Below are 72,089 nucleotides of genomic sequence, written 5' to 3'. Positions count from 1 at the left end.
GTGTTGTCTGGCACTCCTCCTATGCACTGAAAGGTTGCAGGTTCATTCCAGGTCAGGACACATATCTAGATTGTAGGTTTGATCCCTGGTCGGGGTTCCTACCGGAGGGAACAGATAGATGCTTCTCCCTCACATTGATGTTTTTCTCTCTCTCATTCTCCCCTTCTTCCTCCCTCTTTCTCTAGAATTAATTAAAAATAATTTTTTAAACTTAAATAATTTCTTTTTGTCTTGTTTTTGACAGTATGACAGATGTCTCCTATTTGTTCCATTTTTGTCCCCCCTCAACCTAGCCTCCACCCCACCACATACTATTGTCTGTGTCCACGGGTTATGCATACATGTATATATGTTCTTTGGTTAATCTCTTCCTGTTCCCCCATCCCCACCCTGAGATCTGTTATTCTATTCCATGCATCCATACCTCTGGACATATTTTGTTCATTAGATTCCACATATAAGTGAGATAAGTGATATTTGTCTTTCTCTAACTGGCTTATTTCTTTAAAAAATAGAATATATAAGTGATTATTCCTATGCCAGAAGTATCATTTTAACTTACAAAAGTTTTCTTTAAAAATATTGGACTCTCCCACTATGTTTATTCATTCTTTCAATCCATCTGTACATGAAACATAACCTGAATATCTAATATGTAGCAGACATAGTCTACTCAGGACCCTTCCAGTCTATCTTCCAGAACTTTTTTCATTCTTAAAATGTTCATGTTGGCCAATGTGAGCAAAATGAGAAATTAAAAATGGAAGTATTAGGACTTAACCACAGTTGAAGCTTTTTTCTCCCTGCTTTCAAACAAAAGTATTTCTGAAGGTAGGAAATTATAAAAGATAACCTTTACCTGCCCTTTGGAAAAGTATAATAGTATTAAATAATATTGATCATTGGGAACATCTGTTTTCCATACAATCTATACATCCAAATATTGGACAAAATGAATCATCCTGTTTATTTAAATCCTGCATTTCTTTTGGCTTAAGTTTTCTCGGAAATCAAAGTAAGAATTACTTTAAAAATTATTATTTTGCTTTTCAGTCCTCTTTCCCCCATAAGGTTTTTAAGAACTAAAACTTATTTAAATGCCAACCATTGATTAGAACTGCAAGAGCTCTGTTGTACTCACCATTATTTCTCTTAACGTAAGGCACCATGGATGGAATGATGCCAGTATTTTACATATCACTAAAATTTTTTAAATTCTGCCAATAATAGTTGTAACACATTCTGAATTAAAAACTGGTTTCCAGTGTCAGAGATGTTAAAGTGTGAGAAGATAAGCATTTTTGAATCATTGAAATACTGTGTTCTTTCTGATCCTTAAAACAGGTCTGCAGAGTAGGTATAATGATATCATTTGGCTTCATTGAAATGTTGTCTTTATAAAGTGGTAGTGACAGTAATAACGATACTAATATTATCTAACAATTATTGAGCTGGTTTTTTGTGTGTGCTAGGAACTATAGTAAACACTTTACATAGATTCTCTTTTAAGCAACAGTGGTGTCCTGGGAGATAATTATTATTTTTGTCTCCATTTTGTTGATGAGGAAATTGAGGTCAAGTGACAGCTAATAAGTGACAGTTAAAATAGGATCAGACCCAAGTTGAGCTGAATTCCCAGGTCATCCTCTCTCTATTCAAATAGGCTGCTCCTTTATTAATGTGGTGAGTAACAAGGACTAATAAATATTGTACAGTTTCCAGAAGAAAATGAAATGTTTGTTTTGAAGTCATAGGGATAAATGTTTACAATTACATGGATAATGTATGTTTTGAGATAGTGCCCTCTATGTTCCTAAAGAGTCCTCTGACTTCCATAGGACTGCTCTCCATGTGGCCTGTGCCTATGGCCGTCCACGGATGGTGAGACTCCTATTAAAGAGACACTGCCTATTGGACCTCTCTGACATTGAGAAAAAGACAGCTCTGATTCAGGTATGCACTCGCCAACTATGTGAACATGAGATGGGGTTGATTTAACTACTTAGAATAAAAATGGATTTATCTAATTGACTATATGTCATTGGTGAAAGACATGAGATGGGTTTGATTTAAATACTTAGAATAAAAATCAATTCATCTCATTTAGCTAAAAGTCATTGGTGAAACTTGTGGAATGTTTATTTTGATTCCTAGAACTTATAATCTATTTCTTGGCATAATACTGACAGGCCCTACAATACCAGCGTACGAAATGTGCAACTCTTCTGCTAGACTCTGGTGCCGATCCAAATATAATGGACAACGATGGCAACACTGCTCTGCACTATGCTGTCCTTGGTCACAATGAAGCTATAGTGGAAAAGCTGCTTTCGTGCAAGGCAAATATTGAAGTGAGAAACAAGGTATAGCTCAAGTAACCTTATTTATTAAATATTTGATATACATGGTTTTAGTTTAGTTACAAGCATTTTTTTTTTTAAAAAATATGTTTGTATTGAGAGAAGAAGGAAGAGGGAGAGAAAAACATCAATGATGAGAGAGAATCACCCATTGGCTGCCTCCTGCATTTTAAAATGGAGGGCATTTTAAAGGGAAGAACAGCCAGTGACTGCACAGGGGTGAGAAGAAAGGGGCTCCTCTTTTTTTAATCCTCACCAGAGGATAGTTTTCCCCATTGATTTTAGAGAGAGTGGAGGGAGGGAACAGATGAGAGAGAGAAAGAGAGAGAGAAAGATCTATGTGAGAGAGAGACATTGATTGGGTGCCCCCCCATGGACCCCCTCTGGGGCTGGGGATCCAATCTGTAACCCAGGGACTTGCCTTTGAATGGGAATCTAATTCTCAACCCTTCCATGTGCAGGCTGACACTCCAGCCATTGCATAACACTAGCCAGGGCAAAAGGGGCTACTTTTTATTTATTTTCTATATTATACATGTAAGTTCAGAGTATCTTTCATAATTTTTAATATCCAATTTGGATATATGTAATTTCTTAAATTAGAAATTGTCTTTGCTGCTTTACAGAGTGACCTCACACCACTTGCACTTGCTAAACTTGCAAACAATGAGAAAATGGTGGAATTATTAGTAAGCAGAGGTGCCAAAGATGATCAGAGGTACAATATTTTGTTCTTTTTAAAATTTATTTGGAGAGTACATTTATTAAAGCTGGGGACAGTGAAACAGGAAGAGCTTTGGATAGAAGAAGCGGGTGTTAGTTGGAACCATCCTTAGCTGCCAGAGATTCAAATAATGCCGCAGGAAAAAAAACAGACGTTCCTTGCTCCTTTGTTACCAGGTCTGTACTCCAAGGTCACTCTCTATCCCGTGGAGCATCTTTCTTTAGGGACTGGAAGGTCCCATAATGCCTTTTCAGACTAGTAAGCACCAGCTTGCCTGAGGCTCCATAATTGAGGTTGGCCCCTCAAGTGATCTCTTTGCCATAACAGTGAAACTTTACCTCAGGTTTCAAAATTTAAATTATGCCTCACATGGAAGCCAGTCAACAGAAGGTCTGAATCAAAATTACGTTATTGGTCCCTAAAATTGCTAAGGGCCCAGCCATGACTCATCAGTATCCATGGGTGACCAGTAGGCTTGCATCTTCCAAGCCAGTTGGGGTGGACAGGGAGAGTAAGCGTCATTCTCATAAAGATCTGCTGGCTCACAGTGCGAGCAGGTAGAGAAGGAACAGTCATCCTGGCTTCTGTTAGTTTCCTTTCTGCTGCTGGTGATTCACTGCAGAAATACAGGGAGCACAGTGCTGTCTCACTGCAGGAGGCGATGTGTTTGTACAGACACTCAGTTGCCAGTTACATAGGTTCTGAGATGCCCTGAGATACAGACCACCACGTGAGGACAGGTGACAACCAGAATTCATCACATCTTCTGAAAACCGCAACATTTGAATGTTAGAAACCATGAATAGCCCACACTGGGGTTGATTTGGGATTCCAAAATAGTTTCAACAAATAAAGTTCATAACTAGAATTTTTTTCTTTGTTTCACTATTTTTTTGAGCATATCATTTTGCTGTATTATGTCATTTCATCCTCCTAGCAACCTTCTTAAATAAGGTAGTAAGATTCTTATTTTGTAGCGGAGGACCTTGAGCCAAAGAAAAATGACTCGTTTGAGAACAAATGGCTGTGGGTTATAGAATTAGGATGTGTGAGTTCAAGACATTTGTGATACGTCAAACTAACTCTAATTGATTCACTGAACTATACTGCCCTCAAATCATGACTGTTACACCTTATTTTTTTTAATTACCTGCTTCATAAAACAGTTGTAGAATTTATAAATTTAAAGTGTATGGTATAATTAAAGTTTTAATATTAGTTCTGATATTATGTGAAATATTCTATTAATTTAGTATATTTGAAAAATATTTTTGTGTTAATATTAAGAAAGTAATTTTATCACCAATTTTTGTACATAGGAAGCAACAACTAACATCTGAATATAAAGAAAAAAGAAGACACCAAACATCTCAAAGTAGCAATCTTGGTAAGACTTCAGATAGTGAATTACTCTTGGCGCCCCTACCATATTTGAAGTGAGAGTAGGGAAGTTTTGATAATGAAAGAACACTGAAAAAAACACCAAACAATGTGTAGGTTGCATATATAGTTTTTCTCAATCTCTTTCTTACAGCATAGTGTTCAGTATTATTAACTAAGTTAATTGTAGGTAATTTAAAATCTGGGGCAATATTATTTGAAAGGAAGTTCATTTACTTAGACCTGACCCTTAAAATCCTGTATTTATGTAAAAAAGATGATAATTTAGGATGTTGTATGTTTCTACTATATTCACATGATAACAAAATGAACTTGTTCTAAAAATGGATCTTAGCTTTAGTATTTATAGTGAATGGATTACATTTAGTAAATGAATAGTTGGTATTACATAGTGATTTGTCTCACTGAAAAAATAACTAAAACTAGGAACGCAGGAATACTTTTCCAGTACCACAAAAGAACGGCAAACCATAAGAGTTACAGCAGTCAGCCAGGGTGCAACATCCCAATGAGATTGTTTCTTAAAGATTTCTGCCCATAGTACTGAAGTCAGAAAGGCAAGGCCTGTTGAGAAGCATGGCGGATTTGACATAGTATACCAACAAGGTCTCACTATTATCAGCTTCATTGCTCAGAAGTCAAAACAGAATGAAATATGTTGACTTCATTAGTTGGATAATTGTAACTTCTTTAGAATATACGATGCTCTGTTGCCATTGGCCAGAAGGTAATCATAATAACTATTCCAAGAGCCCAACTTGGGACTCAGAAATTGTAATAAAAGTACAAAGGTGTTTCACAATAACAAAAGTGCCAGTGTGCTACCCAGATGTGGCACCTAGTTTGTTGTGTAATCGGAACTGTTTGAGGACACCTTGGACTTAGTAGACCGTTATGAGAGGACTTGTGTATGTTGGTTTGCAAGTTATAGGGAATACAAGGATGGAATAGCACTTTGACCTTGGAGTCTCTCATAAAAAGAGAGTTGTCCCCTGGTTTATTTCTGTGGTTTTTTAAAACAAAAATTGCAAAGAAAATGTAAAAAATAAGTCAATCATTTGTCCACTTAATAATGGTCTGCTATTTAACCCTCAGGTGACTTTTAGGTGCTAAGTGTTATTCTGATGTTGCAGAACGGAAACTGTTTAACAACCCAGTCCTTCCCCTCTAAGAGCTTGTTAGTATAATTGTCATTTTTATTATTTACCTTACTTTATTCAGTGCCACTAGGTGCCAGAGCACACTAGAAGCTTATAATTATCCTTGTTTATTCTTTTGTATTGGTGTGTAGTGTGTGCCAGCCTCTTTAAGTCCATGATGAGAATTAGAGTTTTAAAAATGTGGGTGAGGCCTTTGCCAGATAGTTTAGTTGCTTAAACCACTGACCCTGATAAGCCAAGGTTGTGGTGTTGCTGCCTGGTCAGGGCACATACCAGAATCTCCCAAAGAATGCACAAATAAGTGGAATAAATACCCACTTCTCTAATGAATTTCTTAAAAATTGAAAAGAAATAAAAAATGTGGGTGTGTTTTAAAGTAAGCATGCAGAGTGAAATAAGTTTGCCAAGCAATTCAATCCTGTTTAGTTGGAGGAATTGTCAGTGTGATGTTTTCATTTTCTTTATTGGAACGTTCATGCTATAGAACCTGTTGTCACTCATCAGGATTCTGTATTTTCTATTCTGGGTCAATAGCATTGTTGCTTGTTTCATATTATTTTCTGACATCATTGTTTCATTTATCCCTTTCCTGCCTCTATTCCAATAGCTACAGATCTACAGGAATCTCCAAAGTCAGCACAAATGAAAAAATCAAAGACAGGTATTTTGTGAAATCAGCTTCTGATTGTAATCATGTATAACACATCAACCCAAATAATAACAATTTCACATAATGCAATTTTGTTAGAGGTTCCTTAACCCACACCTAGGTTTGCTTATTCACTAGAAAAATGTACAGGACTCAGCATATAGTTGTGTTCATACCTGAGATTTATTACAGTAAAAGGCCAAAGTAAAATCCCCAAAGAGAAAAGGTGTGTGTGACAAAGGGTGGAGGACTCCAGGCACAAGCTTCCAAGAGTCCTCTCCCTGTGGAGCTGGCAGGAGGTGCTTAGTAACTCCAGTGTCAAATTCTGACAACACACGTGATACATGTCATCTACCAGTCTGGTTAGACTCAGTGCCAAGGTTTTTACGGCATGCTAGTCACATGGGCATCTTCCCCATAGCCTGGACCTCAATTCTAGATTCCCAGAAGGAAAGCAAGTGTTTAGCACAAACCCCATCGGTTGTACGAAGTGTTTTGGCACAGGGGGCCACTCCTCTCGGTTAGGGAAAGGTGGAAACCCTCCCCAGATTCAGGTTTTCAGACACCAACTGAAGGGCAGCCATTTAAGCAGGAATTTCTAAGGATCGCAGTCTTAGTCCTGCTGCATGAAAATGTTCTGCACAGCAGTTATAGCCGTGACTGCATTTTTGGAATTGAGTTAACATTTTATTTTTAAAGCAAGTAATATTGTAATATAACATGGCACTGGTTTCAGTTGTATCATCCATTATTGCTTGCAATGCTGGTTACTGTTATTACTCTTGGTGAGTATTTAATAGGTATTTGTACATAAATTACTAGTGCAATATCAGGCAATTATAAACTTTCCTTTTTATCCAATTGATGTTTCAAGGTAACTTTTAGATAAAATCTGCATGATAATTTCTGGCTTAACATTAGAATAAAAAGTATCTTTTAATTACATAAATGATTCATTTTATATTGCACTAAATCCCCACTTATTATTATAAAACAAGATATTCAACCATATTTATCAGTTATTTTCTTGCCCTAGTATACAATTAAAATTATTGGCTTTATTTATGTCTTTCCATATACTTCACTTTATTGTGGGGATAATAGCCCATATTCTTTTTTTTTCTCAAATCTTTATTGTTTAAAGTGTTACATATGCCTCCTTTTCTCCCATTGACCTCTCCCTCTCCGCTCCTGCCCCCATCATGTGCCCTCACCCCCCTATTGTCTGTGTTCATTGGTTATGTTTATATGCATGCATACAAGTCCTCTGGTTCATCTCTTAGGCCTTCCCTTCACCCTCCCTAGTTTCCTCTGTTGTTTGAAGGTCTGTTTTATGTTTCTATGTCTCTTAATACCCATATTCTGATACTTGGATCTTTATATTAATTTCTAAGGTGACTATGTCTTAAAAATAACCTTTATACATATGTTAATAACAGTTTCAGCAAATACCTATTTTTAAAGAAAAATTCATAATTCTTAGTTTTTAGATGAGTTTTAGGTTCACAGCAATAGAGTACTGAGAGTTCCCATAAACTCCACATTCCCTACACAAACAGCCTCGCTCATTTTTACATCCTACAATAGAGAGGTATATCAACAAAAGTCCATGGTTTACGTTAAGGATCACTCTTAGTGTTGTATATTCCTTGGATTTTGACAAATGTTTGATCACACGAATCCCCCATTACGGTATCATATACAATCTTTTCACACCCTTAAAAATCCTCTGTGCTCTGCTTATTCACCCATCCCTTTTCCCTAACCACTGGTACCAGTGATGGTTTTCCTTTTTCCTGAATGTTGTATAGTTGGCATCATACCGTAGGTATCTTTTGAGTGTTTAAAAAATTAAAATTCCAAGGTAATGGGATGTATTTATCCAATATGTTCTTTGTCCTTTGTGGTTTGCTGTTGTTGTTTATCAGCTTAGGCTCTGATGACATGTGCCATATACACTCCAGAAGAATGATTTCTCTAGGCATTTGCCACCTAATGGGGAGGGTGAGAAAAATGACCTCACACACTACTGCAGAGCACTCACTGGTTGGACCATCCTGCTCTATGAGGTGGGCCCAGAGAGACTTTCACAATGCAAGGAGACACTCTCAAGTAGTTCTACTTTATACAGTTGGAATACAAAGGTCTCTCCTACTTATTTTGCAATTGGAAATGGGGCATAAAGAGTTTGGTTTGGTTCCTATGTTTTGCTGTGCTGCAAAATGTAGGGCCTATCAGCCAAGCTTCGTTGTGATGGATTGTTTCATCCGAAACTGGCTAGGCTTCGCTGAAGAGCTGGAGAAGCTGTACGTGTTAGGACAAAATAAATGTACTCTCTTCCAACCGCTCTAAATGGAGGGAGTCCAGAAAACTCATGCTAGTTACGTTTGACATTGTTACTCTATGATTCTTTTTGCACTAACAATACCATTTTCTGTCTGTCTGATGGGGTTTGGTTAGGATTATATTCATGGTACATAGCAGTTTAAAGGTAGGTATCAAATTTTGATAGATCCCATTCTTTTTTCCCTTGCATTTGGTGTATTTAAAAAGAGAAAGTAAATGTTCTTAATGTATTAATGGCCTACCAATACTATGATTAATGTTCATTCTAGTACAGTCTTCAGGTGTGATCCCAAAGGAATACTTTCCAACAAAATATTAGTCGGGTACTTTTAAATTCCTGCATTTTTTATTATTGTTTCAAAATGTATTTTATGTTTTTCTTTAATAGTGGATGAGATATCTGCAGATGGCTCTTTAAACAGGTAAAATTTTATGGATTTTTAAAAATTTATGTTAACTGAGGCAATGCTGAGAAAAGAAGCTACTGTTTCTAGAGTGTTCTACTGTGGACTAGACCATATTTTATGTAATGAACCTGTGTAATATAGTCATCATAATAGCCCTGCAAAGTAGGTGTGCTATTTAGCCTATTTTTTATTAATGAGGCAACTGTAGTTCAGGGAGGTGGATGCATTGACCAATGATTCCATAGTTAGCAAGTTGCTGGCCCATGATTTGACTGTCAACTAGCTTGGCTTCCAAATCTACTCTCTTGTCCCTCAACATACACTGATAAGTTCCTGTGTACCACTAGCATTGAGATACGTATGAGAATCAGATCAACTCAGTGAAATATGATTGTGTCTTAACTCTGATATAGGGTTTTTCTGAGAGGCCAGATTAGTCCAAGCATTTATCTTACAATCCTTGACAATTGCAGTGGTAAATAGGACCTTGTTCTTCTCAACAAACCTTTGAGGGCTCATTTCATTTAGCTATGGCCACAGAAGCAAAGGTTCTGCCTATGTAAGGCCTAATCAGGCAAGCGTTTTTATGTAAAATTATATCTATTCTTCTTGAGATGAATTATTTATCTGTAGGTAAAGAATATCTATGTGTAGACCATGTTATGTTAATTTAATTCAGCATGTATTTAGAGGATGCTTCTAACTGATTTCTCTTATTTACTGACTTCCCAGTCTGGTTTCTTTTCAGGCTGGTACCTTTGCCTAGTTGTGTGAAGTTTTCTCTTTTTTCCTAGTCCTTTTTTCCCTCTTCCATGACTTTTATTGATTTTACTTCTTCTCTGTTTTTTGGTGGTTTTTTTGTGTGTGTTTCTTTCATTGTGTTATTTTTTTTCTACTTCTGCAAGGTACAGGGTTCTCCATTTATCTATATTCAGAATCAAAGGCATGTAGAATTTCAAGAGTTGAAGGAAGCCCAGCAATCCATAATAATAAAAGCATAATATGCTAATTAGACTGGACAGCCAAACAACTTCCCAGACATCATTCTGGATGTCCTTCCGGATGAAGCCATGGCGGCTGGGGCTGAGGCAGTGGCTGTTAGGGACAATCAGGCAGGCAGGCTGAGTGTTTAGGGGCAATCAGGCTGGCAGGCAGCCAAGCAATTAGAGGAGATCTGGCAGGCAGGCAAGTGGTTAGGGGCAATCAGGCAGGCAGGCAGAGTAGATAGGGATGATCAGGCAGGCAGGCAGAATGGTTAGGGGTGATCAGGCAGGCAGGCGAGCAGTTAGGGGCATCAGTCAGGCATGCAGGCAGGCTGCCAGAGTAGTTAGGGTAATCAGGCAGGCAGGCAGAGTGGTTAGGGATGATCTGACAGGCAGGCAGGTGAGCAGTTAGGAGTCAGCATTCCCGGAATGCAAGAGGGTGCAGGGGCAACCCTCCCGCATGTACGAATTTCGTGCACTGGGCCTCTAATTATTTAATAAAAACATCTCTAGTACGTCATCCTTTGTTTAACATCCTGGCCCATTAAATCTTTCCCTATTTCAGACTAGTGACCTCAGCATAGTTTATTTTCTGTTAGACTTTCCATTAGCAATATGCAAGTGGGGCAAGGGGCATCCATTTTGTCCCTTCATTTTAGCCTTTGAGGTAACCCACAAAGATGAACACTTCAGCATGTAAATGGGCAACTCTAAATACACAAATAGGGCATTAACTTGGGTAGTATACCAAATTAGCTGTTGAAATAATTAGCTGTATTGAAGATGCTGAGGGGGAAGTGATCTCTGTGTTATATGCACAGCCCTCATGCTTGCTAGAAATGATGAGTCCACAAATACAATCAGGTTTCTTCTTCAGTAAGGTACTGATGTCTTTTTTCAAGATAACTGTGGGTAGACTCTCAAAGAACATGCTTTTGTGAGTGGTGCTAATTTGTGTTTGTTTTAAAATGGTGGTTATGACCAAACAGGTTTAAATTAGTTTCACTGTTCCTTTTTATGTACCAGGTGAGATTTCATAGTTTAGTTCAGGCAGTTTGGGAATAGTAGTGGGTTAGTGTCATCTTCATCCAGAAACCAAGCAAAGGCTTGACTAGTCAGGATGAACAATGGGCCAGATGCTTTATCTCAGAACTTTTAAGATCTTTATCCATTTCATTCCAGGTAGAACCTCTATGCATGTGATTACAAATAAAGTCTCATCTCTGATTTTTCTAATTCGTTATGTGGGATCTTGAAGTGTCCCCTTTAGTAGAAAAATCTGTGTTTTCTGGAGGTTATCACCTATCCTCTTCCCCTAAAATTCTTCAGGAATATAAAGGATTCCCTAAGTCGAAGGGAGACAATTTCTTTCACACATCAGATGCAGAGGTAAAAAGAGGACATTCTACTCTTTCCGTTATTTCCTTTGATCTTATTGCTTCAGACTTGCCACTGAAACTGGTCCTGTAGTCATGATTGATCTTTGCTCCTGGGTTGGCCTTGCTGATCCAGATTCCTGAGTCTTCATGTTGATTCTCTCTTGGATTTGAGGGTCACAGCTTTTTATTAGTTTACATACATACGCTGTTATGCTCAGCCACTATTCCAATTACCACCATCTTATATTGGTAGCTGAGCCTCCTAGCTTTAGCACTCAAAGTCTCCCCAAAACACACACACACACACACACATACTCAGACACACACACAGACACACACACACACACACACACACACACACACACACACTCTTGAAAGCCTACATGGTGCTTACTTCTTTGCCGAAACCTTTGTGGACTATTTACCTTTGAGCTTCTTGTCTGTATTTTTCTGCTTGCATATGTTAGTTGGACCCGTTCTAAGCTGTCAGAGAGGTTCAAATAAAGCTTCAGGAAAAGATCAGACATTCCTTTCTCCTTTGTTACCAGTTCTGTACCCCAGGTTCACTTTAAATCCTACAGAGCATCTTTGTTCTGATAGTGGAAGTTCCCATGTCATGATTCCCATAGTAGTGGGCACCAACCTGCCTGGGATTCCATAACTGAGTTTGGCCCCTCAAGTGATCTCTTTGCCATAACAGGAAACTATCCAACTGACTTGAGTTTACCTCAGGTTTCAAAATATTTTAAATCATGCCTCACATGGAAGGCAGAAAGCTCTAATTCAAAAGTAGGTTATTGGTCATTACAATTGCAAAGGCCCCATCCATTACTTATCAGTATCCAAGTGTGACCAGTAGGATTCTATCTCCCAAGCCAATGAGGGAAGACTGGGAGATTAAGCCTAATTCTCATAAACATCTGCTGGTTGACAGTGTGAGTAGGTAGAGAAGGGGTAGTGGTAGTACAGGCCAGGTCCTGACTCTGATTAGGTTTCTTTCTGCCCTTTGTATGATTCACTGAAAAATTAAGGGAGCATTGTGTTATCAGACTTCATGAGGAAATATATTTTTACATAAATTTAGTTGCAAGTTATATAATGCATGAGATACCCTGAATTACAAAACGCAAGAAAAAAAACAGGTAATAACCCAACGTAATAACATTTTCAGGAAACTTCAACATTTGAATGTTAGGGACTATGAAAAAAACCACATTGGGATTTATTTAGGATTCCAAAATAGTTTCAGCAAATAAAGTTCATGTTTCTCTGAGCATTTTTTTTTCTGTGTTATCTCATTTAATCCTTCTAACAACCTTCTAAAATAAGGCACTAAGTTTCTTATTATGTAGCAGAGGACCTTGAGCCAAAGAAAGTCACTCATTTGAGAATAAAGAGCTGTTGGTTATAGAACTAGGATGTCTGAGTTCAAGACACTTGCCATTATGTGAAGCTGACTCTATTTAATTAACTGAACTGTACTGCACTCAAATCATGACTATTTACATTCTTTTTAAAAAATTTCATGGTTCCTAAAAAGTTCATAGAACGTATAAATTTGAAGTGTATGGTCTAATTAAAGTTTTAATATTAGCTCTGATATTATCTGAAATATCCTAAGAATTTACTATATTTAGAAAATATTTTTACATTCATATTGAGGCAGTAATATTATTTATCCCCATTTATTGTACACAGCAAACAACAACTAACTTCTGGATATGAAGAAGGAAGAACCCAAACATTGGAAAGTAGGCTTTTTGGTAAGAATTTTGATAGTGAATTAGTCTTGGTGCTCCTACCATAGATGAAGTAAGAGTAAGGGAGTTTTGATAATGAAAGAGCAGTGAAAAACTACCAAACAATGTGTAAGTTGTATGTGTAGTTTTCCTTAATCTCTTTCTTAATAGAATAGTAGTCAGTATGATTAAAAATGTTAATTGTAAGTAATTTAAAATCTGGTGCAATATTATTTGAAATGAAGTTCATTTATGTAGTCCTAACCCCTAAAATCCCATATGATATATTTATGTAAACAAGAAAAAAGATGTTAAGTTAGGATATTGTGTTTCTATTATATTCACATTATACCAAATTGGGCTTTTCCTAAAAATGGATCTTTCACTTAGTTTTTATAGCAAATGAATACTTGTAACACATAGTGTTTTTTCTACTAAAAAGTAATTAATATTAGGAACTCTACAATACTTTCCTGGTACCAGAAACAAATGGCAAACAATAAGGGTTATATCACTTAGCCAGTGTGCAACAGTCCCAATGAGATTGTGTTTTAAGGATATCTACTCATAGTACAGACGTCAGAAAGGCAATGCCTGTTGAGCAGCACTGGGTATTTTACATATTATACCAACCAGGTCTCAGTGTTATTAACCTCCTTCCTCAGAAGTCAAAAGAGAATAAGATATGTTGACTTTATTAGAACAAGATGTTACCTTCTGTTTCTTGGAAAATTGTAAGGACACTCATTTCATTAGAACAAGATGCTCTATTGCCATTGGTCAAAAGATAATCATAATAAATATTCAAACAGCCCAACTCAGGACTCAACAAATTATAATAAAAGTATAAAATATTTCATAATAACAAAAATGCCAGTGTGCTACCCAGATGTGGCACCTAGTTCATTGCACAATCTGACTTGTATGTCTAAAACTTATTAGACTTTTTCAAAGGACTTGTGTAAGTTGGTTTTGCAAATTATAGAAAATACAAAGATTAAATATCATTTCGACCTGGTAGGTGCTCATAATATGTGAGAGTTGTCCCTGGTTTATTTCTGCGTCCTTTTAAACAGAATTTCAAAGTAAATGTCAAAATAGAGGTATTCATTTTTCATCTTAATAGTCTGCTATTTAACTCTCAGGTGTCTTTTAGTTCCTGAATGCTATTCTGCTGTTGCAGAATTTTAAAAACACAGTTTCTCCCCTTCAAGAGCTTGTTAGTGTCATTGTCATTTCCATTATTTACTAACTTTATTTCATGCTCACTAGGTGCCAGAGCACACTAGGGGTTATAGTTATCCTTGTTTATTCTTTTGTATTGGTGTGTAGCATGTGTCAGCCTCTTTAAGTCCATGGTGAGGATTAGAGTTTTACAAATCTGGGTGAGGCCTTGGCCAGGTAGCTTAGTTGCTTAACTTGTGCCTGATATGCCAAGGATGTGGTTTTGATCCTGGTCAGGGCACATAACAATATCACCCAATGAATGCATAAGTAAATGGAACCACAAACCAGTGTTTCTCTCTCTGTGTCTCTGTCTCATCAAAATTTAAAAACCTTTTTTTAATAAGTAAACATAAATATATGGATGGGTATAATTATGCAGACCACAAAGAAGTTGTCCAGGTAACGGGGCATAATTGTGATGTTTGACAGGAGGAACAGGTATTGAGATTACACATTTGGCAGCAGGAACAGCAGTGCAAGGGTTGAGATGTACAAGTGAACTTTTCGGGGTTTATGAGCAGTACTACTTTGATGGTGCAAAATGTGTGCAATAGGAATGGTTGGCAATGAGGTGAGTGACTAGCTAAGGCAGGCTTATGAAAGTCTTTAGTACCACAGTCTCTAGAAAGGACTAGATTGTATTCTCTAGGCCTTGGCAAATTTATCAAGTAGAATGCTTTTTTTTATTCCTTTATTGATTAAGGTATTATATATATGTCTTATCCCCCACATTGCTCCCCCCAAACCCCCACACATGCCCTCACACCCCTATTGTCTGTGTCCATTGGTTAGGCTTATATGCATGCATACAAGTCCTTTGCTTGATCTTTCCCCATTACCCCTACCCTTCCCTACCTTCCCTCTGAGTTTTGATGGTTTGATCGATGCTTCTCTGTCTCGGGATCTGTTTTTGTTCATCAATTTATATTGTTCATTATATTCCATAAATGAGTGAGATGATGTGATATTTATCTTTCTCTCACTGACTTATTTCGCTTAGCATAATGGTCTCCAGTTCCATCCATGCTGTTGCAAATGGTAAGAATTCCTTCTTTTTTACCGCAGCATAGCATTCCATTGTGTAGATGTACCACAGTTTTTTAATCCACTCATCTGCTGATAGGCACTTAGGCTGTTTCCAAATCTTAGCTATGGTGAATTGTGCTGCTAAGAACATTGGGGTGCATATATCCTTTCTGATTGGTGTTTTTTGGGATATATTCCTAAAGTGGGATCACTGGATCAAATGGGAGTTCCATTTTTAGTTTTTTGAGGAAACTCCATACTATTCTCCACAGTGGCTGCACCAGTCTGCATTCCCACCAGCAGTGCATGAGAGTTCCCCTTTCTCCGAATCCTCGCCAGCACTTGTCTTCTGTTGATGTGTTGATGATAGCCATTCTGACAAGTGTGCGATGGTACTGCATTGTCGTTTTGATTTGCATCTCTCGGATAATTAGTGACTTTGAGCATGTTTTCATATGTCTCTTGGACTTCCTTCTCTCTTCTTTTGAAAAGTTTCTATTTAGGTCCGTTGCCCATTTTTTGATTGGTTTATCTTCCTTTTGTTAAGTTGTATGAGTTCCCTGAAAATGTTGGAGATTAAACCCTTATCAGTGATAACATTGGCAAATATGTTCTCCCATGCAGTGGGGTTTCTTGTTGTTTTGTTGATGTTCCTTTTGCTGTGCAAAAGCTTTTTATTTTGAGGTAGTCCCATTGGTTTATTGTCTCTGTAGTTTCCATTGCCCTAGGAGCGGTATTGGTGAAGAAATTGCTTTGGCATATGTCTGAGATTTTGCTGCCTGTGGATTCCTCTAGTCTTTTTATGGTTTTTGTGTTTGGTGTTAGTTGGTTGTCTAGTTTCATTTTTATTTTTTTTTTGCATGTATCTGTCCAATTTTCCCAACACCATTTATTGAAGAGACTGTCTTGACTCCATTGTATGTTCATGCCTCCTTTGTCAAATATTAATTGAGCATAGTGGTTTGGGTCAATTTCTGGGTTCTCTATTCTATTCCATTGATCTATATGTCTGTTCTTGTGATAGTACCAGGCTGTTTTGAGAACAGTGGCTTTGTAATACAGATTGATATCTGGTATTGAGATCCCACCTACTTTGTTCTTCTTTCTCAGTATTGCTGCAGCTATTCGGGGTCTTTTTTTATTCCAGATGAATTTTTGGAAAGTTCATTCTAGGTCTGTGAAAGATGCCATTTGGTATTTTAATGGGGAGTGCACTGAATCTATAGATTGCTTTGGGTAGTATAGACATTTTAATGATGTTGATTCTACCTGTCCATGAACACAGTATGTTCTTCCATCTGTTTATGTCTTCCTCTATCTCTTTTTTCAGTGTCCTATAGTTTTCTGAGTATAGGTCTTTTACCTCCTTAGTTAAGTTTATTCCTATGTATCTAAATTTTTTTGGTGCGATGGTAAATGGGATTGCTTTTTTAGTGTCTCTTTCTGTAAGTTCGCTATTGGAGTATAGAAATGCCATATATTTCTTGGCATTAATTTTATATCCTGCTACTTTGCCAAATGTATTTATTAAGTTTAATAATTTTTGATGCACTATATAGGGTTTTCTATGGACAGTATCATGTCATCTGCGAATACGAACAGTTTTACTCCTTCTTTTCCAATTTGGATGCCTTTTATTTCTTCTTCTTGTCTAATTGCAATGGCTAATACTTCCAGTACTATGTCGAACAGGAGTGGTGAGAGTGGGCATCCTTGTCTTGTTCCTGTTCTTAGGGGAAATGGGTTTAGTTTTTGCCCATTGAGTATGATGTTAGCTGTGGGTTTATCATATATAGTTTTATTATGTTGAGGTATGATCCTTCTATTCCCACCTTGTTGAGAGTTTTTAATCAAGCAAGGGTGTTGGAATTTGTCAAATGCTTTTTCTGTATCAATTGATATGACTATGTCATTTTTATCTCTCAATTTGTTTATGTGATCTATCATGTTTATTGATTTGCAGATACTGTACCATCCTTGCATCCCCAGGATAAATCCTACTTGGTCATGGTGTATAATCTTTCTGATGTACTGCTGGATCTGATTTGCTAGAATTTTGTTGAGGATTTTGGCATCTATGTTCATGAGGGATCTTGGCCTGTAGTTCTCTTTTATTGTGTTGTCTTTATCTGGATTTGGTATCAGGGTGATGCTGGCTTCATAGAATGAGCTTGGAAGTGTTCCTTCCTCTTGAAATTTTTGAATAGTCTGAGGAGGATAGGTTTTAGTTCTTCCTTAAATGTTTGGTAAAACTCCCCTGTGAAGCCGTCTGGCCCCAGGCTTTTGTTTGCTGGAAGCTTTTTGATGACTGCTTCAATTTCTTCCATAGTTATCAGCCTATTGAGATTTTTAGATTCTTCCTAATGGAGTTTTGCAAGGTTGTATTTTTCTAGGAATATGTCCTTTAACTCCAGGTTGTCTAGTTTGTTGGAATAGAGTTGTTCATAGTATTTTTTAACAATCCTTTGTATTTCTGTGGTGTCTGTTGTTACTTCGCCTTTTTCATTTGTTTATTTGGGTCCTCTCCCTTTGCTTCTTGGTGAGCCTGGCTAGAGGTTCATCAATCTTATTTAACCTTTCAAAGAACCAGCTCTTGGTTTCATTGATCTTTTGTGTTATTATTATTATTATTTTTGGTCTCTATGTCATTTATTTCTGCTCTGATCTTTATTATCTCCTCCTTCTGCCCACTCTGGGCTTTTCTTGTTGCTCTCTTTCTAATGCTTTAAGTTGTAGAGTTAGATGACTTACTACCATTTTTTCTTCTTTTTTGAGATAGGCCTGTAAGTTATAAACTTCCCTCTCAGGACTGCTTTAATTGTGTCCCATAGATTTTGAATTGTTGTATTTTTGTTGTCATTAGTTTCCCAGTTGTTTTTAATTTCTTCTTTGATCTCTTTGGTAACCCAATCATTGTTTAATAGCATGCTATATAGCTTCCAAGTGTTTGAATTTTTTGGATTGTGTTTATAGGTAAAATGCTTTTAGCTTCAGATAATAGGTGGCCTAATTAACAGAGGCCGAAACATTAGGAACCAGGATTATTTTAGTGGTTCAATGATGTCATCAGGATCCCAGTTGTCAACCTTTTTCAGCTGTGAGGTTGTCAGTGTTTATTTCTGCTTTCCTGGTCAGCTAATTAGCAATGACTCCAAAGCATCCTATTCTCACATGTCCATATGTAAAGGCCAAAAGGATTGCTTTTCCTTAGGTGTTTCTTTTTCCTCTCTTAAACTTTTTGTTACAGTTGGCATACCTAGCTGGTTAAGCTCAGTGGATAAGGCATTGGCCTGCAGTCCAAAGGGTCCTGGGTTCGATTGTGGACAAGAGCATTTACCTTGGTTGCAGACTCCTCTGGGACTCTGCCCCTGGTCAGGGCTTGTGCAGGAGGCAACCAATTGATACGTTTCTCTCACATCAATATTTCTCTCTATCTTTCCCTCTCTCTTCCACTCTCTCTAAAAATTAAAAGAAAAATATTCTCAGGTGAGGATTCAAAGAAAAAGTAGAGTTGGCACACATTATATTACTTTCAGGTGTACAACCATAGTGATTGGACATTTACATACCTTAGATGTGTTCACAGGTATTTACAATAATATGTCTAGTAACCATCTGACACCGTGCAAACTTATTACAATACTAGAGGCTCGGAGCACAAAATTTGTGCACTTGGAGGGGGCGGGTGGTCCTTCAGCCCAGCTTGTGCCCTCTTGCAGTCCAGGACCCCACAGGGAATGTCCAACAGATGGACATCCTTAGTGCTGCCACAGAGGCAGGAGAGGCTCCTGCAAGTGCCGCTGTGCTCACCAGACGTGTGCTCAGATCAGGGCTTCTGGCTTAGTGGCACTCCCTTTGTGGGAGTGCACTGACCACCAGGAGGCATCTCCTGCATTGAGCATCTGCCTTCTGGTGGTCAGTGTGTGTCATAGCAACTGGTCGCTCCAACATTCGGTCAATTTACACATTAGCCTTTTATTATATAGGATTTGACACATTCCCTATGCTGTACACTAGATCCCTTTGGCTTATATATTTTATAACTGGAGGTTTGCACTTCTCATTCATATTCTTCTATTTATTCCATCTCCTCAACTTAATACCCTCTGGCAACTATCAGGTTGTTCTCAGTATCTGGTTCTGTTTTGTTTGTTTTGTTGTTTTAGATTGCACATGTAAGTGAGATTGTATGATATTTGTCTTTCTCTCTCTTATTTCATTTAGCATAACACCTTCTCAGTCCATCATTGTTGTCTTAAACAGCAAGAATTTATTGTTCTTTATGTCTCAGTAATATTTCATTTTATTAATATACACATGCTACATCTTCTTAATTCATTTATCTATCGAAGGACACCTACATTACTTCCATAGCCTCTCTGCTGTATATAATGCTGAAGTAACATAAGGGTGCATATACCTTTTCAAATTCGTTTTTATGTTTGTGTTGCATAAATACCCAGAAGTGGAATGGCAGTTTTATTTCTAATTTTTTGAGGAATATCCATGCTGCTTTCCAATGTGACTGCACAAATTTACAATCACATGAGCATTCCACGAGGCCTTCTCTTTTCTCCATATCCTTGACAACACTTGTCAGAAATATATGTTTAATCTTTATTGTTGAGAGTATTACAGATGTACCCCTTTTTCCCCCCCCATTGCTCCCCTCTACCCAATTCCTACCCTGCCCCAGGCCTTCACCTCCCTATTGTCTGTGTCCACAAGTAATGCATATCTATATATATATATAGAACCCTAATATGCAAATAGACTGAACAGTGGAACAAACAAACACCTGAACAACTGGAAGTTAGGACATGTGCTGACCACGAGGGGTGTGCGTGGAACATGGCGGGCATCAGCAGTAGGCGGCAGAGCTTGGAACATGGTGAGCATCACCACGTTGGGATGATGAATCAGGTGAGCGGGGGCGCCAGACCAACGCGGAGCGCTGGTCACTGTCATTGGTGCAAGCCTCTGGTGGTTATTGAAAATTCTTAGTGCCTGAGCACCAGCCCCAATCACCCCTCAGGGCTTCTCCACCTCCCCCTGCTCCTGAGGGGTGATTGTGGCCAGCAGCCACCTCTCACACCCATTGCCAATGATGGCCCCATTCGCACCTGCAGCCATCACCAGAGCCACCACTTGCACCCACTGCCAGAGCCCAGCGCCAGTCCTGATAGCTCGGCACCATCAGTGGATGCGAGAGGCAGCTGCCTCCCCGATCGCCCCTGAGGGCTTCCCCACCTCCCGCTACTCCTGAGGGGTGATTGGGGTAGCAGCTGTAGCTCACATCTGATGTTGGCACCAGCCCCAGTAGCTCCACGCCATCAGCAGGTGTAAGTTATGGTGACAAGAGTGGGGCTGCCAGCAGATAGGGGACCAGGGGTGGTGGTAGGAGGGGCTATGCAGGGGTGTGGAGGATGGGCCAAAATCTGCACCTGTGCACACTGCCGCCTTGCAGCACACAATTCCTTTCAAGGTGCACAAATTCTTGCACTGAGCCCCTAGTATGCATATAAAACCTTTGGTTAATTCTTTTGCATCCCCCCTTTCCCCATCACTCTGAGAATCATCAGTCTATTCCATTAAACATGCCTCTGATTCTCTTTTATCCATCAGTTTATTTTTGTTTATTAGATTTCTTGTTTGTTTATTTTGATTTTCAGACTTAATTGTTGACAGATATGTACTTATTGCCAGTTTATTGTTCATGCTTCTGCTTCTTCTTCTTCTTCTTCTTCTTCTTCTTCTTCTTCTTCTTCTTCTTCTTTCTTCTTCTCCTTCTCCTTCTCCTTCTCCTTCTCCTTCTATTTCTTCTTCTTCTTCTTCTCCTTCTTCTTATTACCCTTCTTCTTCTTCTTAAAGTGTACCCCAAAATTTCATGTAATACTGTTTTAATGGTGGTAAGCTCCTTTGCCTGTTTCTTGTCTGTGAAGCCCTCTATCTGACCCTCTAAACTAAATGAGATCTTTCCTAAGTAGAGTATTCTTGGTTGTAGGTACTTGCTATTTATCACTTTGAATATTTCTTGCCACTCCCTTCTGGCCTGCATAATTTTTGATGAGAAATCAATTTAAGTAAATTTAAAACAAGAGAGAATTTGGGAACAAGACATATGCTGTATATTGGTGCTCTCTTGAAGGTAACCAACTGTTTTTCTCTTGCTGCTTTTAAGATTCTCTGTGTCTTGGCATTTTAATTATAATGTGTCTTGGTGTGGGCCACTTTGGGTTCCACTTGTTTGATAATCTCTTTGCTTCCGGACTTGTCTCTTCCTTTCACCAGGTAGGGGAAGTTTTTGGTAATAATTTCTTGAAATAATGAAGTTGTCCCAGAGGCTCCTTAAACTGTCTTTATATTTTTGGACTATTTTTCTTTTTATTCTTCTGATTGGGTGTTTTTTGCTTCCTCATATTGGAAATCCTTTTTTTTTAAATATATTTTATTGATTTTTCACAGAGAGGAAGGGAGAGGGATAGAGAGTTAGAAACATCGATGAGAGAGAGACATCGATCAGCTGCCTCCTGCACACCCCCACTGGGGATGTGCCTGCAACCAAGGTACATGCCCCTGACCGGAATCGAACCCGGGACCCCTCAGTCCCCAGGCCGATGCTCTAGCCACTGAGCCAAACTGCTCAGGGCACATATTAGAAATCCTTGATTTGATTCTCAGAATCTTCTATTCTAATGTTGGATTCCTGTAAAATTTTCTTTATTTCAACTAGTGTATGCTTAATTCCTGACTGTTTGGTGACAAGAGTGGGGCTGCCAGCAGATAGGGGACCAGGGGCGGTGGTAGGAGGGGCTATGCAGGGGTGTGGAGGATGGGCCAAACTCAGTTGTGGGGATAATACTCATAATACTACCATTTCTAGAGTGTTCTATTGTGGGCTTTTTCATGTCTTTGAAATTCTCATTAAGATCCTTGAAAATCTCATGAAGTCGCTTGAAGCTCTCATTAAGTCATTGAAGCTCTCATGAAGATTCTTGAGTAACCTTATAACCATTGTTTTGAACTCTGTATCCAGTAGTTTGCTTGCTTCCATTTCATTCATTTGTGTCATGTTTCTTTGTCTCTTCATTTTGGCTGCTCCCTGTGTTTGTTTCTATGTATTAGATAGAGCTGCTGTGTCTCCTGAAATTGCTGGAGTGGCCTTGTGTAGTAGGTGTCCTTTGGACCCAGTGGCTCAGCCTCTCTAGTCACCTGAGCTGGGCATGCTAGGTGCATCCCTGTGTCTGTGCGTGTGCACGGTCTTGTTGAAGGGAAAGGTGGAAAACCTCCCCAGAGTCTGGTTTTCAGACACCAACTGAAGCATAGCCATTTAAGCAGGACTTTCTAAGGATAGCAGTCTCAGGCTTGCTGTATGAAATGTTTTTGCACATGAGATATAGCCCTGACTGAATTTTTAATGTTGACTTGAAAACTTATTTTTAAATCAAGTAATATAATAATATAATATGGTACTGGTTTCAGTTGCATCATCCATAATTGCTTGCAATGCATGTTATTTCTGTAACTCTTGATGCGCATTCACGGGTATCCTATATACTAAAACCCTAATATGCAAATTGGCTGAAAGACAGAACAACCAGTGGCTATGACATACAATGACCACCAGGGGGCAGACACTGAATGCAGGAGCTGCCCTGGTGGTCAGTGCACTCCCACAGGGGGAGCGCCACTCAGCGAGAAGCCGGGCTCACTGCTGGAGAGTGCAGTGGGGGTAGCAGCAGAAGCCTCTCCAGCCTCCAAGGCAATGCTAAGGACTCCTTGGGGGTCCTGGACTGTGAGAGGCCACAGGCGGGTAGAAAGACCCCTCACCCCAATGCACGAATGTGGTGCACTGGGCCTCTAGTTTGTACATAAATTACTAGGGCAATGTTAGGCAATTATAAGCTTTCCTTTTTATCAAATTAATGTTTCAAGATAATTTTTAGATAAAATCAGCACAATAATTTCTGACTTAAAATTTGAACACAAAGTGTCTTTTTATTAAATGGATGATTCAATTTTGATTTATATTGCACTAAATCCCCATATGTAATTATAAAGCAAGATATTCAATCATTTTTATCAGTCATATTCTTGCTCAAGTGTACAATTCAAATCATTGGCTTTATTTATATCTTTCCACATGCTCCACTCAGTTGTGGGGATAATACTCATATTCTGCCTGGTCAGCATGGCTCAGTGGTTGAGTGTTGACCCATGAACCAAAAAGTCGTGGTTGGATTCCAGGTCAGGGCCTGTGCAAGGATTACGTGCTTAATCCCCAGTGTGGGGCATGTAGGAGGCAGCCATTGATGTGGTTCTCTCATCATTGATGTTTCTATCTCTCTCTTCCTCTCCTTTCCTTTATGAAGTCAATTAAAATATATATTTTTGAAAACCGATATTCTGATATTTGGATCTTTATCTTAATTTCCAAGCTGACTGTGTCTTGAGATAATAATAATATGTTGATATATGTTAATAATAGATTCTGTTTTTGAAAGAAAAATTGATAAGCCTTTTTTTTAGAGCACTTTTAGGTTCATAGGAAAGTTGAGTGGAGAGTACAGAGAGTTCCCATAAACCCCACAACCCAAAACACACACAGCCTTGCTCATTTTGACATCCTGCACCAGAGAGGTACATTTATTACAATGGATGGACTGCATTGACTCATCATTACCAACCAAAGTCCATAGTTATCCTTAAGGTTCACTCTTGGTGGTGTACATTATATGGGTTTTGAAAAATGTCTGATGACATGTACCCACCATTACAGTATCATGTACAATCTTTTCACTGCCCTAAAAATCTGCTGTGCACTGCTTATTCCACGGTCCCATCTCTCTAACCACTGAAAACCACTGATCTTTTTTACTGTCTCCATAATTTTGCCTTTTCTTGAATTTTGTATAGTTGGAAAGAGACATTGAGTATCTTTTTAAAATTTTTAAAAATTAAAATTCTGAGGTAATTGGATGTAGTTATCCAAGACTTTCTTTGTCCTTAGCTGTTTGTTGTTGTTCTTCAGCATAGGATCTGATGACATATGCCACACATGCTGAAAAAGCATGCTTTCTCGAGGCATTTGCCACCTAATGGGGTGGGTTGAGAAAAAAGACCTCACGCACTACTGCAGAGCACTAAAGGTCTCTTCCACCTGCTCTATGAGGTGGGAACAGATACACTCTAGCAATGGAAAGAGACAGTCTCAAGTAGTTCTGCTTTATACAACTGGAATCCCAAGGTCTTTCCTATTTAAGTTGCAATTGGGCATGGGGCCAGGAAGACACTGTTTCCTATGTTTTGCTGTGCGTAAAGTGTAGTGCCTGGCGATCAAGCTTTCTTGTGATGGAGTGTTTCATCTTAACGGGCTAGTCTTCACTGAAGAGCTGGAGAAGCTGTATTGTGTTACTGCATGAGAGGTGTTCTCTTTACTAACTGCTCCTAATGGAAGAAGTTCAGAAAACTCATGCTCTTTTACGTTTGCCATTGTTATTCTATGACTAGAGGCCTGATGCATGAAATTCATGCAAGGGACTTGGCCCTCACAGGGGCTGCAGCTTGCCTCAGCCCTCCCAGCCCCGGCTTCGTCCAGAAGGTCGTCCAGTCTAATTAGCATATTACACTTCTATTATTATAGATTCTGCTTCTACTAACAATACTATTTTCGTCAATATGATGGAGTTGGTTAGGGTTATGTTCATTGTAAATAACAGTTCACAGGTAAGTATCAAATTTTGATAGATCCCATTCTTTTTTTCTCTTGCATTTGGTACATTTAAAAAGAGAATATATTAATATATTAGTGGACTACCAATAATATGATTACTATTCACTATAGTATAGTCTGTAGGTGTGGTCCCAAAGGATACTTTGTAATAAAGCACTACTCCAGTACTTTTAAAGTCCTATATTTTATTATTGTTTTAAAATGTATTTCACTTTCTTTTCTTTAATAGTGGAAGATATCTCTGAAGAAGAAGACTTGTTAAGCAGGTTGGATTTCATGGATTTTTAAAAAATTTGTGTGTTAGCTATGGGAATGTAGAGAAAAGAAACTACCATTTCTAGAGTGTTCTATTGTGGGCTAGACTCTATATTATGTAATTCACCTGTGTTATATAGTCATCACAATAACTCTGCAAATAGGTGTGCTATCATAGCCTACTTTTTATTAATGAGTCAACTGTGGTTTAGGGAAGTGAATGAATTGACCCATGATTCCATAGTTAGCAAGAGGCTGACCCATGGTTTGACTGTCAAATAGCTTGGATCTCAAATTTTTCTGTTGTCTCTCAACATACACTGATAAGTTCCCCTGTAGCTCTGCCAGGGAGATACAGATGCAAATCAGAGCAACCCAGAAAGCCAAATCTGATTGTGTGTTAACTCTGAGTTAGAGTTTTTCTAAGAGGCCCTGTTAGTCCAAGCATTTATCTTACTCTCCTTGACAATTGTAGTGATACATAGGACCTTGTTTTTCCCACCAAAGCTTTTAGGGCCCATCTTGGTTAGCTATGGCCACAGAACCAAAGGTTTTACCTCAGTAAGGCCTAATCAGGCACATGTCTTTAGGTAAATTGATACTCATTTTTCTTGAGATGAATTATTTATCTGTAAGGCAATAATATCTATGTATAGACCATGTTTTGCTAATTAAATTCATCATATATTTAGAGGATATTTCTAATTGATTTCTCTGTTTACTGACTTCACAGTCTGGTTTTCCCTTCAGGCTGGTACCTTTGCCTAGTTGTATGAATTTTTTTCTTTTTCTCTTAGAGTCCTTTTTTCCTCCTCCATGACTTTTCTTGATTTTTTCACTGGCTTCTCTGCTTTTTTGGTTATTTTTCATTGTATTGTTTTTGCACTTCTGCCAGCGATGGTGTTTTCCATTTTTATGTACCATAGACAGGATCAAAAGCGTGTAGAATTTCAGAAGTTTATGGAAGCCCAGCAATTAATTAAAGCACCCTCCAGTCCTTCAACCTGTGTTTAACATCCTGGTCAAGTGGTGGATCTTCATTTAAATCTTCCCCCACTTCAGATTAGTGACCTCAGCATCATTTCTTATCTCTTAAAGGACTTTAAATTAGAAATATCAAGTGGACAAGAGGCGTCCTTTTTGTCCCTTCATTTTATCCTCGGAGGTAAATTACAAAGATGAACACTTTAACATGTAAGTGACCTTTCTAGACAGACAACAGGGTATTAACTTGGGGAGTACATCAAGTTAGCTATTGAAATAACATATTTGAAGATGCTGAGGGGGAGGTGATCTCTGTGTTACATGCACAGCCCTCATGCTTGCTGGAAATTATGAGTCTGCAAATACAGGCAGGTTTCTTCTTCGGCAAGGTACTGGTGTCTTTTCTCAAGATAACTGTGGGGGGAGCTGCCAAGGAATATGCTTTTGTTAGTGATATTAATTTCTAAGTGTTTGCTTTAAAATGCAGGTTATCATTAAACTGAGGTTTAAAATCGTTTCACTGTTCCTTTTTATGTACCAGGAGAGCTTTCACAGTTCGGTTCAGGCAGTTTGGGAAAGGCAGTGAGTTAGTATGTGTTTTCAGTCAGAAATCAAGAAAAGCTCAACCAGTTAGAAGGAGCAATGGGCCAGATTCTTTATCTCAGAGCTTTAAGATGTTTATCCATTTCATTCCAAGTAGAACCTCCATGCATGGGGTTACAAGTAAAGTCTCATCTCTGATTTTCTCTAACTGGCTAATTGGGGTCTTGAAGTGTTCACTTTATCAGAAAAAAATCTGCATTTTCTGGGGCTATCTCCTACTCCCAACAATAAATTCTTCAGGAAAATAAAGGACCCCCTAATTCCAAGGGAGACAGTCTTCTTTCACAAGTGAGATGGAGAGCTATAAAAGGACATTCTAACCTTTCTGTTGTTTCCATTGATTCGATTGCTGCAGAATTGCCATTGAAACCGGTCCAATATTCATGATTGATCTTTGCTGCAGGGTTGGCCTTGCTGATCCAGATTCTTGAGTCTTCATGTTGATTGACACTCGGACTTGAAAGTCACAATTTTTTTTAGTTTGCATACATATGCTTGTATGTATAGCCACTATTCCAATTACCAGCACCCTATTCTGGTAGCTGAGCCTCCTAGAATTACTCACTCACTGCCTCCCCCCGCCCACCCTCAACACACCCTGGAAAGTCTATGTGCGGCTTCCTTCTTAGCCCAGACCTTGTGGACTAGTTACCCTTTGAGCCTGTTGTTTGTATTTTCTACTAGCAGGTGTTAGTGGAGACCATTCTAAGCTGTCAGAGAGGTTCAAATAATGCTGCAGGGAAAGAAGAGACTTTCCTTTTGCCTTTGTCACCTGATCTTTCCCTTTAGGTCACTTTATATCCTGTAGAGCATCTTAGTTTACGGTCTCATGTTGCCTTTACCTGCGTAGTAGGTGCCAACTTGCATGAGATTCAATCCATAACTGAGGTTGGCCCTTCCAGTAACCTCTTTGCCATAACAAAGAAACATTCCCAAGTGATTTGAATTTGCCTCAGGTTTCCAATTATTTTAAATTATGCCTCACATGGAAGCCAGTCAACAGAAAGATCTGAATCAAAAGTAGGTTATTCTAAAGATCTTGTATGCATATGTGCATAACCCATGGACTCAGACAATGGGGTGGAGAGTGCCTGGGACCGGGGTTGGGGGTGGTCTGCAGGGGGTTAATAGAAAGAAAGAAGGGGACATATGCAATACTTCCTATAGTAAAGAATTATTTTTTTAAAACCTGATAAACAAAAGTAGGTTATTGGTCAGTATAATAGCTACGCCCCCATCCATGACTCATCAGTATCCATGTGTGACCAGTAGCATTCTATCTTCAAAGCCGATGAGGGTGAACAGGGAGATTAAGGATCATTCTCATAAAGATCTGCTGGTTCAAAGTGTCAGTAGGTAGAGAAAGGATAGTAGTAGTCCAGGCCAAGTCCTGACTTCTATCAGTTTTCTTTCTGCCGTTGGTATAATTCGTTGCAAAAATAAGGGAGCATTGTGTTATCTGACTTTAGTAGGTAATATATTTGTAGATAAATTTAGTTGCAAGTTATATAATAGCTGAGATACCTTGATTTACAAAACACAAAGAAAAAATAGGTAATAATCAAAAGTAATAACATTTTTCCAAAAACTGCAACATTTTATGTTAGAAATGTTGAAAACCCCACAATGGGGCTTATTTCAGATTCCAAAAGAATTTCAACAAATAAAGTTCATGAGCTGATTTTTGCTTTGGTTTACTGTTTCTCTGAGCATTCTTTTTTGCTGTATTAGCTCATTTAGTCCTCCTAAGGACCTTCAGAAATAAGGCAGTAAGGCCCTAACCGGTTTGGCTCAGTGGATAGAGCGTCAGCCTGCGGACTGAAAGGTCCCAGGTTCGATTCTGGTCAAGGGCACGTACCTTGGTTGCGGGCACATCCCCAGTAGGGGGTGTGCAGGAGGCAGCTGATCGATGTCTCTCTCTCATCGATGTTTCTAACTCTCTATCCCTCTCTCTTCCTCTCTGTAAAAAATCAATAAAATATATTTTAAAAAAATTAAAACAAAATAAATAAATAAATAAATAAAATAAGGCAGTAAGATTGCTATTTTGTAGAGGAGGACGTTGAGCCAAAGAAAAGTGTCTTGAGAACAAATAGTTGTTGATTATAGAAGTAGGATGTCTGAGTTCAAGACACTTGCCCTTATGATAAGCTAACTGTAATTAATTCATTAAACTATGCTGCCCTCATATCACGACTGTTTCAGTATATTTTTTTAAAAAATTACATGCTTCCTAAAAAATGTTTTAGACCTTACATATTTGAAGAGTTTCATATAATTAAAGTTTTAATATTAGCTCTGATATTATCTAAAATATTCTAAGAATTTACTATATTTGGAAAATATATTTATACTAGTGACCTGGTGTACAGATTTGTGCACATTGAAAGGAAATTAATTAGAAGGTGGGTGGCAGGGTGGGACTGCGTGAAAGGGGCCAGACACACCCTGGAGCAAACCTCCTGAGGACCCTCCCTGGGGGGCCGCACCAGGGGCGGGGTCCTTCCAGCAGGTGGGTTCCCTCTGCCTGACCTGTAGGAATGATGTCCAAACCAGCTCTCCAATATCCCCAGAGGGGTCCTGGGTTATGAGAGGGCAGTTCTCAGGTGACACTCCCAGAAATCGGGCTCCCTCCTCTCTTCTTCCGGGTGCATCATCCTAGAACCACAGCTGCCAAGTCACTGCAGCTCAGCAGCTCCTGCATTGAATGTCTGCCCCCTAGTGGTCAGAGAACATCATAGCTACTGGTCATACAGTCAAAAGGTCAGATGGTTGCTTAGGCTTTTATAGATAGATTTGTATTAAGGCACTAATACTACCTATCACCATTTTTTTTTTTTTTTTTTTTTTGTGCACAGCAAGCAACAACTAACTTCTGAATATCAAGAAAGAAGGAGACCGCACACATCTGAAAGTACCCACCATGGTAAGACTTCTGATAGTGAATTACTCTTGGTGCTCCTAACATAGATGCAGTAAGAGTAAGGAAGTTTTGATAATGAAAGAGCAGTGAAAAAATACCAAACAATGTGTAAGTTGCATGTATAGTTTTTCTTTATCTCTTTCTTAATAGAATAGTACTCAGTATGATTAAAAATGTTAATTGTGGGTATTTTAAAATCTGGGGCTATTTTGTTTGAAAAGAAGTCCATTTATTTAGTCTGACCCCTAAAAGCCCATATGATATCTTTATTTAAAAAAGAAAAAAGATGTTAAGTTAGAATGTTGTATGTTTCTACTATATTCAAATGATAACAAATTGGACTTGTTCTAAAAATGCATCTTTTGTTTAGTTTTCATATTGAATGGATTACATTTAGTAAATGAATACTTATTATACATAGTGATTTGTGTTACTAAAGAAGTAACCAAAACTAGGAACTCATCAATACTTCTTAGTGGCACAAACAAATGGCAAACCATAAGAGTTACTCACTTAGCCAGTGTGCAACGATTCCAATGAAATTGTTTTTTAAAGATTATATACTCATAGTGCAGAAGTCAGAAAGGCAATACCTGTTGAGAATCATAGGGTATTTTACATATTATACCAACTAGGTTTCACCGTTATTAACCTCATTCCTCTGAAGTCAAACCAGAAAGAGATATGTTGATTTATTAGAACAACGTGTTATCTTTGTTTGTTAAATAAATGTCAGGAGACTAATTTCTTTAGAACAAGATGCTCTGTTGCCATTGGTCAAAAGATAATCATAAATATTCAGATAGTCCCACTGAGGACTCAGCAAATTATAATAAAAGTACAAAAGGGTTTCACAATAACAAAAATGTCAGTGTGCTACCCAGATGTGGCACAGAGCTCACTGTGTAATCTGAACTATATGAGGACACTTTGGACTTAGTAGACATTTATCAAAGGACTTCTGTTGGTTTGTTGTGCAAGTTACAGAAAGTGCAAAGATGAAGTAGTGTTTTGACCTTGAAGCTGCTCATAATATGAGAGAGCTGTTCCTAGTCCATTTCTGTAGTTTTTAAACAGAATTTTCAAAGAAAATATCGAAAATAATTCATTTTTCTGCTTAATGGTCACTCTATTTACATCTCAGGTGTCTTTTAGGTACTAAGTATTATTTTGATGATGGAGAAATGAAATATTTTAAAAACACAGTCCTTACCCTCTAAGAGTTTATTATTATCATTTGTCATTTCTATTATTTACTATGGTTTATTCAATGCTTACCAGGTGCCAGAGTGCACTAGGAGCTTATAGTTATCATTGTTTAAGCTTTTGGTTTGTTGTGGTGTGTGCCAGCCACTTTAAGTCCATGATGAGAATTAGAGTTTTAAAACTGTGGGTGAGGCCTTGGCCAGTTATCTCAGTTGCTTAAAACATTGTCCCTGATATGCCAAGGTTGTGGTCTTGATGCCTGGTCAGGGCACATTCCAGAATCACCCAATGAATGCAGAAATAAGTGGAACTACAAACTAGTGTTTCTTTCTCTGTGTTTCTGTCTCTTTCTAATCAATTTTTAAAAAATGTTTTAAAAAATAAATAGAAATAAAAATGTGGATGAGATTTAAAGTAAGCATGCAGACCACAAAGAAGTTTTCCAGGTAAAGTGGCAGAAGGATGATGTTTGGCGGGTAGAACAGCTGTTGAGATTACAGGTTCGGCTGCAGGAACAGCAGTGCCAGGGCTGAGATGCGCAAGTGAACTTTGTGGGGTGTATGAGCAGTGCCGTTTCAATGTGCAAAATGTGTGTAATGGGAATGTTGGGAATGAGGTGAGTGCCTAGCTAAGGCAGGCTTAGGAAAGTCCTTTAATGCTACAGAAAGGAATAGGTCTTATCCTCTTGGCCTTGGGAAATTTATCAGATAGAGGCTTTTTGCTTCAGATAATAGGTGGTCTAATTAACAGACACTGAAATAATAGGAACCAGGATTGTCTCTGGGGTCCTCAAACTTTTTAAACAGGTGGCCAGTTCACTGTCCCTCAGACCATTGGAGGGTCGGACTATAGTTTAAAAAAAAAAACTATGAACAAATTTCTATGCGCACTGCGGGCCCGGGATGAGTCGGCTGCTAAGCAGGACAGGCAGCGGCACCCGGCGGGCCGGATAAATGTCCTCAGCGGGCCGCATGTGGCCTGCGGGCCGCAGTTTGAGGATGCCTGGGTGGTTCAGTAATGTCATCAGGATCCTAGTTGTCCTTTTTTTCAGTTGTGAGGTTGTCAGTATTTATGTCTGCTTCTCTGGTCAAGTATTTAGCAATGGCTCCAAAAGCATCCTATTCTCACATGTCCATATGTGAAGCCGGAAGGCCTGCTTTTCCTTAGGTGTTCTTTTTGCTTTCTTAAACTTTTTGTTACAGTAGAGTTGGCACACATTATATTACTTTCAGGTGTGCATCCATAGTGGTTTGACATTTACATACTTCACGATGTGTTCACAATGATATGTCTAGCACCCATCTGTCATTGTGCAAAGTTATTACAATACTAGAAGCCCAGTGCACGAATTTGTCCCTTGGCCTGGCCGGTGATCAGGGCTGATCGGGGTCTGTCTTACCCAGTCCTGATCAGGCCAATCAGGGCTAGGAAGTAGGCTGGCTGGGGTAGGTTGGTTGTGGGAGCGCACTGACCACCAGGGGGCAGTTCCTCGTTGAGTGGCTGCCTTTCGTTGGTCAATGTGCATTATAGCTACTGGTCGGTTGTCCAGTCATCTGGTCATAACAGTCATTTAGGCTTTTATATATATAGATTTGACACATTCCCTGTGCTGTACACTAGATCCCTGTGGCTTATACATTTTATAACTGGAAGCTTGCACTTGTTATACATATTCTTTATTTCATCCCTCTCCTCAACTTATTATCCTCTGGCAAGTAAGTGATTAGTTTGTTTTGTGAAGCTATGTGGTCTGTTTCTATTTTATTCTTTTAGATTGCACATATAAGTGAGACCTTATAGTCTGTCTTTCTCTGTCTTATATCACTTAGCATAATACCCTCTCAGTCCATCCATGTTGCCATAAGTAGCAAGAATTCATTACTTTTTATGTCTGACTAATACTTCATTCTGTATACATGTTCAAAGATGTGTATGTGTATACATATATACTACCCTCATATTCATTATTCATTTATCTATGGAAGGACATCTACATTGCTTCCATATCTTGGCTATTGTAAATAATGCTGTAGTGAACATAGGGGTGCAGATATCTTTTCAAATTCATGTTCATGTTTCTGTTGGATAAATACCCAGAAGTGGAATAGCAGTTCTATTTCCAACTTTTTGAGGAATGCCCATGCTGCTTTCCACAGTGACTGTACCAATTTATAATCACCTGTCCAGTGCACAAGGCTTTTGCTTTTCTCCATATCCTCACCAATACTTGTTATTTATTTATATTTTGAGGACAGCCATTCTAAGAGAATGAGCTGGTACTTCTTATGGTTTTCATTTGCATTTCCCTGATTAGTGATGTTGAGCTATGTGTATCCTTTAACTTTCTTTGAAATAAGTTTTTATTGTCTTTTGAGGGAGACAAGGGAAAGGAGAGCACCATAGAAACATCAATGAGACAGACCACCATCACATCCATCTGCTGCCTCCTGTACATCCCCTAATGGGGGATCAAGCCTAACTGTGCCCTGACCTAGAATATGACCAGTGACCTCATGGTGTATGGGAAATTGCTCAATCCTTTGAACCACACAGGCTGAGCCTATGTGTTTCTTTTAAAATAGAAAAAAAAACAAAAAAAAAACACAGTGGCCTGCAGCTCACTTCCTCTAACATTTTATAGGATTGGGTTACATCCCATGCTCATTCCTAAACCAGACAGTGGTAAACTTGTTACTGTGATGAGCTTAGTATAATCATTTCTCTTTTTGGAGCTGGAGAGATACCACCTTCTGTGTGTATCAGGACAGTGAATGGCCAAATACAGTTGTGGTTCTTCAGCAAAAATGAAGACCAAGGTAGGGAGCCAGCAATATTTGCTGCAGGGATTCATTGCAGTTCTCAGCAGAAGAGTTAAAAGATTATATTTGATTAAGGCCCTGTGGTTGTGGTATGAAGCAGGGATCAGCAAGCTTTTTCTGTAAAGGACCTTATTTTAGGCCATGTGGTCTTCCACATCTACTCAAGTCTGCCATTGTAGAGTGAGGGCAGTCCTAGAGAATATGCAAGTGAATAGGCACAGGCGTGTTCCACTGAGACTATTTGCAAAACCAGATGGCAGCTTGTATTTGGCCTGTGAGCCCTCTGTTGCTGACCCCTCATGTAGAGCACAGATGGAAGGAAACCACATGAAGAGACTGGGAGACAAATGAAGATTTTCCTTCATTGGACTAGCATGTGTCCATTATGAAGTTTTTACCCATTTATGTGGAAATGAGTCAGGAAGCTCAATTTATTCCATTTAAAATGTTAATGTTTTTCTAATTCTATGCCTTTTTCATTTGTTTTGCTTAAAAAAATCTTACTAATTTACGAAGGAACAATAACAGTTAGTGGTATCATCCCCCTGTGAGAGCCACCTGTAAAGAGCTCATGTTTGACTAGGGCAGTTGACAGTAACAAAACAAAGCAGAGTCAGTAGGAGGCCTAGTTCATATGATTTCCTGATGATCGCATGTAAGAAGTGGCGAGGAGAAAGAAATCTAAGGTGACTCACAAGTTTCCAGGCAGTGCACTGGCATTTAGATCAGACATGAAGAATAGAATTTATTAGATGAGCAAGAAAGAGCCACCATATAAGAGGTCAGAGCAGTATTTTTCTATACATGGTGAGTTTGGTAGGATATCCCTGGATATCTCTACATTTTGGATACAATTTCTTTGACTTTTTGACTTGTCCTGTGAAGAACTGCTTTTGATAGGTGAACCATGATTTTAGTTTAATAAGAAATTTAAAAAACATTAGAAACAAATAAAAAGAACTTTGAAATAACTGGAACAATATTTTGGTATATATGATATTTTTTGTTTTTCTACAGTTATCCCAATATTGATTGATTTATGACTATTGTAGAAAGGAATTAAACCCTGTTTAGTTGTATAAAATTGTCAGTGTGATGTCTTCCTTTATAGGAACTTTTCTTTATAGGAACTTTGATACTATAGAACATGTAGTCAATAATTAGGATTCTGTATTTCTTATTCTGAGTAAATATTAATGTTGCTTGTTTCACATTATTTTCTGACATCATTATTTTCTTTATCCCTTTCATGTCTTTATTCCAGTAGTTATAGATCTCCAACACGCTCGAAAACAAGCATGGACTGAAACAAAATCAAAGAGAGGTATTCTGTGAAATCAACTTCTCACTATCATCATGTATAGAACACCAAAAAATACCAATTTCACATAATGCAATTTTGTTAGAGGTTCCTAAACCCACACCTGGGTTTGCTGATTCCCCCCCCCCCCAAAAAAAAAAAAACATTTAAAGGACTCGGCATATAGTTTTACTCATAAAAAAAGATTTATTACATGGAAAGGCCAAAGTGAAATCAGAAAAAGAAAAGGTGTGTGTGAGAAAGGGTGGAGGACACAGGGCACAAGCTTCCAAGAGTCCTCTCCCTGTGGCGATACCAGGATGTGATTAGTTACTCCAGTGTCAAATTCTGACAACACACGTGAAATATGTCATCTACCAGTCGTGTTAGACTCAGTGCCAAGGTTTTAATGGCACTATAGTCACATGGGCACCTTCCCCATAGCATGTACAAAACTTCTAGATTCCCAGAAGGAAAGGAAGTGTTCAGCATGAGCCCCATCGGTTGTACCAAGTGTTTAGGCACCAGGGCCACTCTTCTCAGTTAGGGAAAGGTGGAAACCCTCCCCAGATTCAGGTTTTCAGACTCCAACTGAAGGGCAGCCATTTAAGCAGGACTTTCGAAGGATAGCAGTCTTAGGTCTGCTGCATGAAATGTTTCTGCACAGCAGTATAGCCCTGACTGAATTTTTGGCATTGAATCAAAATTTTATTTTTAAAACAAGTAATATGATAGTGTAATATGGTACTGGTTTCAGTAGCATCATCCATAATTGCTTGCAATGCTGGTTACTTCTGAGATGCTTGGTGAGTATTTAACAGGTATTTATACATAAATTACTAGGCAATTTTAAGGTTTCCTTTTTATACAACCAATTTTTCAAGACAAATTTTTGGAAAATCATTGTAATGATTTTTTATTTAAAATTAGAAAAAATGTGTCTTTTAATTATATGGATGATTTAATTTTAATTTATATTATGCTAAATCCCCATTTATAATAATGAAGCAAGATATTCAATCATATTTGTCAGTTATTTTCCTGCCCTAGTACACAGTTAAAATTATTGGCTTTATTTATATTTTTCCATATGTTTCACTCAATTGTCAGAATGATACCCATTTTCTGGTACTTGGGTCTTTCTTAATTTCCAAGGTGACTGTGTCTTGAAAATAATACTAATATGGTCATGTGTGTTAATAATACATTCAGCAGATACATTTTTTCACAGAAGTTTTTAAGCCTTATTTTTTAAAACAATATTAGGTTCACAGCAAAATTGAGCAGAAAGTTCCCTTAATCCCTACATCCCCTACACACACAACCTTGCTCATTTTTGACATCTTGCACCTGAGAAGTACATTTATTACAATGGATGGATGTGCATTGACTCATCATTATCAACCAAAGTCCATAGTTGACATTACAGTTCACTCTTGGTGGTATACATTCTATGGGTTTTGACAAATGTCTGATGACATGTACCCACCATTACACCATCATATACAATCTTTTCACTGCCCTAAAATCCTCTGTGCTCTCTTATTCATCCCTCCCTTCTCCCTAATCCCTGGAAGTCCCTGATCCTTTTTACTGTCTCCGTAGTTCTGCCTTTTCCTGAATGTTGTATAATTGGAATCATAGAGTGGGTATCTTTTTAAATGTCTAAAAATCACATCCAAGGTATTTGGATGTAGTTACCCAAGATGTTCTTTGTCCTTTATGCTTTGTTTTTGTTGTGTATCAGCATAGGCTCTGCTGACATATACTGTCCAAGCTGAAAAAGCATGATTTCTCTAGGCATTTGCAACCTAATGGGGAGGGGTGAGAAAAATGACCTCACACCCTCCTGCAGAGCACTAACTGATTGGACCACCCTGAGCTATGATGCGGGCCCAGGTAGACTCGAGCACTGGAAGGAGACAATCACAAGTGTTATATTTTACACAACTGGAATCACAAAACCTTTCCTACTTATCTTGCAGATGGTAATGAGGCCAGAAAGAGTCAGTTTTCTATGTTTTGCCGTGCTGCGAAGTGTAGTGCCTAGCGACCACGCTTCCTTGTGATAGGGTGTTTCATCCTAAACTTGCTAGTCGTCACTGAAGAGCTGGAGAAGTTGTATTGTGTTAGGGCAAAATAAGTGTACTCTCTTCTAACTGTTCTTAATGGAAGATGTCCAGAAAACTCATGCTATTTAAAATTTTCATTGTTAGTCTATGATCCTGCTTCTACTAGTGAAACAATTTTCTATCAGTCTGGTGGGGTTTGGTTAGGAATATGTTCATTGTACATAACAGTTCAAAGGTAAGTATCATATTTTGATAGATCCCATTCTTCCTTTTCTTGCATTTGGTATATTTTAAAAGAGAAAGTAAATGTTCTTAATGTGTTAATGGCCTACCAATAATAGGATTAATATTCACTCTACTATAATCTTCAGGTGAGGTCCCAAAGGAATACTTTCTAAAAAAGCATTAGTCCAGTACTTCTAAAGTCCAGTTTTTTTATTGTTGTTTAAAATGTATTTTATGCTTTTCTTTAATAGTGGATGAGATCTCTGAAAAAGACTCTTTAAGCAGGTAGGGTTTTATGGATTTTTAAAATTGTATGTTAACTAAGAGAGTGCAGAGAAAAAAAACTAAAATTTCTAAAGTGTTCTGTCATGAGCCAGTCACTATTTCATCTAATTAACCTGTGTTATATACAGTAGTCTTCACAATAGCTCTGCAAAGTAACTGTGCTATTTACCCTCCTTTTTGTAGTGAGGCTGCTGTGGTTCAGGGAGGTGGATGACTTGACCCATGATTCCATAGTTAGCAAGGGGCTGACCCATGGTTTGATTGTTAACCAGGTTGGCTCCCAAATTATTCTGTTGTTTCTCAACATACACTGATAAGTTCCTGTGTAGCACTGTCATTGAAATATGGATACAAATCAGATAACTCAGAAAGTCAAATCTGATTGTGTATTAACTCTAATTTAGAGTTTTATTAAGTGGCCCAGTTAGTCCAAGTGTTTATCTTACTGTACTTGAACATTGTAGTGGTAAATAGGACCTTGTTCTTCCCACTAAAGCTTTTAGGGCCCATCTCAGTTAGCTATGGCCACAGAACCAAAGGTTTTACCTCAGCAAGGCCAACTTAGGCAAGTGTTTTTACATAAAATGATATCTATTCTTCTTGAGATGAATTAGTTATCTGTAAGTGAATAATCTCTATGTATAGACGGTGTTATGTTCATTAAATTCAGCGTGTATTTAGAGGATTTTCCTAATTGATTTCTCTATTTACTGACTTCCCAGTGTGGATTTTACTTCAGGTAGTAACCTTGCCTAGTTGTATGAAGTTTGTTTGTTTTTTTTCCCTAGTGCCCTTCTTTCCTCTTCCATGGCATGTATTTATTTATTTATTTTACTTATTTATTTATTTTATTTATTTTTTTATTTATTTATTTTACTTTCTTTTCTGCTTTTTTTTTTTGGGTGTGTCTTTTATTGTGTTTTGTTTTTTTCTGCTTCTGCTAGCTCCAGTGTTCTTCATATTTTCATAGGCAGAAAGAAAATCACGTAGAATTTCAGGAGTTTGAGGGAGGCTATCAATTAATTAATCAAAACTTCCTGTAGTTCTTTAACTTGTTTAACATCCTGGCCTAGTGGTTGTTCACATGAAATATTGGAAACTGGTTTAAATTGACTCACTGGGATGTAAAAAGTGGTGGAACTCATATGTAAATTCAGGTTGCTAAGTGTAATACTCCTCTTTATCATTCTGTTGGTGAGTTTTAATAATAGACTTATGGGGATTGGGTAGTGAACACAGTCAATAGAGGATAAGAATGGAATTAGCAGGACTTTTCTAAATTTCAAGAGGAACAACACTCGGTGAAGGTTGGAATAAGTGTTTTGGAAACGAGATGAGTATATTGGAATTTGTGACAAGTTAAATATAAGTTTTAAGAAAGAAGGCCATAGGGTGTTGGGAGTTCTCTAGAAAGGCAGATTAAAATATGGGGCTCAAAGAAGTCTTGAAAACTTTGCTGCTCTTTTGTTAGTGTGTTCAATTGGAGGAACTAGCAACAGTCAAGTTTTCTTTAGAAAGGTATTTTAAAAATGTGAGCTACTGGAAAGATCTTTTGATCACATAAAGGATTGTGATGCCATCTACCTGAACTCTGACTCACAGAGTGGGGCTTAGGTCTCCTTGAGTCCTAGGGGATGAGCATTGCTAAACTACATAGATCTATGGCCCAAGGCAGGTGTCTTCTCAGTGCTACCTGTTTTCCCAATTAGCTGCTCTGCTTTTGGGCAGGGGTAGGACTAGATGTCAGATCAGTAATGGAGTTGGTAACATGCCTGTGTTATGTGTGGATTACTGAGACTCCATTTAGACTGATTTCAAGGAGCAAGGGAAATAGAGAGCTCCTATTCTTTGTCATTTTAGCCCGTCCTTGTTTCAGGAGTCTGTGCCCTCATCGGCTGAAGATTTAAATGTGGGTGACTGGCATGGAGCCTGAAGAGGGTGATCTGGGAGTGGGAAGGCAGGCTAACAACATATACATTTGTTCTTTGACTTTTGGACATTTAACTTTCAACCATTTCAGGGAACTTCCTCTACAGTTTTAGGGTAAAAGGAAGAAATGGGTTCTCCTTAATAAGTGGTTTCCAGGTTAAAGAAGCAAAATTGCCATTTTTGACTGACATTGATTAGCCTTTGAATCAGGGACAGATGTTGAGGAAGGTTCAGTGTATCTTCCTACCTGGATGTAGGTCATCAGATGAGTTTCAGTTCAGGGAACAAAAGTTATGTCTGCCCTTAATTGGTGAAGACAAATTAAACTCAAGCAGAGTGTGCCTTCATTAAATAGATCATAGGTTGGGAGAGGTGGTGGCAGAAATAGGTAACTAAAAGCTTTTTTAAAACAGAGGCCCAGTATTACTTATATCAAGAAACTATTTCATTTATAGGTAGCTGATCTTTCACTTAGATTTTTTGTTGCTTTTTAATATTTTTTCCTTTTTTTATTGTCTAAAATTTTACGTATGTTTCCTTTTTCCCAGCTTGATTCCCCGCCCCCCTTTTTGTTGCTTTATTAAAGTAACAAACTCACTCATTTTTGTTGTATATTTTACTGTAAAGACTTTCCAGCAAATCTGGCATTGATGATGCATGGCCTACATCACACAATGAAGATTTCAAGGTAACGTTCTCCCTTGTGAAAGTAATTTTCCTGGTCTCAATATAATTTTCAGTAGCCCTAACTCTTAAAATTTTGTAGTGGCCTACCTGTCATTGTTTTATGTTTGTAATACAAAATGAGTCTTTTGTTGTTAAATCCTCAAGTGAGGATATATTTTTTTAAATTGATTTTAGAGAGAGAGGAATGGGGTGGGGGAGGGAGCCACCGAGAGAGAGAGAGAGAGAGAGAGAGAGAGAGAGAGAGAGAGATAAATATATATATGTATATATATGTATATGTGTATATATATATACATATACACACACACATACACACACACACACACACACACACACACACACACACACACACACATATATATATATATATATATAGAGAGAGAGAGAGAGAGAGAGAGAGAGAGAGACACATTGATGTGAGAAAGAAATACTGATTGGCTGCCTTCTGCATCGATCCCAACCAAGATTGAACTGGCAATCTGGATATGTGCCCTGACTGGGAATTCAACCTGTGACCCTTTGGTGCATGTGACAATGCTCAAACCAACTGAGCGATGCAGGCCAGGGTGGAAAATATGTTTATTTTATTATCTGATTCCTTTATGTGTAATTTCCACAATAAGTTAATCCATAGAAACAGAAATCATACAAGCTATTGCCAGAGACTTCGGTAGGAGGAATAGGGAGTTCCTTTTTCATGGGAATAAGGTTCCCTTCTGAAGTGATGAAGTTTTGGAAGTAGATAGAGGTGGTCATTGCACAACATGGTACATGTACCAAATGCTACTGAATTTCTCACTTTAAAATGGTTTATTTTATGTTTGGTGAACTTCATTATCTAAAAAAACAAGAATACTATCAATAATAATAATCAACCAAGTGATCTAATTAAGATCATATTATTCCTTTTACAACAATCCAATAGGCTCATTTAAAACATGTCTTCTGATGAAGTTACATTGTTAATTTGAGATTTTTCTTGTTTCTTGAGGTAGGCCTGAATTGCTTTGAATTTCTCTCTTAGGACTGCTTTCACTATGTCCCATTTGTCATGTTCTCATTTCATTTGTCTCAAGGAATCTTTTGATTTCTCCTTTCATCTCATTGTTAATGCATCCACTGTTTAGTAACAGATTATTTAACCTCCATGTGTTTGTGTGTTCTCAGGTGTTCTTTTGTGTGTGTGTGTGTGTGTGTAATTGATTTCTAGTTTGATACCATTGTGGTTGATTTTTTGGGGAAAGATCTATCCATTGATGTCAATGGGGTGTTAAACCCCCAACTATGATTGTATTAATATTTTTTGTATATAATTAGGTTCTCCTGTGGTAGGTGAATAATTGGGTGTTTCCTGCTACCTTTTCTTCTAAATCAAAGATTCTATTCTCGCCCAGCTGGGATAGCTCAGTGGTTGAGTGTCTTGTTGGATTGATCCCATTATTATTATGTAATGGCCTCCTTTGTCATCTGTTAGTCTTAGTTTTAAATTCCATTTTTTTCTGAATAAATATTGCTATCCAGCTTATTTTTGTTTGCATTTGAATAATTTCATAAATTAATCATTATTGTTGAGATTACTACAGATGTTCCTCTTTTTCCCTTCATGGCTATCCCCCACCTGGTTTCCACCCCACACCGGGCCCTCACCACCCTATTGTCTGTGTCCATGGGTAATGCATACATTCATAAAAGATCTTTGTCTAATCTCTTTCCAAACACCCCCACACCCACTTCCCTATGAGAATCGTCAGTCTTTTCCATTTCCATCCCCCTGATTCTATTCCATTCACCAGTTTATTCTGTTCATCAGATTTTTTATTCATTAGATTTTTAGATTCAATTGTTGATAGATATGTATTTATCACTTTGTTGTTCATATTTTTTATCTTTACCTTCTCCTTCTTAAAAAATACCCTTTAGCATTTCATATAATACTGGTTTGGTGGTGATGAACCCCTTTAGCTTTTTCTTGTCTGTGAAGCTCTTTATCTGACCTTCAATTCTAAATGATAGCTTTGCTGGGTAGAGTAATCTTGGTTGTAGGTTTTTGCTATTCATCATTTTGAATATTTCTTGCTGCTCCCTTCTGGCCTGCATAGTTTCTGTTGAGAAATCAGCTGACAGTCGTATGGACACTCCCTTGTAGGTAACTAACTGTTTTTCTCTTGCTGCTTTTAAGTTCTCTCTTTGTTTTTTGCCATTGGCATTTTAATTCTGCTGTGTCTTAGTGTGGTTCTCTGTGCTTCCTGGACTTGTAAGAGTATTTCTTTCACCAGATAGGGAAATTTTCTATCATTATTTCTTCAAATAGGTTTTCAATATCTTGCTTTCTTTCTTCTTCTGGTACTCCCATAATTCAGATGTTGTTATATTTGAAGTTGTCCCACAGGCTCCTTATACTATCCTCATATTTTTGGATTCTTTTTTTCTTTTTGCTCTTCTGGTTGGGTGTTTTTTGCTTCCTCATATTTCAAATCTTTGACTTGATTCTTGTGATCCTCTAGTCTGCTGTTGGATATCTTTATATTATTCTTTATTCCAGTCAGTGTATGCTTAATTTCTGACTGGTCCTTTTCTTTTTTCTTTTCTTTCTTTTTTTTTTTTTTTTTTTTTTTTTTTTTTTGCATTCTCACTAAGATCCTTGAAAGTCTCACTAAGTTCCTCAGAAGGTTCTAGAAAATTCTTGAGTAACCTTATAACCATGGTTTTGAACTCTATATCCAGTAGTTAACGTTCTTCCATTTCTTTCATTTGTGACACGTTTCTTTGTCTCCGCATTTTGGCTGCTTCCCTGTGTTTGTTTCTTTATATTGGGTAGCTGCTAAGTCTCCTTGAGTTGATAGAGTGTGTTTGTGTAGTAGGTGTCCTATAGGGCTCAGTGGCTCAGCCTCCCCAATCACCCAAGGTTGACACTCTTGGTGCACCCCTTTGTGGGCAGTGTGCACAGTTTTGTTGTAGTTGAGCCTTGATTGCTATTGATGTCTCTGAGAGGAATTGACCTCCAGACCAATTGGCTGTGGGGATCAGTTGCAACTACAGGGGGAGAGCTGTTGTGCAGGAGACAAAAGAAAGAAAGAGTGAGAGGCAGGCAGATAGACAGAAAGAGAGACAGAGAGGGAAACATCGATTTGTTGTTTCATTTATTTATGCATTCGTTGGTTGCTTCTTGTATGTGTCCTGATGAGAGACTGAACATACAAACTTGGGACAATGCTCTAACCAACTGAGCTACCAGGACAGGGCCTTTTTAGTTTTCATTTTCAGGAAATATCCTTTTCCATCACTTTACTTTCGGTCTGTGTGTATCTTTTGCTGATGTGGTTCTATTGTAGACAGTACATGTAGAGGTCTTGTTTTCTTGTCTATTCACCTACTCTGTGTTTTTTGATTGGAACATTTAAGCCATTTACATTTAAAGTGATTATTAATAGGTACACACTTATTGTCATTGGAGAAGATGTGCAAAATGATTTCAGTCTTTTTAAATTTACTGAGGCTTGTTTTATGGCCTAACACATGGTCTATCTTGGAAAATGTTCCATGTGCACTTGAGGAAAATGTATACCCTGTAGTTTAATGCTCTGAAAAAAAATCAATGTAATTCTTCTGGTAAAATGGGTCCTTTAAGGGTGCTGTTACCTTCCTGATTTTTTTATTTTTGGAAGATCTATCCATTGATATCAATGGGGTATTTAACACCCTAACTATGGTTGTATCAATATTTGCATTATATTTTTAAATGCTCCTCTGGTGGGTGCATAGCCTATATAATAAAGAGGTAATATGCAAATTGACCATCACGCCCTTGCAAAAGATGGCCGCCCCCATGTGGGCACAAGATGGCCATCCCCATGTCATCACCACATGGCAGCCCCCATGTGGTAACAAGATGGCCACCACAAGATGGCCAGCAGGGGAGGGCAGTTAGGGGCAACCAGGCCAGCAGGGGTGGGCAGTTGAATGTGATGGGGCCAGCAGGGGAGCAGTTAGATGTCGATCAGGCTGTCAGGGGAGTGGTTAAGGGGTGATCAGGCTGGCAGGCAGAATGGGTTAGGGTCAATCAGGCAGGCAGGCAGGCAGGCAGGCAGGCAGGCATGAGGTTGGGAGCCAGCAGTCCTGGACTGTGAGAGGGGTATCTGACTGCAGTCAGACATCCCCTGAGGGGTCCCAGATTGGAGAGAATACAGGCTGGGCTGAGGGACACTCACCCCTCCCCTCCCAGTGCATGAATTTTGTGCACTGGGCCTCTAGTATATTTATAAGGATTATTTCTTCTTGTTGGATTGATCCCATATCATTATGTAATGGCTTTCTGTGTCTCTTTTATAGCCTCAGATTTAACTTCTATTTTGTCTGACATAAGTATTGCTACCCAGGCTTTTCTTTGTGGTTGAAAAATAAATTTTAAATATGTTTTATTTTATTTAAAATATATATATATTTTGGCATGTGCCTTGAAGAGAATGGAACACAGGACCCTTCAGTCTGCAAGCTGACACTCTCCACTGAGCAAAACCAGCTAAGGATGTTTTATTTATGAGAGAGAGAAGAAGGGAAAGGGATAGGGAAATATAAACATCAATGAGAGGGAAACATCAATCCTCTGCCTCCTGCATGTTCTCTCCTGGGGATTGGACCTGTAACCTAGGCATGTGTCCTGACCAGGAATCAAACTAGTGAACTCTTGTTTCCTGGGTGGACACTTGACCGCTGAGCACCCTGGCAAAGCAAAAATTTGTTTAATTAATTTTTTAATTTATTGTTTTGAGAGAGAGGAAGGGAGAGACTGACAGACCAAGAGAGACAGAGAGAAACATCAATTTGTTGTTCCATTTATTTATGCACTCATTGGTTGCTTCTTGTATATGCCCTGATGAGAGATTGAACTCGCAAACTTGGCGTATCGGGACAATACTCTAACAAATTGAGCCACCAGACCAGGGCCTTTTTTTGTTTGCATTTTCAGGAAATATCTTTTTCCATTTATTTACTTTCAGTATGTGTGTATCTTTTGTTGAAGTGGGTCTTTTGTAGGCAGCACATGTAGGGATCTTGTTTCCCTATCCATCCATTTACTGTCTTCTGATTGAAGCATTTAATCTGTACACAATTTAAGGGATTACTGATAGTACTCATATATTGCCATTTCATTCTTCATAATTATTGCTACCCATAGTAATTATGTCCCTGCTTTTTTCTTTATATAGAAGTCCCTTTAATATTTCCTCTAATACTGTCTTTCTTTTTAGATGAACTCCTTTAAGTTATGTGGAAAGCTCTTTCTCTTCTTCAATTTTACATGATAGCTTTGCTGGGTAGAATAGTTTTGGTTGTAGGTCCTTCTTTTTCATCACTTTGAATATTTTGTACCAGTCCCTACCAGCTTGAAATGTTTCTGTTGAGAAAGCATCTGATAGTCTTCTGGGTCCTCTCTTGTAGGTAGATATCTCTTTTTCTCTTTTAGCTTTTAAGATCCTCTCTTTGTCTTTAGCCTTTGCCATTTTAATTATGCAGTGTCTTGCTGTGGGCCTCTTATATGGTACTCTGTGTCCTGCACTTGTGTCTCCTTTTTCTTCACCCAGTCAGGGAAGTTTTCAGTCATTATTTCTTCAAATCGGCTCTCAAGTTTTTGCTCTGTCTCTCTCCCCTTTCTGGTACCCCTATAATGTGGATGTTGCTATGCTTTGTGTTGTTCCAGAAGTCCCTTGAACTAGCCTTATTAAAAAAATAATTCTTTCTGCTCTAATTGGGCATTTCCTGCTACCTTGTCTTCTAAATCAAAGATTCTATTCTCACCCAGCTGGCATAGCTCAGTGGCTGAGTGTTGACCTATAAACCAGAGGTCACGCTTTGATTCCATGTCAGGACATATGCTCAGGTTGTGGGCTTGATCCTCAGTGTGAGGCATGCAGGAGGCAACTGATCAATGATTCTTTCTCATGATAGATGTTTTTATCTCTCTTTCTTTCTATACCTACCTCTCTGAAATCAATAAAATTTATATTTCTAAAAAATATTATATTCTCTACTCCATCTAATCTGCTATTGATTCCTTTTCATGTATTTTTCATTTCAGATATTGTATTCTTTATTTCTGAGTGGTTATCTCACATGGTTTCTTTGTCACTTTTTACACTTGCTGTCTCTTTGTTGACGTCCTCACTATGTTCCTTGAGCATCTTTGTAACCATAATCTTAAACTCTGTATCTTGCCTTCATTTCATTTAGTTTTTTGTTTGTTTGTTTTGTTTGTGTGTGTGTGTGTGTGTGTGTGTGTGTGTTTTTCTGGAGATTTCTTCTGTTCTTTCATTTGGGGCATGTTTATCTCTCCATTTTGGCTGCAACGTGATATTTGTTTTTGTGTATTGGGTAGATCTGCTTTGCCTTCCAGTCTTGGTATAATGGCCTTATGTATTAGGTGTCTAGTGAGGCACATTGGTACAATCTTTCTGATCACCTGACCTAGGTGCTCCAGGAATGTCACTTGTGAGTGTTATTGTGTTATGTGAGCCCTTCTTTGTTAGAGTTTTTACTGTTCTTGGCCTGTGCATGAATGGGGTTGATCCTCATGCTGGCTGACTATACACAGTATACAAGCTGCTATTCAAAGATTGGCCCCATGTCAAGTAATTCATGCCAGCTCGGTTTGGTGCCTGCCCAGACTTCTGTTCGGGTGTTCTGCTTGTGGAGCTAATTGGGTCATGCTCTGAAGCCCCCCACTGGGTGTGTTGGTTCTGGAGCCTCTTGGGAGGGACTCTGTTGCAAGTCAATGTCAGTCTCTGCCTGTGATTTCCCCTGGGCTACCTGTGTGGAGCAACAAAGCGATCCAGTTTGTGACTGCCTCCGCTAGGCCTGGGTGCACCTGGGAGGGGCCAAGCTGCACAGCAATGCCTCCTTCCACCAGCACCAAGCCCATGGGGCAGCGGAGCAAAAAGCCCATGTCACTCTGAGATCCACCTCCACCTACCAGCTTTCTGTTGGGGTCAGTCACTGAAAGAGCTCCTGTTGGTATGTTAGTTGCATGAGTTAAGTGAGTCATCAGGTAGGTGCGAGTGGTGTTTACCAGATTGATACAGATTTAAACTCAGCTTTATTTCTGGGTGTGAGGCCACTGAGCACCAGTCCCAGGGTATACAAATGCCAGTTATAACCCACTAGAGACCTGTGGACCTTTGTGGTAGGGTGGGGCCTCAGGGAGTCATTAGGGTAAGGCCAGCCGAATACATCATGCCCCAAGTATCAAGATTTGGCTGTGTGAAGAGAAGGCTTGGCACTGGAATGGTGGCTTCAGTTAGACCAGCAAGAGAATAAAAGCCCCCAACCCAAAGTCACACAACTCAGTCTCTGACACCCCCTGAGTCCATCCTGACCTCCTTAAGAGATCTCCATGAAAGTGTACACCCTGAGTGCAGGCAGCTGGCTCCTTTCCCGTGTGTAGCTCCACAGGGTCGGGGACAAGGATTCAGAAAGATGGGCTAGTTACAGCCGTGGGCCAACTATGGCCCGCGGGCCGGATCCGGCCCGTTCGGCTGTTCTATCCGGCCCACGGAGCCGAAAGAGCGGAGGGTTCTCTTGCTCTCCCCTCCGCTCCTTTACTTTGAATTTATATTAGTTCACACAAACACTCCATCCATGCTTTTGTTCCGGCCCTCTGGTCCAGTTTAAGAACCCATTGTGGCCCTCGAGTCAAAAAGTTTGCCCACCCCTGGTACATTCTCCAGTCTGATGCCATAAGGAAGGGAGGACTTGACCCAGGGGTCATGGCATCTGAGGGCATTGTGGGAGAAGGACTCAGCACAGGGAGGGTACCCAGAGGCCATCCCTTCAGCTCTCTCCCAGATCCACACAAAGCAATCTCCTCACATGACTCCCAGGCCACTCTGAGCCACCCTTTCTTCATAGGCCCAGGGTGAGTGGTGGGAATGATACTCATGTGTTGGCCCTTTAAGAGGACTCCTGGGTTTCTAGCAGACTCTCACCTCTTCCTGAAGGACAGCCAGATGTCATGTAGGCTCCTCCTCCCAGCTCTGGTTCTCAGGGCTGGGAGCCCAGCATGGGGTTGCGACAACATGCTCCTCAGGGGGACCATTGCACTGAGACATGCCTCTGCATTGTCAACCACCACAGGCCTGATCGCTGCTTACTGTTTCCCTGCTGGCCTCGTCGCTCCTATCAGCCCCCCCCACTGGCCTGGTTACCCCTTACTGCCCTTCCTGCCAACCTAGTCACCACAAACTGCCCCCACTCTGCCAGCCTGGTCACCCCTCACTGCCCCCCGCCAGCCTACTCACCCCTAACTGCCCCCCCTGCCAGCCTGGTTGCTCCTAACTGACCCCCCACTGCCGGCCTGGTCGCCCCCCAACTGGTCCCCTGCGGGCCTGGTCGCCCCCAATTGACCCCCTTATGCCCCCCCCCCCCACTGGCCTGGTCACCCCACACAACCTGCTTTTCAGTCATTTGGTTGTCCCTCACTAACCCACCTGCCGGTCTGGTCATAGGCAGCCATCTTGTGAGGGCATGAGGGTTAATTTGCTTATTATCTCTTTATTATATAGGATGTGGATAAGACTTCTCATTACACTAAGGCATTAAATTACTTTTCAAAAGTCATACTTAAATTACCTGATTAATTTGATGAAATTTTCTGTTTACTTATCTGATTGAGCATTATAGAATTATATCCTCTCTTTTGGTGCCATAAAATGGTAGAAATTGCATCCTTACCAAGTTTGGACAGGTCATTTAACCTTGGTTTTATTTCCATTATTAGTAACTATAGGGATAAAGTGAGTAGATAATTACTTGTATATCCTCTAGCTATAAGATTTTATAGTGATTGTATTACTCATTTCCCAGAGTTGTACATTAACCAACAATTCATTGGTTTCATTCTGCTCCAGTGTTGTAGTAAACTGTGGTTCATATATTTTATGAATGCCACCACTTTTTTGATACCCTCAAAGATCTTAAAGAAAAAAGTATTGTAAAAGGCAATGGGGAAAGGAATAGCTTCATGCAGAAAGAGGAAAGCTTCCTATTTGTTACTGATGCATAATTTCACATCCTCTAAATCTAGTGGGTAATGCAAGACCCAGGAGGGAAAGATGGAAGAGGACACATTTTTCATCTTTGTCCTTTTGTTTCTCTGTCTCTGCTAGATAAATGGGCTGGGGGTAGGTAAAGGGAATGTTAGGTAGCAAAGTGGATGCAATTTGAATAGGAGCACAAAATTAAGACAGCCCTATTAGAAATCTTGGAAAAGTCGTCTTCTTTACTGAAACAGAAATGAAGTAGAATTGACAATTTCAATGACCTTTATTGATAAACTTCAACAAACAAAATATTTTTATTGGTTCAAGTCATAGCAATTTCATAAAATTAATGAAAATACAGCCTTTTTAATGAATAACATAATCATAATATCCTTAATATCAAACTTTCATCAAAGGTTGAGGAAAAAAAGAAGCAGAAAAGCAGTAAAAGGGAAGCATCAGGAACCATGTGTGAGGGTGCTGATGACAGTGACAGCATTGGACTGAGTCAGCAGAGCAACAGTGAACACACTGATAACCAGCAGCCAAGTGATGAAATTAATGAAAACACAGTCATTTTCGTGAATAAGGTAATAACAAAGCCAAATGATAGAATGAATGAAAACACAGTCTTTTCAATGAGTGAGATAACAACAATATCCCTAATATCGATCTGTCATCAAAGGTTGAAGAAAAAAAGGAGCAGAAAACCAGTAAAGGGGAAGCATCAGGAACCATGTGTGATGGTGCTGATGATGACAGTGACAGTGTTGGACTGAGTCAGCAAAGCAACAGTGAACACACTGATAACGAGCAGCCAAGTGATGAAATGAATGAAAACACCGTCATTTTCGTGAATAAGGTAATAAAGCCAAATGATAGAATGAATGAAAACACAGTCTTTTCAATGAGTGAGATAACAACAATATCCCTAATATCGATCTGTCATCAAAGGTTGAAGAAAAAAAGGAGCAGAAAAGCAGTAAAAGGGAAGCATCAGGAACCATGTGTGATGGTGCTGATGACAGTGACAGTGTTGGACTGAGTCAGCAGAGCAACAGTGACCAAACCGATAAGCAGCAGGTTTCTATTATGGAGGATGAAGATTCTGACAGGTAAGCCTACAGCAGTACTTAACAGTAGGTGATTATTCTTTTCCTATAAAACAAATTCCAATTTGAGCTAACATTCCTGATGAACTAATTTTATATTTTTACTAGAGAGAGTGAACCTTGCTTGGTAATCAGAAAAATGCAAATCAACAAACAATGAGATACCATTTTTGGAACTAATGATGATAATTATTTTATTTTAAAAAATAACAACCAGAATTAGCACATGGGAGGAAAAGGCATTCTTGTGCACTATTGGGAGATGAACTTGGCACATCTTTTTTAGAAGGGTAATTGAGTTTGTTTCAAAATTTCATGTCATTCTTTTATCCCAATAGCTTCACTTCCAGAACTAAATCCTACAGGAAAACATGACTTGTATAAACTCACATGTACACATTCTAATGACATTAATTATATATTATTATGTATATAAAACATGCACTAGGGCATTATATGTATTATCTATATATACAAAAGCCTAAGCGATCGAACGACTGAATGGCTAAATGACTGGTCGACAGGAGCGGTCCCCGGTGGTCAGTGTGCTCCCACAGTGGGAGCGCTGCTCAGCTGACCAACCTGTCCAGGCAACCCACCAGCCTGGCGGCAGCCACTCACTTCCTCAGTAGTCCTGCAGGCCCAGTCTCTGGAGAATGGGCCAGGCACCAATGGACCTGCAGGACCAGCACAATCCTGACAGCACTGACGGCCTCCTGGAAGTTGGCCTCAGGCACCGCAGCCGCTTCCCCTCCCTAAATGCTTGGCAGGGAAAAAAGACATACTAGTAAAAGTGGCCATCAGATGGCTCTCACCAACCAGTACGAACGTCAGCCAGCGGGACGGATCCGGATCTCGTGCTGGCAAGGGCGTCCCACTACCCACCAAGAGGGCTGACCGCATCACAGGCATCCCCCTGCCCCAATCCAATCTCCCCAGTCGGGAGCCAGATGCAGGGCTCATGGCTGGGGAGCACCTCTGCAGTGGTGCGAGCCTCTGCCGGACGTGAGCCCTCAGCTGGTGCAGTGGGGCCGGAATGAGCAGGAGCAGCAGGCAGGAGGGCAGGCAGCATTGGACTGCTGGTTTCAGCCCTTTCCCCACAGGCCATGCCAAAGGGCCCCACTGGTGCACAGTTCTGTGTACTGGGCCTCTAGTATATATATATATAATAAATGTGTGTATGTGTGTATATATATATGTATATATATATACACACACACACACACACACACACATATATATATATAATGTGACATAGATGGTAAAGACATATAATATACATATATGCACTAAGGATATTTATATAAATGTTACAAATACAAATTTGTATGTTAAGGATCTTTATTGCAACACTAGAGGCCTGGTGCATCAAAATTTGTGCACTCGGTGTGTGGGGGGGGCCTCAGCCCAGCCTGCCCCCTCTCATGATCCAGGATCCGTCAGGTAGGGTCCCTAGGCCTGGCCTGAGATCAGGGCCTATCAAAGCTTTCCTTCCCCGGACTGCAGGCAGGTGGCCCCACCCCTGCTGCTGCCACTGCTTGCAATCTGTCCAGCACTTCCCCCGCATTCCCTGCCACCAGTGGCCTCCCTCTGCAGGTGACAGGTTGGGGTGCAATGGCTTGGCTGGCCTGGGCCTCCCTCTTTCTTTGCTGGGGGATGGGGCCAGGCCTGCGAAGGGCTGTCTGCCTACCTGATCGACCCTAACTGCTCGCCTACCTACCTGATCTCTAACCTCTTGCCTGCCTACCTGATCACCCCTAACCACTCTGCCTGCCTGCTTGCCTGATTGCCCCTAACTGCTTGCTTGGGGGCAGGGCCAGCCAGTGAGGGGCCATCTGCCCACCTGATCTCCCCTAATCGCTTGTCTGCCTACCTGATCATCCCTAACTCCTCTGCCTGCCTGCCTGATTGCCCCTTACTGCTTGCTTGGGGGCAGTGCCAGCACTGACTTCCGGTTGGTCACCCTCCAGTCGTTACTAGTTGTTATGACCCAGGGTTTTTATATATTAGGATTGCATACCAAAAAGTTGGAGATAGTGTAAATACCTATCTCTAAGGAAATACTTTATTATACCCATAAAATAATGTAGTATGCAGCCACCTGAGAAAATGAGGGTAGTTCTGGTCTACAATATATTGATTGTTAGACAATTGACATGTAGTTAAATCATTGGGTTTAATGTCATGTCTTAAGCAAATTTTGTGAGGATACTTTTAATAACTGCTCAGTTATAATAGGAAGTTATATGCTACATTGTCACTCTACTTTGTTTCCATCTAAATTACTAGCTATTAGCTTTCTGTGCTTGTTCCTAATTCCTGAGTGTTCAAATATTGGACCCTCAAATTAATCTGAAAGCCCAGGGGTTTCACAAGGCAATTTGTTTCATATCTTATCTACAAATTTCAGAATACTGAGTAAAACCTATTAAAGCACATCCAGGGATTAATCTGCTAGATGAGGGGTTGACAAACCTTTTCTGTAAATGGCCAGACACTCAGTATTGTGGGCTTCCTGAACCAACAGGTCTCTGAAACCTGCCATAGACACTAGATAAACCAAGGTGCTCCTAATGTAGTGAATCTTCTTTTTGAAAGGTACCATGAGTGCATGCCTTTATCCTTCTTTTTTAAAGAGAATACATTTCAGTATGCACCTCACCTAATTTTTCAACAGGGACTTCATATTACAAAATTTACAAAAATTCAGTTTATAAAGTAAGGATATTCCCTGCATGTTTCCCCCTTTTTTTCTGTTACACGATTTTAATATGACTAATTACAGTGTACTTTGTACATTTGAGTAGTATATTCTAGAGTTGGATGATTTTTATCTAGAAAATCACCTGGTTTCCTCCTTGCCTTTCCTAGTCTGTCCTTGGTCTGTTTGGCTTCTCCTCATCTCCCTCCTTTTACACATTCAAGCGTCCCAGGATTCAGTTCTTGATTGTTTTTCTCATGACTTTTATTACCTTGTATATACTAATGATCTTCAAATTTATATCTCCAGATCAGATCTCTCTCCTTAATGCCAGACCTATATATCAAATTGCCTACTTGCTGTCCTTTTAAAAAAAATAGCTATTGGGTGTTCCAGACCTAAGGTCTCCAAAATTGAACTATTGATAGTCTTTCTCACACCTGCCCTTCATGTGGTCTTTCTTGTTTGAGTTAATGACAGCTCTTCCAATTGCTCAGCTGAAAACTTGGTGCCATCCTCAGCTCCTGTCTTTCTCTTTATCTTAAACCTCACATCTAATCTGTCAGCAAATCTTGTCAGGTTATCTTCAAAATAAAATGAAACCTCAATGCAAGGGACGAATTCAGGCAAGGAGGTGTCCCTTAGAGCGAAAAGTCTCTTAGCCTATCTAATAAAAGAGTAATATGCAAATTGACCGTCACTCCAACACACAAGATGGCCACTCCCATGTGAACACAAGATGGCTGCCACAAGATGGCCGGCAGGGAAGGGGAGTTGTGGGTGATCTGGCCAGCAGGGGAGGGCAGTTGGGAGGGACCAGGCCTGCAAGAGAGGGCAGTTGGGGGGACCAGGCCTGTAGGGGAGGGCAGTTGGGGGCAACCAGGCCAGCAGGGGAGGGAAGTTAGAGGTGACCAGGCCAGCAGGGGAGGACAGTTAGGAGCATTTGGGCCAGCAGGGGAGCAGTTAGGCATTGATCATGCTGGCAGAGGAGTGGATAGGGGTTGATCAGGCTGGCAGAGGAGTGGTTAGGGGTTGATCAGGCTGGCAGGCAGGTGAGCGTTTGGGAGCCAGCAGTCCTGGATTGTGAGAGGGCAGTCAGACATCCCTCGAGGGGTCCCAGATTGGAGAGGGTGCAGGCTGGGCTGAGGAACACACCCCGCCTCAGGCACGAATTTCGTGCACCGGGCCTCTAGAATAAAATAAAGTAGGTTTTCCGAATGTGTACGTGAAAAACTGACAAATTAGTTTACCTGCTTTTACTTACGTAGACATGTTTGTGTATTTAAAATTAAGTGTGTATGAAAAGTTTAATTTCACAGAAAATTTTTCTACAGATATTATTGCTTATGTACCACTGTAGTTTTGAGACTGTAATAAGTATGCAATTCAAATTGAAATAAACATTTTTCCAAAAATACACTTTAATTATATTTAACTAAAAAATAAACAATATTCTTAAAAACAAAACAAAATTTAAATTTTATAAGAACAGAAAAACGTTTTCCTATTTAATTATCTTTTGATGATGATATATCCAGACACTGTAGTTGTAGTTGTGCTGTGACATTAATCTTCCATGATGAGGTGCTTCCTTTAGGTAATCCTGCCTTGAAAACCCTGTCAAGTTTAGTTTGAACTTTTGAAGTCTGCTGTTTTTATAATTAACTCCCTAATATTTTGAAAATGCGTTAATGAAGCTGAATTTCATTGTCTGATGAATTGTCAATAAATGTTATTAGATCGTGGAGATGGGATCCAAGCACTGATAACTTTGTGTTTGGGGTGTGTTGTTTCTTCTTCCTCCTTATCTTCACTCCCATCCTCATCTTCCCAGGTCACCACCTCATCTGCTATTTCACTTTCACTCATAGTGTGGTACCCAGGGTCACCTTCATCTTCTTCCAACCACTGTAAAACATCTTCCTCAGCTACTTGTCCACCAATATTCTGTGTTGTCCCACAGTAATCAGTAGCCTCCAGCCCTTCTAAATGCAAGTCTCCCTTCATCGTCAAGCAAATTCTTCCAACCAGTTTCCAATGTTTGCACTTTCACTTCTTTTCATGATGCAGCAAAATTTTAAAATTTCTGATTTTACACGATAACTCCTTAAAACGGTAAGTTTTGTAAGATACGCTGTCCTGTTGTATGTTCATCATTACCTTCATTCTGCAGTACAACCACTACTTCCTCTAAAACTTTTTGCAGTATATTCATTTGGTTGCCAGAATTATTCCCCAGGTCCATGGGCTGGATACGTGATGTATTTTTTTTGACAAAAACATACATCTAAATTTGCCATCCTCTGAACATAAAATATTTTTGGATGGATGAGCAAGAGCATTGTCTAAATGCAATAAACATGTTGCATCCTCTGGTGGTATTCCAAGCTCCTCGCCTTGAAATTTCCTGACTGCGGGTACAAATTCTTTCAAACACCAGTCTTGGAAAATGTCTGCGTTGAGCCATGCCTTTTTAGAGCTGCAATACAAAACAGGCAGATGATTCATTATATTTTTTAAAACTCCAGGTTTGTGAGTTTTACCAACAATCACAGGGGTCAGTTTACTAGTACGTGATCCGTTGGTGTTGGCACATAGCAGTGCCATGATCCTGTCCGTACTGACTTTTCTTCCAGGTGTCAGTTTTTCATATTTGTAGGCTTGTGTGTTTTCAGGCACAGAAGCCGGAACAAACCACTTTCGTCAGCATTGTAAATCTGAGGCTGTAGTAGCATTGCGTTATTTATGCGTTCTATTAATTTTTGCCTAAATGGTTTAGTCTCTTCTGTTGGAGCACTTAAATTTTCACTGTAAATTCATTGTCTCATAATTTCCTGCCTTTTGTAAAAGCGCCCAAGCCACCCACCACTTGCTTTGAATGGTATGTTCATAGGATTTGCAAACTTAACTGCTGCAGATTTCAATTCAGCTGCCTGCACTGGGCCCACAAGAACGCCGTTGTGTGCACACTTCAACAATGCTTCCTCAACTGAAGTGTCACCAGCCCAGTTCATTTCCTTTCTGGTGCCAATTTCATCAGTTTCACATGTTTTCTGTGATTGGTGTTAGCCCTTATACCACATATTAACATAATTTTTTATCTTGTCTTTGTTTTGTTGTTGTTAACCCTCACTCAAGGATATTTTTTCCACTGATTTTTTAGAGAGAGTGAAAGCAAGGGAGGGAGAGACAGAAACCTCCATGTGAGAGAAACACGTCAAGTGGACCAGGGCTGGGGATGGAACCCAGGTATGCGCCCTTGATCAGGAATCTAATCCGTGAACCTTTCAGTGCGCGGGCCGATGCTCTCACCACTTAGCCACAATGGCCAGGGCCGTCTTTGTTTCTTTTTAATGTCCAATACAGTTTGCTTTTTTTTTTTTTATACCATGTTGCTCACATATATGAGACACACATACTCTGGACTCTAACTTTTGTATGATTTCTAATTAGTAATTTAGCATTATATTAACTCTTTTCCTTTTGTTTATATTTTAAGGTTAGGGTTACGATGATGTATTTTACCTTAATATATAATTTTAATTTATGCTGAATAGGTCGAGTAAATGAGTGCATTCACCAGTCACGGAGAATAAGCAAATGGGCACGGCTGGGCACGGTTCAGTGCACATGGGAACATCACCGGCACATGTTAAATCTGCTGCAGAAAGTCACTCCACTCGCCAGCAGAACCAATTACCCACACGCCATGTGGTGTGATAATGTCCTGATCATTTGTCCAACATTGTTTAGGGGCAGTGACTCTTTGATTTAAATATCCTATCTAATAAAGAGGGAATATGCTAATTGACCAACACTCCATCAAAAAGATGGCTGCACCTACAGCTGAGGCCAAGTTCCCATAAGGAGCCTTAACAAGCAATCAGCAGGGACCTGAGGCTGTGCCCTCCCCTGCCCCCGTGGGGCTTGACAGGGGAACTCAGGCCTCGCCCCCCGCCCCAGTGCCAGGCCAGGGGACCTGAGGCCATGCCCCTTGCCCAGCGGGGCTTCACGGAGGACCTCAAGGTGCTCTTCCCGTCCTGGTGCTGGGCTAGGGGACCTCAGGCTGCTCTTCCCGCCCCAGCACCAGGCCGGGGGACCTCAGGCCACCCCCCACCAGGTGGGGCTTGACAGGGGACTTCAGGCCATGTCCCCACCCCTGCACCAGGCTGGGGGACCTTAGACCACACCCCCCACCCAGCGGGGCTTGACAGGGGACCTCAAGGTGCACCCCCAGTGCTGGGTCGGGGGAACTCAGGCCATGCCCCCACCCAGCAGGGCTTGAAGAGGGACCTGAGGCTGTGCCCTCCCACCTGGCGGGGCCATGCCCGCCACCCAGCGGGGCTTGACAGGGAATCTCAGGCCATGTCCCCCACCTGGTGGGACTTGATGGAGGACCTCAAGGCATGCCCCCCACTTTGGTCAGGGCTGGGGTACCTCAGGCCACGCCCCCCGTCCTGGTGCTGGGCCAGGGTTCCTGAGGATATGCCCCCTGCCCAGCAGGGTTTGACAAGCGTGGGACTGGCCGGGTCTGGATCTAGCCCAATGTGGGGGCGGGGGGGGGGGGGCCGGGTCTGGGTCTCATGCAATTTTGAGGTGCATGTGGGTGGGCGGGGACTTGACTCTGGGTTCCATGGTGCGCCCCAGACTCTGACAAGAGAAAAGTTTTCATATACATTTTATTAATTTTCTTTCATCTCTGACACTTCTATTATAGAGAAAGGGCAAATAGCAATATTATTTCCTCTAATGAATCCCCTTTTAATGTGCACAAATTTCGTGCACCGGGCCACTAGTGTAGACTATAGTTGTAGATGAGTAATAGGTATTTATGTTGGTAAAATTACTACAGTGGTTTTACAACATATGGCCAATTTGCTAAAGGTTGTTAAAAGTGACTGTAAATAAATCACAAAAAAATAACCTGTTAATTTAATTATAAACAAATCTTGGTTAAAAGCATTTTAAAATTAATGGGGTGTTAATTTTCACTCATGATATACAGACCAGAAGTTTTATCTGTTAAATTCAAAGTCTTTTAATTCAATGCCTGCAAAATTGAGGGTTTACTGTATGTTGAGAAACCAATCATCTTCCAGGCCACGTCACTACCATCTGCTATCAAAATTAGCTTAATAGTCAATTAATTGACTTCTTTCTTTATTCCTTCCTTCCTCCCTCCCTCCCCTTTTCTTTCCTCTCTCCCTCCCTCCCTTTTCTTCTTACTTATTTCTTTTTTTAAAATCAATTCTAGTCTTTTATTCAATTCTAAACACTGCGGGCCTATTAAAAGCTAAGTCAGATTGCATTGTTCTTCTGCTCAAGACCTTCTAATTTCCTGATGAACTGAGTACATGCCTCCCACAGGCGCCCCTACTGGGAATTGAACTCAAAACCTGGGTAGGTGTCCTGACTTGGAATCAAACTCGCATTTTGGTGTAAGGAACAATGCTCCAACCAACTGAGCCACCTGGCCAGGGCTAACTAAATGTGTTCTGTTTAAAAGTTGCCTTCCATCAGCTGTGTTCAAAATAAAAACTATTTCATATTCAATAATTATAGACTTATTTTTGAAGTTTGGGTCAAGAGGAATTGTTTAATAATTGCTCTTGGCAAGATCCTCCCCTCCCTTTCTAATATGTTTTTATTAATTTTAGAAAGAGAGGAAAGGAGAGGGAGAGAGAGATAGAAACATCAATGATGAGAGAGAATCATCAATCAGCTGCCTCATGAATGCCCCCTACTAAGGATTGAGCCAACAACCTGGGCATGTGCCCTGACTGGGAATTGATCTGGTGACCTCTTGGTTCATGGGTTGATGCTCAACCACTGACATACACAGGCCAGGAACTCCTCCCATGTTTTTTTTTTGTTTGTTTGTTTTTTTAGATGTTTAGTGATAATCAGGGGAGTTATTTGTATAACTATATATATATATATATGTTATAATTTTATTTTAATCCTCACCTGGGGATGTGTTCTTACTGATTTTAGAGAGTGGGGGAGAGAGACACACACACACATTGATATGAGAAACATCCATCGGTTGCCTCTGGGTATGCTCCCTGTCCTGGAATTGAACCTGAAACCCAGGTATGTGCCTTGATGGGGAATCAAACTGGCAACCTTTTGGTGTACAGGAAGATGCTCCAATCAAATGAGCAACCTGATCAGGGCATTTTTGTACATCTTTTAAGGTATATAATAATGATATTCCTATGCACTCATTTATTCCATAAAAAAGTAATTATACTTTTCTGAGGTAAGTTTCGCTTTTTATATTAAGAATAGAGGCCTGGTGCACGACATTCGTGCACGAGTAGGGTCCCTAGGTCTGGCTGGCAATCAGGGCCGATTGGTGCCTTCCTTCCCCTGGCTGCTGGCTGCCAACCAGGGCCTTGCTTTGTTCCACATCGCCTCCTGGTCCTTTGGTCCCCACCAGTCCCTGGAGGTCAGCACATGTCATAGCAAGTGATCGAACTTCCAGTGGTTGAACTCCCAAGGGGACAATTTGCATATTAGCTTTTTATTATATAGGATTAGATATTAGCCTAGAAGACTACAAAAGTTACCAAATAAGTTCATTTTCAAAGAAAATCATAATTAATTGGATTATTGCCATTTTCTAAATATATATATATATACACACACTGAATTTCCAGATTATTATGATCTCTGAATGCATAATAATCTGGCCACTCAGTGTATATCCTATATAATAAAAGGCTAATATGCAAATTGTCTCCTCGACCAGGAGTTCAACCAGCAGGCAGGCTGGCCAACTGCCCATGTCCTCTCCCCCTGGCCAGGCTGGCTGGACCCCATGCATGCATGAATTCATGCACCAGGCCTCTAATATATATATATATATATATATATATATATATATATATATATATATGCACACTAGAGGCCCGATGCACTAAATTCATGCATGGGGGTGTGTGTCCCTCAGCCTAGCCTGCACCCTCTCCAATATGGGACCCCTCTAGGGATGTCCAACTGCCCTCTCCCAATCCAGGACTGCTGGCTCCCAACTCCTCGCCTGCCTGCCTTCCTGATTGCCCCTAACCGCTTCTACCTGCCAGCTTGATCACCCCCTAACCACTCCCTTGCCAGCCTGATTGATGCCTAACTGCTCCCCTGCCAGCCTGTTTTCCCCTAACTGCCCTCCCCTGCAGGCCTGGTTACCCCTAACTGCCCTCCCCTGCAGGCCTGGGTCCCCCACAACTGCCCTTCCCTGCAGACCCGGTTGCCCCCAACTTCCCTCCTCTGCCAGCCTGGTCACCACCAACTGCTCTCCCTTGCAGGCCTGGTCACCCCTAACTGCCCTCCCCTGCTGCCCTGATCGCCCACAACTGCCCTTCTTTGCAGGCCTGGTTCCTCCCAACTGACCTCCCCTGCTGGCCATCTTGTGGTGGCCATCTTGTGTCCACATGGGGGCAGCCATCTTGTGTGTTGGAGTGATGGTCAATTTGCATATTATTCTTTTATTAGCTAGGATACTGAGTGGAGATCATAATAATCTGGCCACTCAGTGTATGTGTATATATATGCACATTCACATACATAATACACATGTACATACAAACATATATACATAATACCATATCCTCATTATTTATCTATTAGTGAGCACTTAGTTTATATATGTTGCTATTGTGAATAAGGTTGCAATGAACATGGGAGTGCAGCTATCTCTTTGAGGTGGTGATAAAAATGTATGATTATTCTATAAATGTTTGTTATGTCCATTTGGTCTAATGTTTGGTTCAAGTTTAGCATTTCCTTATTGATTTTGTGTCTAGATGATCTATTCATTGCTGAAAGTGGAGTATTGATGGCCCCTGCTATTATTGTATTGTTGTCTATTTTACCTTTAGTTCTGTTAGTATTTGTTTAATATTTTTAGGGGAACCAATGTTGGGTGCATACATATTTACAATTGTTATATCTTCTTTATGAAGTGATCCCCTTATAAAGACCTTCCTTGTCTCTTGTTACAGTTTTTGGCTTAAATTCTGTTTTGTCGGATATAGTATAGTTATAGCTGTTCTTTTTTGGATTCCACTTGCAAAGAATACCTTTTCCATCTCTTCACATTGAGCCTTTAAGTGTCTTTAAGAATGAATTGTGCCCTGGCCTGTATGGCTCAGTTGGTTAGAGCACATCAAACAGACCTTTAAACCTCAGAGGGAAGAAGGGGGATGGGTGGGTAAGAGATCAACCAAAGGACTTGTATCCATGCATATGAGCATGATCAATGGACACAGACAATAGGGGGTGGGGGCATGTGCTGGGGGGCAGAGCGGCTGGGTGGGCAGAGGTCAATGGAGAAAAAGGAGACATAAATAATCTATCAAGAGTAAATAATTTTTTTAAAAAAGAGAAATAATTGAGTCCTGGCCTGTGTGGCTCAGTTGGTTGGAGCACCATCCCTTATATCAGAAGTTTATAGGTTTGATTCCCAGTCAAGGCATATACCTAGGTTGTGGGTTTGATCTATTGTCAGGGTATGTATGGGAGGCAACCAATCACTGTTCTCTCTCACATTGATGTTTCTCTGTCTGTCTGTCTTTTTCTCTTTCTATTCCCCTCTTTCTAAAACCAATGAGCATATGCTCAGGTAAGCATTAAAAATTTTTAAGAAAATGAATTAATTGAGTCTCTTGTAGGCAGCATATAGTTGATTCTTATATAATCCACAAAGACATTCTATGCCTTTTTTCTTTTTTATTGGATTTATTGAAGTGACTCTGGCTAACAAAATTATACAGGTTTCAGGTGCACAATTCTACAACACAGCCTCTGTACACTGCATTGAGTGTTCACTACCCCAAGTCATTCCATGCCTTTTGACTGGAGAATTCAATCCATTTATGAAGTAACTAGAGGCCTGGGGCACGAAATTTGTGCACGGCAGTGTGGTCCCTCAGCCCGGCCTGCAACCTCTCCAATCTTGGACCCCTTGGAAGATGTCTGACTGTTGGTTTAGACCAGATACCACAGGGATTTAGTCTGAACAGGCAGTCGGACATCCCTCTTGCAATCTGGGACCACTGGCTCCTAACCGCTCACCTACCTGCCTGCCTGATTGCCCCTAACCACTCTGCCTGCCTGACTGAGAGCTCCTAACTGCTCCCCTGCTGGCCAGATCTCCCCTAATTGCTCCCCTGCCAGCCTGATCACCCCTAACTGCTCTCCCTGCCAGCCTGGTCACCCCTAACTGCCCTCCCCTCCAGCCTGGTCGTCCCTAACTGCCATTTCCTGCAGGCCTGGTCGCCCTGATTGCCCTCCCCACTGGCCTGGTCATCCCTAACTGCCATCCCTTGCCCACCTGATTGGCCCTAATTGTCCACCTCTGCCAGCCTGGTTGCCCCTAACTGCCTCTGCCTCGGCCCCTGCCACTGTGGCTTTGTCTGGAAGGACATCCAGAAGGATGTTTGGAAGATGTGTGGTCTAATTAGCATATTACCCTTTTATTAGTACAGATTATTGACAGGTAACAACTCACTAATGCCATCTTGTTTTTTGGCTGTTTTGTAGTTCCATTATTCCATTCTTCCTCTCTTGCTGCCTTCCTTTACGAATTGAAGATTTTCCGTAGTGTGCTTTGATTCCTGCTCTTTATCTTTTGTGAATCTGCTGGAGGTTTGTCTTTGTGGTTACCATAAGGTTTACATAAGACATCATATAAATATAACAGACTATTTTATGTCCATCACAGCTTTGGTTATATTTAATTGCAGATTTACCTTAGAAGAAGAAAAAGAAAAGAGACAAAAAGTTGATCTGTTATGTGAAAAAAATAGGGTGCAGTTAAGAAAAAAAGAAGAGCACTCTATTAAAGAAGTTCAAATGAAACCATATCTTGAAACCACCATTAGAACACTAGACGTTGTATCAGAGACTGTAAGAGAGAACAAGGTAAATTTATCTTTGGTAAAAATTTCTTATTTCTTACATTATTTTATCAATATTTATATCCCTTTGATTTTAATGTACATTATTATGTTTAAAACAAATAAAAATGTTATCTCATTCAAAATGTGAATTATGACATTTATGACTAAAATTATTAATTTATAACTATCCTTGGCATCTAACAGATACTCTGTGTATATTTTCTAAATGAAGAAATGGAAAGTAAATTGAACTTAATCATTAACATAAATGTTAATTTTGGCTTTTAAAAAATGTTAACATACAAGTTAAATTGCCTTGAGACTGTGATGGAACTACTCAAATGTTCATAAAGAAGTTTTATTTCAGAATACTGTATTTTTGCTCTATGGCAAAAATACTTAAAATTTGACTTTTTCATGGAGAGGAAAGATCCTTGTGCTTAAACAGGCTACTTCCTTTTCACAGTTTTTTAAGGTACTGCTCTTAAGCTTTGGACTTTTTTTAATGGTATGAGACCAAAATCTAAATGAAATGTGTCCCTAGGTTGTAGAAGAGCAAAATTACACTCAGAGTCAACTTTCTCAAGAACAGAACGCCAGAATATTACAAGATGGAATTCTGACCAAACACCTTTGCAAACCAAAAGAGATAGAAACAACTCATGAGAAAATGAATTATAAGGTAGTTTATTTAGAGAATTTCAAGTGTGTGTATGTGTGGGTGTGTACATATTTAAGAAAACAATACTGTACATATGGAAACTATAGAGAATTTTAAAAGCATGTGTGTGTGTGTGTGTGTGTGTGTGTGTGTGTGTGTGTGTGTGTGATAGGGGTGACATTTTGGGTCCATTGGATAAAACTAGTGGCTCAGTGCATGAAATTCATACACATTAAAAAGGAATTAATTAGAGGAAATATTTTAATACTAGAGGCCCGGTGCACGAAATTCGTGCACGGGGGGTGGGAGGGAGTGTCCCTTAGCCCATCCTGCACCCTCTCCAATCTGGGACCCCTCGAGGGATGTCTGACTGCCCATTTAGGCCCGTGGGATCGGGCCTAAACAGGCAATCAGACATCCCTCTCACAATCCAGGACTGCTGGCTCCCAATTGCTTGCCTGCCTGCCTTCCTGATTGCCCCTAACCACTTCTGCCTGCCAGCCTGATCACCCCCTAACGACTCCCCTGCCAGCCTGATTGATGTCTAACTGCTCTCCTGCCAGCCTGTTTGCCCCCAACTTCCCTCCTCTGCTGTCCTGGTCACCCCACTGCCCTCCCCTGCAGTCTTGATCACCCCCAACTGCCCTCCCTTGCTGGCCTGATCCCCCACAACTGCCCTCCCCTGCTGGCCTGATCCCCCACAACTGCCCTCCCTTGCATGCCTGGTCCCTCCCAACTGCCCTCCCCTGTTGGCCATCTTGTGGTGGCCATCTTGTGTCCACATGGGGCAGGATTTGACCACATGGGGGCAGGCATCTGTGTGTTGGAGTGATGGTCAATCTGCATATTACTCTTTATTAGATAGGAGGATAGAGGCCTGGTGCATGGGTGGGGGCCAGCTGGTTTGCCCTGAAGGGTGTCCTGGATCAGGGTGGGGGTTCCCTTGCGGTGTGGGACAGCCTGGGCGAGGGCCCTGTGGTGGTTTGCAGGCTGGCCATGCCCCCGGTGACCCAAGCGGAGGCCCTGGTATCTGGGATTTATTATCTTCTACTATTGAAACTTTGTAGCCTGGAGCGGAGCCAAGCCTTCTGCTTGCTCCGTGGCAGCAGCCATTTCTGTTGGAATTTATTTATCTTCTATAATTGAAACTTTGTAGTCTTAAGCAGAGGCCTGGGCCGGCTAGAGTGTGCGGAAAGCTTGGCTTTCTCCATCGCCGGGGAAACCCAAGCCTCCCTCTTGCTCTCTCTGTGGCTGCAGCCATCTTGGCTGGGTTAATTTGCATACTCGCTCCTGATTGGCTGGTGGGTGTGACTGGTGGGTGTGGCTTGTGGGTGTGGTAGAGTGATGGTTAATTTGCATATTACTATTTTATTAGATAGGATTGCTATTTGCACTTTCTCTATACTAGAAGTATCTGACCGGCCCCATCCCCACTGGGTGACACCAAGACCAGGCTGGCCCCACCCCCATCAAGCCCCCCCTGGGTGGGGGATGCAGCCTCACGTCCTGGCACCAGGGCAGGGGGCATGGCCTCTGGTCCCCCAGCTCTGGTGCCAGGGTAAAGGGTTCAGCCTCAGGTCCCCAGGCCCTGCCCGCGCCACGCAGCTTCACCCAGACCCACCATACCACCAGACCCCAGACCCGCCACACCATGCAACCTATCAATGCATCTTCTGGTGACCGATCATTTGGTCATTATGGATGAAAATATAGTCATGCCTTTAAGCATGCACATTCATTTTCAATGCCTGATTTGTCTGTGTTCTCTAAATTGCAAAATAAATAAGATCTTCGGCCAGATAGCATCATAATGCCAAGTTCTTTATATAATGACACATACCATTCTCTCCACTCAGTATGCTCCATTTAAACTGATTAAATGTTTGTGACTCATATGAAAGACACTGCTGCTTGCTCTCAATAGAGGAAGCATTAGCTCATTACCTAATGCCATAAAGTGGTTTAAATGGCATATACTGACTTGAATAACAGAAGGAAAAATAACAAAAAACAAACAAACAATAAACAAAGTTCAGTGCTGTGGACGGCAGAATCCTCTCCCTTTCCCTTTGTGATTTTCTGCTTTTCCCATGAACTTATTTGAGCTCTGTCTCAAAATCAACACAGAAGACAAAATCAGATGCTGTAATGTGCATTTTATAGTGCCATTTGAGTACAAAGAGGTGTTTTTCAATCTTTACTTTTTTTTTTTAATCAATGCAGCTCAAACTTTCTCCGAATGTTCCAGGAGCCAGGCCAACATGGCTGTGTGGACACACCTTTGCTAGGTGCTGTCAGGCTTCAGGGCTGGGGCAGGGAACATGCCAGGTGTTGTTTGAAACAAATCAACTCTCCTCTCTACATAGCAGGAGACTTTTCATTATAAAATGCAAAGCAGCAGCCATTTTCCATTACCCCCATCCCCAGCCCTCCTTGCCTGGGGCTTAGGAAGGGGCTGGGAGGATATTTACTCTCGGCTCTTTGATTTCTCTTATCTAACTGAGCCCAGTGACAGCTGCTTCTCTGAGCACAATGCCAGCCCCTGAGGGCTAGCCGCACCTGGAAGGCAAGCAGCAGAGCTGACCAGGGGCTTTGACCAAGCCTGAGTGTGCAGGTGGGCTGCTCCCAAAGACTCTAGGCCCCTCCCAACTCTGCACCCCAGCTCCCTGCTCTCCCCCTTTCACCCACAGGCACCACCAGCTTGGTGTGCCCCAAGGCTTGGTGTGCAGATGCCAGGGTTGCAGGTTCCAGATGCTCTGATTCCTCCTGGCACTTTGAGCCATAAGCGCTGGCAGGGACCTTTCCACTCGGTCTTGGTCTTTGGTCACTGCTGAGGTTTTCTGGACTCTCTAGACCAGGAACAGCCAGGACCTTTGCCTCTGACCAATGCCCTGCCTACAGCCTGCCTGTGGTACCCCCAGCTCCGGGAATGTGTGGGGGCGTGGCCAGCCTGGGTGAGGGGCCATGGGGAGGTGTGAGGGGTTGGCTAGCCACCCCACACTGATCAGGGGTAGGGCTGGGGGAGGGACTGGGCAGGGCAGCCATCTTGTAACGGCATTACGATGTGAGGACCAATTTGCATATTACCTCTTTATTATATAGGATGATATTGTTAATTCAAATCCATTTGTCTCTCACAGCCAAGTAGTGACATTCACAATGGCCTCATTCAAAGGGGAGGCTTTTAATATTTTCTGTTGTCCATGATCTCCAAGGTATTGTTACTAACAAGAGATGTTCCAAATTTGGGCAGTGAGTGATTTTATTTCCTTGATATATCATTAGAGAGGTTAGTTTTCACTTCCATTGATGGAATGAAGGAGGGTATAACCAGTTCAAAGATGATATTTTAGATGTCATTCTTCTACTTTTGTGAAAAGTAACAATTTGTTCCTAGTAGTATCTCATTTTAATACAAGGGGCTTCTGAAGAGAATGACAGGCCATAATATATACTTAGTGATAATTTATTGGTAGGTATTTTATCACAACAGATGTGCCCGAATTTGGAACATCTGTTGTTAGTAACAATACCTTTGAGATCATGGACAATGGAAAATATTAAAAGCCTCCCCTTTGAATGAGGCCATTGTGAATGTCACCACTTGGCTGTGAGAGACAAATGGATTTGAAATCCTAATAAAGTAGTTCAGTGTATTTCTCCCCCCCCACCCCCCCACCCCCGCCCTGCATTTCACATTTATTACTACTTTAAACATCATGAACAAGAAATAAAAGTTATTGCGTTACCAGAGCAACAAAAAATCTCATAATTTTCTAAGAAGAGCTCTGTAAATTTTATCTTATTCACCATTAATTTTTTGAAATATAGGCTTCTTTTGTGTTTCTGTATCCACACTGGAGAAGAACTATGAATTGGTGCAAGAGCATGAATTGTGGAGTCTGAAAACCTGGAAAAAATCCTGAACTTGCTTATCTTTTTAACCCCTCCATTCTAGATTGTGATAACTGAATGAGTTCATTGATGGATGTAGACGTGCTTAGGAAAATGCTTGGTTATCAGTTATTAGCAGAGGTAGTTTTTATGACTAACTATGAAAGTATTAGAAAATTAAAATATCTATGGATTAATATTTGGGGGAATATAATTTTAGGAAATTTAGTTTATCCTAATATAAGCATGGTTAATACTCTTACTGTGTGGTAGCTATATGTTCAGACTGTAAGCTCAATTTGTAAGTGTAGTTAGAGTTATTAATCTTTTACTTAAATGCATTCTGGGCTTGTGATATTTTAGAAAAAACTCTAATTCTGAGACTCTTAAAATTCTCTTGTGATTTTTTTCACTTAAAAATTCCTCATATTATATTACATTTTTGAACTTTGGAGAATTTATGCTTGTATAAATTTAGAGGTTTGGATCCAACTGTATTTTTTCCAGTGGGATATCCACTTATTGCAACTTTTTATTATAAACATAGGTTATTCTTTAGTTTCAGAAACTATCATGACATGTCATTTCAATGTTTTAGCTAAAAGTCTCCTTTGTGTTACTTAGGTTTCTGGTAGTTCTGACAAAGAGAAAAGTCTATTGCATGAAAATCGCATGTTGTGGGATGAAATTGCCAAGCTAAGACTGGAAATACACACAGTAAAAAATCAGACCCAGGAAATGGGAAAAAAATATTTTGAGGACATTGCAATTGTCAAAGAAAAGAATGACTGTCTTCAAAAGACAATAAGAGAAACAGTATTTCAACACAATGCACAGCTTGACGTTCTGAGAGCTGAGCTTATAATGCTAAACTCTAAACTGGAGAATGAACAACAAAACAGAGGAAGACTGGAAGCAGAAGTTGAATCATACCGGTCTAGACTGGCTACCGCTGTACAGGATCATGAGCATTGTCAGACATCAAAAAGAGACCTACAACTTGCTTTCCAGAGAGCAAGAGATGAATGGTTTTGTTTATGGGACAAAATGAATTTTGATATGTCTAACCTAAAACATAACAATGAGATTCTTTCTCAACAACTTTCTAAAATGGAAAGTAAAAGCAATAACTTAGAAATCGAGCTTCATCACACAAGAGATGCTCTCAAAGAAAGGATACTGGTTTTAGAAAGAGACCTCAGTCAAAAACAGTGTCAACAGGAGGAAACTGAACACATGTATCAAGAGGAACAAGGTAAAGTGGATCAAGACATTGGAAAGCAAGAGTCCTTACAGGAGAAGCTATCTCACCTACAGGGTGAAAATAAATTGCTTCGACAGAAACTGCATCAGGCTCACAACAAAGCCGACGGGGAAGAAAAGACAGTAATTAACATCCAACATCAGATTCAGGATAAAATAAGCATATTTAATGCTGAAAGTGTAAAGCAAATTATTATGCTGAATGAAAGAATTAATGAGTTAATCAATGAATGGCGTCATTTTAAAGGAAGAATACATCAGTATGAAAATGATAATGTAGAAAGAGATGTAAGTATCCAGACAGATAAGTATTTTTCAAATTTCCTAAGAGAAAATTCCAAGTAACATTTGATGATGGCTAAATGTTGAATCTAGTTGAATATTAAAAATGTATAGATTATAAATGTATTTGCTCTATCAGCTTAAAAGCAGACATTGTATCCAGCAAATGAACATTGGACCTAAGAGGTGTTTTTTTTCCCTGAGTATTTATTACCCTTATTTTTAATATAATTTATTTAATTATAAGTTTATAGGATTCATTTTTAATAATGGCTGCAAAATTCCTGAAAATGTAACCACAAGGTCTGAGCAGGCTCTGGCCCTCATGGTTCACGGCTACCATATTCCCAGTGTTTACTACTCAAAAGGTGCTCAATGCATATGTGTGGGAACAAAGTATAACCCTGTAGTGACCCCACTCCTAAGCATCTGCTAGTCCAGGGGCAATCTAGACTCTCCTGTAAAAAGATTTTTCTACAGATGGAAATTTTGAAAGCTACAGAAAATACCTCCATCTTTCATAGAACACATTATCTTTGAAAAGGGGGTGGGTTTGTAATTTGTAGTATAAGCTCAAATGTAAGAAACTGTCTGATAAATTCTCCTTGAAGTATTTCTTCCACAAAAACTCTTAGGCCCTGGGAAGTTAATTTGAAGTCTGTCAACAGTCTGACTTGCTTTAGCACCCTGTGTGGCATTATTCCCAGGGTTTTCCTTAGTTCTGGCTCCGGCTCTGGAAAAACAGAGCCCAACCAGTACTTCCAGGCCCCAGAGGGCACTGAGCTGGTACTGAGAACAGCTGGGAGCTCTCAGTCCCTGGGTTTATTCAGGCTCCGTTTGGGTCCTCTTTCTTTCTTTTTCTTTTTTGTTTGTTAATCTTCATCAGAGGATATTTTTTCCCATTGCTTTTTAGAGAGAGTAGAAGGCAGGGAGGATGGGGGAAGAGAGAGAGAGAGGGAGGGAGGGAGAGAGAGAGAGAGAGAGAGAGAGAGAGAGAGAGAGAGAGAGAGAGAGAGAAATATTGAGGTGAGAGAAACACATTGATTAGTTGCTTCCCACATGTGCAGCAACTGGGTCCAGGAATTGAACCTGCAATCCAGGTATGTGCCCTTGACTGGGAATCAAACCAGTGACCCTTCGATGCATGGGTAGACACTAACACTGAGCCACCGGCCAGGGCTGGGTCCGCTTCCTTAATTCTATTTCTATTCTTTTTTTACATTGCTATTGCTACCCTCCCTTTACGCTTCTTCCTCTGGACTTGACTCCTCCTTAGTTCCCTATTCCCCTTCCTAAAGCTGGTTTTGGTCCTTGGTTTCCCACCATCCACCTCACCTAATCACTAATGATCCCTACCTAGATCTATGTCAGACTGCCTGAATGCTCATCTCTACTTACTGTCTTCATGACTAAGCATAAAGTAATCGGCACCTGCAGTGTCCTTCCGACCACACTGCATCTCTAAGCCTTTGACAAGCACAAGCATGTCCCAGCGGCTCCTTGAAGAATGCAGATGTTTATCTTCGCAGACTCTCCTTATCTCTCTATCTGATCAGTGTTCTCCAAAGGTCTCTGGCATCAAGTTCCTTCCTCTCTATTTCCATCACCAACATCTTGTCCCAGTTTCTGGTCATGTCACACCTGAACACCACCACTTGCTCAGGGTAGGCAAAGCATGAGCTGTGGGCCAAATCCAACCATCCTCCCTGAACCCCACAGCTCAGGCTGCCACAGCGCCTGCTTCCTGCTGACCCCGGTGAGCCTCTGATCTGGGTACAGGGCTCCTTGGGGTGATGTGTAAAGTAGGAATTTCCAATGTGCCACTAAGGCTTCCAACAGCGAGGTCTGGTGAGGCAGTTAGGTACGCAGGAGGGGGAGGCTCATAGATAAGTGATGCATGCGGCTGCCATCAGCTCACCCTCCACTTCATGCTGCTGTGTTCACCTGGCACCTGAGTTCCCTGGCCGGCCCTGACCACAGCCCAGCAGCCCCGCAGCATTCCGCATGAGCCACTGCATGGAGCGGGCAGCCCTGGCAGCGGGGAGGCTGTGCCTGAGAGGTGTTTTGTTTTGAGTAAAGACAGTGAATTGCCCATGAAACTTTAAGAGGTTAAGTTATAGATTGTTAATAGATATAGATTGATATTAATAAGTTAGTTTTATACCGACATAATAATAATTTTAATCTTTCTGTCACCACATTTTAATACCGTTAGAAAGCAAGGAAATGCTCTACCTAAAATGAGTATTTTGAAATTAAGATTCAATTAAGTTCAGATTTCCCAGATGAACTGAAGTGTAGATGCTGTATCTCATAGTATCTTTCCTCTGTAGCAACTGATACATTTCAGTTGGTATAAGGTTATTTTTATTCATGCCAATTTGAATAAAATTTCAAAATACTTCAGACTCAAGTAATATATTCAAAGACCTCTCAACCCTTTTAAAGGCAACTACTTAAATCATAATTTGGGACAAACATGATGAGTTTTAGCAATTCTACTTTATTTAATCTTTCCATTACTAGTTCCAATTTTCTTTGAATATTTTTACAAATAATTTGCTCATATTTCTCATTTCAAGGCCTAATTACTATCTTTTGGAGATAAATTTGTCCAAGACAGAGAGAATTGTAGCTCTCTGTGATTTACTCATTTGGCATTGGATCTCCATTTCAGACCAGGGAGGAGTGGCAGGGTTTATGTGTAGCAGGGAGGCAGGTGAAGGCCTGGTTAGCTAGGGCCTTGAAGGCCATTGGAATGACTTCAGTTCGCTTCTAAGATAGGAACGTATTGGGAGGATTTGATCAGGGGATTGA

The sequence above is a fragment of the Plecotus auritus genome (assembly GCF_963455305.1).
Source record: "Plecotus auritus genome assembly, chromosome: 1".
In the NCBI taxonomy this organism is placed as follows: Eukaryota; Metazoa; Chordata; class Mammalia; order Chiroptera; family Vespertilionidae; genus Plecotus; species Plecotus auritus.
The sequence above is the reverse complement of the archived record's forward strand: the minus strand, read 5'-3'. Positions refer to the sequence as shown.